The sequence below is a fragment of the Urocitellus parryii genome, unplaced genomic scaffold, assembly GCF_045843805.1.
Source record: "Urocitellus parryii isolate mUroPar1 unplaced genomic scaffold, mUroPar1.hap1 Scaffold_43, whole genome shotgun sequence".
In the NCBI taxonomy this organism is placed as follows: Eukaryota; Metazoa; Chordata; class Mammalia; order Rodentia; family Sciuridae; genus Urocitellus; species Urocitellus parryii.
Window position 1 is genome coordinate 1 of NW_027553833.1, and position 72,089 is coordinate 72,089.

General features: G+C 35.2%; 2 pseudogenes; both read left to right on the forward strand.

Annotated features, from left to right (window-relative positions):
• Window positions 1-506: 506 nt before the first annotated feature.
• LOC144252438 (corepressor interacting with RBPJ 1-like) lies at window positions 507-33,447 on the forward strand (annotated as a pseudogene).
• Window positions 33,448-59,865: 26,418 nt separating this feature from the next.
• LOC144252452 (protein spire homolog 1 pseudogene) lies at window positions 59,866-61,808 on the forward strand (annotated as a pseudogene).
• The last annotated feature ends 10,281 nt before the right edge of the window (window positions 61,809-72,089 follow it).

The following is a 72,089-nucleotide window of genomic DNA, read 5'->3' on the forward strand; positions in this document are numbered from 1 at the left end:
CTAAATCCCTAGCCCCTGTCTTATCTCTTTGTTTCTTTTCTTGTCTCTTTCTTTTTTTCCTACAATTTCATTTCCTTTCCCTTTTTTCTCTTTCTCCAGTTCTCCTCTCTTAGGGTATTGGTGACACCCAGTAGCATTGGTGGCCATTGCATAACACTACTTCTAATGTTCTGTACTAATGGGTTATCTATGTTAAACATATTCTATGTAAAGAAATGCTTTTTTTGCTCTCTGAAATAATGTAGGGACCGGTACAAGGTGCTGTTGTACCACACATACTGAAAGCAGTTCTCATGTTTGTGTGAAAGTATAGCTATGTTGAATGGTTGAATTTTAGGATTTATATCAAGATACAAATCATATTTTCAGATATTATTTTGTGATGATGTCATTATTACTAAATTGGACTGTCATAAACAATGCCATTTTATATTTAATTATGAAAAAAACTTGCTACTTAACTTAAATCCAACTATTTAATTTACTTTTTTACTTTACTCATTTAGGTATGGATGGCAGAACAGAAAATATCATATGATAAGAAGAAACAAGAAGAATTAATGCAACAGTACCTTAAAGAACAAGAGTCATATGATAATAGGTGAGATATGCCCCTCTGCCATTGTTTATAGAATAATCAATTACAGGAGACTAATCCCTTTACTCTCATAGATGGTCACTTTATTTGACTTTACCCATAATTCACGTAAAATGTATTTTCTACGACTCATATAGTTTCTGAGAAAAGCTGGGTGTGGTAGCTGCTTCAGAGGTGTGGCAAGAGATTTGCTTGAGCCCAAGAGTTTGAGACCAGCCTTGGAAAATAGTGAGACCACTGTCACAAAAATAGATTTAATAAACAAAGCACAGTGGGGCACATCTGTATTCCTAGCAGCTCAGGAGGCTGAGGCAGGAGGATTGGAGTTGAAAGCCAGCCTCAGCACCTTAACAAGGCTCCAAGCAACTCATTGAGACCCTGGCTGTAAATAAAATATAAAAAAGGGATAGGGTTGTGGCTCAGTAGTTGAGTGCCCTTGGGTTCAATCCCCTGTACAAAAATATAAATAAATAAATAATAAAAATAAGTAAACCAATCAATAAAAATCAAGTGAACTGTAGAACACTCCTCTGTTTATAGGCATTGGGTTGCTTATACTTTTGAGCTATTGTGAATAATGCTGTGTAAATCTTTAGAGGTAACTGCTCAAGTTCCTGTTTTCAATTTCTTTAAATATATTTTTAGGTGGGGCTGGGATTGTGGCTCAGCGATAGAGTGCTCGCCTAGCACTGGTGGGACTGGGGTTTGATCCTCAGCACCACATAAAAATAAAGGCATTGTGTTATGTCCATCTACACCTAAAAAATAAATATTAAAAAATAAAATTAAAAAATAATAAATATATTTTTAGGAATGGAATCACTGGATCATATAATTCACCAAATTCTTTTCTGTAGTGACTGTGCTATCTTTTTTTTTAATTAGAACTTTATAGTTATATATAGTAGTTGGGGGGCTCATCCCAACAAACTCATACATGCATGAAATTTTAATTCAGGTCATGATCCCCACTTTTTCCTCCCATTTCCTTCCCCTCTCCCATTCTCCTTCCTCTACTATAATTCCATTTGCTTATTTATTTATATTTGATCAGTTCTTTTTACTTATGCATAATGGTGAAGTTCCCTGTTGATTTTTGTTTGTTTGTTTGGTATCAGGAATTGACTCAGGGGCACTCAACCACTGAACCACATCCCCAGTCCTATTGTATTTTATTTAGAGACAGGGTCTCACTGAGTTGCTGAGCACCTCACTTTTGCTGAGGCTGGCTTTGAACTCATGATCCTCCTGCCCCAGCCTCCCAAGCCACTGGGATTTCAGGCATGTTTTTGTTTTTTAATTTATTTTTTATTTTTTAATTTATTTTTTATTTTTTAGTTATAGGTGGACACAATATCTGTATTTTATATTTATGTGGTGCTGAGGATAGAACCGAGAGCCTCACCATGCTAGGCGAGCGCTCTACCTCTGAGCCACAACCCCAGCCCCTCCCGGCCACAATTTCTTAATCCATCATTTATTGGTGGGCACCTGGGTTGATTTCATAATTTAGTTATTGTGAATTGCTCTGCAATGAACATGGAGGTGAATTTATTGCTGTAGTATGCCAATTTTAGATCTTTTAGGAAAATACCAAGGAATGAGATAGGTGGGTTATCCCTAGTTTTGTAAGAAATCTCTATACTGCTTTCCTGAGTAGTTGTACTAGTCTACAGTTCCACAAAAATGTACAAGTGTACTTTTTCCTTGCCAGCATTTACTGTTTGTGTTCTTGATCGCTGCCGTTCTGACTGGAATAAGATGAAATCTTGGTGTAGTTTTGATTTGCGTTTCCCTGATTGATAGAGATGTTAAACATTTTTTCATAGATTTTTTTGACCATTTGTGTTTCTTTTTTCAGAAGTTTCTGGTTAGTTCTTTGGCCCATTTATTGATTGAGTTAGTTGGTTTGAGTTTTTGTTGTGTTTTTTTGGGGGGGTATTAAGTTGAATTCTTTATATATTCTGTATGTTAACCCCCTATTGGAGACGTCACTGGTCAAGATTTTCTCCCATTCTGTAGCTCTCTCTCCATACTTTTAATAATTTCCTTTGCTGAAATGCTGTATTTAACTTTTTTTTTTGTTTTTTTGTGTTCAGCAGTAACCATCCTAGTAAGTATGAAGTGGTATCTCATTGCAGTTTTGGATTTACATTTCCATAATATTTAGTGATGCTGAGCTTTTTAATTTTCACTTTTTAAAAATATTTTTTAGTAGTAGTTGGATACAGTATCTTTATTTTATTTATTTTTATGTGTTGCCGAGGATCAAACCCAGGGCTTCGCACGTGCTAGGCAATTGCTCTACTGCTAAGCCACAACCCAGCCCTTAATTTTCATTTTTTAATGGTGTTAATATAAGACAAAATTTACATACTTGTGTAAAGATATGTTGACTTCTAAGTATATTAAGAGTTTTTGGGGCTGGGGATGTGGCTCAAGCGGTAGCGCGCTCGCCTGGCATGCGTGCGGCCCGGGTTCGATCCTCAGCACCACATACCAACAAAGATGTTGTGTCCACCAATAACTAAGAGTTTTGGCATCATCACCATAATCTAATTTCAGAACGTTTCATCTCTGAAAAAGAAATCTTATACCTATTAGCAATTACTTCCAATTTCCCAACCTTGTCCTTCTTCTACCTCTCAGCCCTAAGTAATTGCCAGTCTACTATCTCTATAAATTTGCCAATTCTGGACATGTCCTGTACATGTGGCATCTTGTAACTGATTTCTTTTTCTTAGCATGTTTCATGGTATGACATGTATCAGCACTTAATTCCTTTCTGTTGCTGAATAATAATCCATTGTATGGATGTCTGTACCTATGTTCCTTTGCTTCTCTTTTTTTTTCCATAACAGTTGTTTATAGAATCCAATGGAAGTAAGAGAAGAATCTCAATCATGTAGCATATCCATTTTGATTGTCTTTTCCAAGTATGAGAGGAAATTCTATTTCCTTGTTGGCTTTCTTCTTTATAATTAGCACTTTACCTGTATTTTTTTTTTATATTTATTTTTTTAGTTATCGGCGGACACGTTGTTTGTATGTGATGCTGAGGATCGAACCCGGGCCGCACGCATGCCAGGCGAGCGTGCTACCGCTTGAGCCACATCCCCAGCCCTTTACCTGTATTTTTTGAATTAAACTTTAACTCAGGCATACAATTTGTGGCTGAGGATTTTTTATAAAAAGCCAAACATTTCTTTTTGTAAATGGAACCTGAACAGGAAACTTTCAGTGTTAAAATGGAACAATAAAAATAAGATTTTTGAGGTACAGCAGGCACTGATTCTATCATATTAAGTTGCTTATTGGAGAGTTTTTTTAAAATGAGTCTTTTTTCATTGGCCTCACTAAAGAATTTGATTCTCTCATTTAGATTCTTACAAGCATTAATTGGCTTTGACTTTCTCAAGAAAACCCAGACTCATTTTCAAAACTGATTCCTCACAATTAAGAAAAACTGTTGGCAACCTTGTCCTTGTCCAACTGTTTAACTTAATTCCAACTCTGTGATGACCTTCAGGATTTCAACAGCATTTCAGAATTTAAGAAAAGTCCTTTAGAGTGACCGTAGAGCTTTTCCTCTTTTTTGTTGAGAGGACCAGAATATTTCAAGTAAGAAGACGGTTTCAAAACTTACAGCCTATTATTAAAGAAATAGTATTGTGATTTCCATTCACATATTCTAAAGAAACAGTATTGTTTGATTTCCGTTCACATATTCTAAATGTCCTCTAATCAGTGGGGTAAAATTTTAGAATTTGAACTCTAACAAAAAAAATATTTATTTTTATTCTCTTGGGGTTCCTTTTGGGGTGGAAGGATAAAACTGTTAAGTTTATTTCTTATGTCATTTAGATTGCTTATGGGAGATGAACGTGTAAAGAATGGCCTTAATTTCATGTATGAAGCCCCACCAGGAGCCAAAAAAGGTACTTGCCCTGTTTCCTTAAAATATTTTATATGTTTACAACTACAGATTGAGAACTGCTGGGTGTGATAGCACAAACCTGTAGTGGCAGCTACCAGGGAGTCTCAAAACAGGAAGAGGCAAGTTCAGGACCAACCTGCACAACATAGTGACCTCCATCTCAAAGAAATTAATTAATCAAAATTTTTAAAAAAGATTGAAAACTGCTAATAGACTTTTTTTAAGAGAGAGAGGAGAGAGAGAGAAAATTTTTTTGTTGTTTTTAGTATTTATTTTTCAGTTTTCGGTGGACACAACATCTTTATTTTATGTGGTGCTGAGGATAGAACCCAGCTCTCCACACATGCCAGGAGAGCGTGTTACCGCTTGAGCCACATCCCCAGCCAGCTAACAGACTTTTTAAAAGTATTCTTTGTTTTTAAAGATTGTTATCATGTCAGGTGCAATGGTGCAAACCTATAATCCTTATCTGGGAGGCTGAGACAGGAAGATCACAACTTTAGTAACACCCTCACTTAAATAAAAAGGACTGGGTTTGTAGTTCAGTGTTAGAGCACCCCTGGCTTCAATCCCCAGTACTACAAAATAATAAATAAAAAATAAATAAAATTGGTTTTCTGAGGAGATAATAAAGAATAATATTATAACCAATAAAGTAGAATAAATATTAAAAATATTGTTCTAGTAATTTTTCATGAGGTGTCCTTTTGGGAGGAAAAAAATCTCAACACCAGCAGAAATGCATTTATTCTTTTATAATGTGGTTATATCTTTAGTCTTTCCTTCTAAATATACTTGTGTATATAAAATACAATATTCACTATCTGTAAAAAGCATAAAAGTTTCAAAATTAGCAATTAACAATTAGCAGTTAACATGTTTGTTAAATATAGTATTGTTAAATTCAGTATTGTATTTTATCCTTTCGTCCTTGATTTTTATCTCATGCAAAAAGAAAGAAGTCAAACCAGTACAATCTTACAAATTATAATCAAATAACATATCATAGTGGTAATATACATTTGATTTTTACACTGATAATTTTAACTTGTCTTACTTTTTCCCCTCCTGTATTTTTGATATGCAATCAAGAAAACAAAGAGGTAAAGCACTATTTACTGTTTTAATTTACTTATAATTAATTTTGATTTTATGGAGAAAATTGAAAGACTTTTTAATGAATGTTTTAGAAAGAAGAAACAGAAGGAGAGACAGAATACAAATTTGAATGGCAGAAAGGAGCTCCATGAGAAAAGTACGGTCTGGTTTGCTTTTAAGATACAATATATATCACTATATCTGCAATCCCATCTTATGTTATTACCTTTATATGCATTAGAGAAAGTAACTAATATGAAAACATTTTTATTGAACTTTCTTATGCAACCAATCTACTTTTATCATAGTCTTGTTTTATATTCTTGTTCTTTTTATTTATAAATTACAAACTATAAGCCTAGATATTTGATAACTATTTTGAAATATTAAATAGACTATAGTTCTGTATACTTATTGAAGTAATAACACATTTCATATTGTTTTGAGGACTATAACTTTTTCAAGTTAACTACCATTGAATTTATTAAATTATTCTTAATATTTTATTTATACATTTTCTCTATTTAATAGATATGCCAAAGATGACATGAACATCAGAGATCAGCCCTTTGGCATTCAGGCAAGTGACATGTATTTTACCCTTTACGAATAATTTTTATTTAGTAAATATCTACATAATTATCAAAAAGGTGTTCACGCTGAAAAAGAACAATATGGTTTGTATTGGTATCAGATGATGGTAGGAATAAGGAGAAAACATTAAATGTGGTAGACTGACCAAAAATGTGAATCAAAATTACTAATAAGAGTTATGGGGAGGCTGGGATTGTAGCTCAATGGTAGAGCGCTCGCCTAGCATGCGTGGGGCCCTGTGTTCGATCCTCAGCGCCGCATAAAAATAAATGAATGGAATAAAGGGATTGTATCCAACTACAACTTAAAAAAATAAATATTAAAAAAAAAGTTATAGGGCTGCAGTTGTGGCTCAGCTGTAGAGCCCTCACCTAGCATGTGTGAGGCCTGGGTTTGATCCTCAGCACCACATAATAATAAATAAATAAGATAAAGATATTGTATCCAACTGCAACTAAAAAATAAATACTTAAAAAAAAGAGTTATAATGATGTTGGTGTCTGCTCTTTTCCAAGAATTTGGAGAATTAGGTCATGACCAAGAAAAGATTTAAAACAGTAATTTGTTTAGAATCAGGGCAGCCTGTCACTAGAGGGAATCCTTATAAAGAAAATGTTGTTGGAACCTTTCCTTGCTTGTTCATTTATGTATTATCTGTAACTTAAACAGCAGAGCTGAGTCCTTACAGTTGGCACAGAGGTTGGGCCTGAAAAGCCTAAAATAAGTTCTATTTGAACCTTTACAGGAAAATTTTGCCAGCTCCTGGTTTAGAAATTTGAAACTTTTAATTTTGACTTATTAAAACTAAGAAATTTTAAGATGATATTGTTATATTGCAACCAACTAAGAAGTAAAAAACAATAGGATTCAGCTTAGGTGTTAGGCAGGATTTATAATAAGATTTTAGTATTTGTATTAAATTTACCAAACTTAGTTTTGTAGTATCTTTTCCTACAGATCTTTTTAAAATGTGAGTAATTTAACTTGAATCCTGCCAAACATTGGTTAGATTCGTAGTATTTTAGTAACCAAAAGAATATTCATTCACTTTTCTCAGGTTCGAAATGTAAGATGTATTAAATGTCACAAATGGGGTCATGTCAACACAGATCGAGAATGTCCTTTGTTTGGTCTTTCTGGAATCAATGCAAGTTCGGTTCCCACTGATGGCTCAGGTAGGCATTAGACATGATTTTTTTTAGAATTTAGGTAAATAAGGAAAGAAAAATAACATTTTTTTCTTTAATCTGAATATTTTTTGTTTTATTTGAGTTTTATTGTTTTAGACTAAGGCACATTACCAAAATATGATTATCATTGAGAAATTCTGTGTTGAAACTAAAATGCTTTGTAATAGAATTAAAATGTAATTTTTCCAGCCAAAGGCCCTATGAACTTGATTTTTTAAGGTAAGATAACAATAAATACTTTATCAGGTTAGTGGCCTAAAATTAGAAAATAAATGGTTGATTCTCATATTTAGATTCTCCTGATTTTTAAAAAAGGCTGGAGTGAAAGCCTCAGCAATCATTTCTCTTTGGTTCATGGAATTAAAAACAAAACTGAGTAAAAAAAGATGATAAATATGTTTAAATTGGGTTTATATTGGAAAATTATTTATCTTACTACGTATTATTTTCTAAAAAAAAATTTGTCCACTTGGGTTTGCATCATTTTGGCTCTTCATAAAAAGGATACTAAAACTGTGAAGTTTTAGCTTAAGTTCATCATTATCTTACTACTATTTCATTGAGATAGCCATACTAATTTAATCCTGTCTCAGAATAAGTCATAATAGAAATACCCTACTTAATTCTATAACCTTCAATGAGTAATTTCACTTTTATGGGCTTCAACTCCTGATTTTTTTTTTTTTTTTGGTACAAGGGATTGAACCCAAGGGCACTTTATTACTGAACTACATCCCCAGCCCTTTATAAAATCTTTTACCTGGAGGGAGGGTTCCACTAAGTTGCTGAGAGTCTGACTGAATTGCTAAGGCTGACATCAAACTTGAGATCTTCCTACCTGAGCTTCCCTAGTCACTGGAATTACAGGCATGAGCCATCACACCCAGCTCAACTCCTGATTTTACAATAAGGATGATAGTATGACTCAGATTTTCAGCACTTTATAAAGCAGCTATAGAACTCTTTTTTTTTTAAAGAAATCTTACATAAAACCCTAAAACATAAAAGCACTGCTATTTATTGAAACAAGTCCTCTGGGCATTAAGTCCCCTTCTTTCAGTCGCAAGGCCTCCAGTCATCTCTTTAGAATCTCTATGGCTTTTGCTGTTCACCTCAATCTTGAGCCTAGGGTTCACCCTCATTCAGCTTTCAACCTTTTGCATCTGTTCTTACTTTCTTCTAGAAAACCACGTTCAAAAAAGTTCATCTTAATATTAGGAGTTTAGGAATTTGATCTATCGTTATTTTGGGCATTTCCCTAGTGGTGGTATAGATGTTAGAATTGGTGAAGGAAGCATACCTATAAAATACTGTGATTGATTTTTGAAAAATCTTTATTCCTGTAAAATAAGTTCAGAAACCACCTTTTAAGGAGAAGGAGAACTAGTTGTTCAGTTGTAAGACAATGTTAATACAGTCTTTGTTCTGGCAAAATACCTTATAAAAGAACTTACCAGGGCTGGGGATGTGGCTGAAGTGGTAGCGCGCTCGCCTGGCATGCGTGCGGCCCGGGTTCGATCCTCAGCACCACATACCAACAAAGATGTTGTGTCCGCCGAGAACTAAAAAATAAATATTAAAAAATTCTCTCTCTCTCTCTCTCTCCTCTCACTCTATCTTTAAAAAAAAAAGAACTTACCACTGATACCACAATACAGATACTCTTAATAACCCACATAGCTAATTCTCCCTCCTTCCCTGCCCTCTTCCAATTAGTAGAAGGGATAAAGGCCCCAAAGGAAATAAAACCCCAAAGAAAATGGAGTGGAGTAGGTCATACATCACGAACCCATTTGGCTCAAATATTTTTGACACTTCCCTTTCTTAGTCCAGAGATTCATTGTTACATCTTAAAAGTATATTCTGTTTTCAAGATAGGGTTGCTTCTTTCTCATCTTTTCCTTCATGCCAGTCTTATAGTTTCCTTACACCTACATGATTCATGGGTTGTTTTGAGACAGGCAGAAGTAGTAGCTGTCTTTCTTCCCCAGCCTCATCTTACTCTGATCCTGCTTCTGAGAGAATGAGTAGGATAGACTCCAGGCTTAGCCCTTTCTTTTAATAATCAGTAGGCCTGCCTTGTCTTGAGTCTGTATTAGAAAGTATGCTAACAACAACCCAAAGAACTTGTGTATTAACCTATTTTTAAAAGTATTTAAAACAAGAGCTGGGGTTGTGGTTCAGTGGCAGAGCACTGGCCTCGAACATGTGAGGCACTGGGTTCAATCCCCAGTGTCACATAAAAGTAAATAAACAAAATAAAAGTATTGTGTCCAACTACAACTAAAATATTTTTTTTAAAATAAAGATATTATGTCCATGTTTAACTAAAAATATTTTTTAAAAAAATAAGTATTGAAAACAGTAAAACCCCACAGTCACATGCCACACAGTTAGTAAATTCCTGTTTAATGCAGCTGGTTATTGACTTTTCTTTAGCCCTCCATTTGTATCCATTAACCTTATGGTAATTCAGTGTATGCAATTCAGGTTTTTGTATGCCATTCATTGGGGTATTATTGTAGAACTATTCTTTTCAGTTAAGTGAACTTTGTCCAAATAACATGAATGAAGTAGAAAAATACATAACTTGTTGAATCCTATTGTTTTACCTATATTTAACCATATTTAAGAAGTCTACATATATTGACATATGTTACATACAATATATTGTCTGTTTTGCCTGTGAAATTTGGTAAAGACTTGAAAGAACTGTATACAGGGTGTTGGAGCAAGTATGGTAAGATGAATATTTCAATCCTTTGTTAATAAATTGAACAGCCATTTTGAAGGGCCATAATATATATCAGAAGTAGTCAAAACATCATTTGGGGCATGCCTGTAATCCTAGCTACTCAGGAGGCTGAATCAGGAGGATTGCAAACTTGAGGCCAGCCTTAACAATTTACTGAGGCCCTGTCTCAGAAAAACACAAACAAACAAAAATCCACCATATCCTTTTACCTTCCAGTAGTTAAAAGAAAGCAATAAGGTATACCCTCAAAGATTCACAGTAGTGAAAGATTAGAAACAACATGTAGACTTCTCAAGTATGGTTAAATATAGGTAAAACAATAGGATTCAACAATTTATGCATTTTTCTACTTTGTTCATATTATTTGGAAAAAGTTCATTTGACTGAAGAGGAATTCTACAATAATACCCCAATGAATGTCCATCAGTAGGGGGTTTATTCAGCAGTTATTTATGAAGCAATTATAAGTTCTGTGATGAAAATGTAATTGGAATCTGTGATCAAAACTAACTGGGGAGTTACTATATTAAGTGGTCAGAAAGGCCCCTCTGAGGAAGTGATGTTAAGATGAGACCTGAATGACAAGACGATTACAGCAGTGTGAGATCTGGGAAAAGAGCATTTGGCGTATCAGGCAAAAGGAACAGCCTTTCATACAGAGGGACCATCAATCCTGATAGGGCACATACTTAGTGGCACTCACCTAGTGGTTAAAAACATTGACTAAAGGGCCTGGGGTTGTGGCTCAGCGATAGAGCGCTTGCCTAGCCATGTGTGAGACCCTGGGTTTGATCCTCAGCACCACTTAAAAATAAATAAATAAAGGTATTGTGTCCAACTACAACTAAAAAATAAATATTAAAAAAAATATTGATTGAAGATGACTCCTTAGATGCCTGCTTTAGAACTTCTACTGTGCTGCTTCTTAATTGTAACTTTAGGCAAGTTATTTAACATCTCTTGCTGATATGTATAAAACATAATAATACCTACATCTCATAAAGTTGTTATGAAAACTAGATAAGTTAATACATGATGCTTAGAATAGTGCCTGGCATGTAATAATCACTTCTTGAGTATTTTTTTTATTAATTGTGGAGTATCTCCCGCAAATGGAATACTCTACAACCGTATGTAATATATATACATAAGTAATATAGCTAGAGATCTATGTTGATTTGTAAGGATATAGGAGGATATATCAAGTGTAAAAAAAGTTAAATGGTATCAATTAAAAGTATGTAGGATAAACAAAATGTCAGGCATTCCATAATTAAATTGGCTTTCAAGGATGAAGTTATTTTTAAAATCTGTATGACTTTAGATGCTCTACCTTTTATGATAAAAGGATGACTTACTGATATAAGAGCCTCTATTTTTAGGGTTGTCGGTGTAGCTCAGTGGTAGTGCATTTGCCTGGAGCCTCTGGATTTGATCCCTAACCACCCGCACCCCCCAGAAAAGCCCTATTTGAAAATTAATTCTTAGAACCAGTTTATTATTTATTTTTCAAACACTTGTTTTTAGCAACTATGTATTTGACATCCTACACATTAGCCAATAAGTTTTTTAAACTTTATGTTCTGGTTTATTGAAGGTATAGACTATTCCTAGTTTCCAATCAAATCAGAAACATTAACATATCACATAAGAGACAGTTGGGCACAGTGGTGCATGCTTATAATTCTAGCAGCTCAGGAGGCTTAGGCAGGAGTATCACAAGTTCAAAGCCAGCCTCATAAACTTAGCAAGACCCTGACTCTAAATAAAAAATAAAAGGGGCTAGTGACAATCTACTCAAAATTAGAATACGATTTAAGAGTCTGTTTAATAGAGGAAAGCATTGTTAAATTAGGTAGTTAACAGAGTAAGAAGGACTAAAATGATCTCTGAAGAATTAAAATTTAGATAGGTAGAAAGAAAGTTTGACACCCCCCCCCAAAAAAAAAGACCTGAAGAAAAACATAAGCACAAAAGAATTTAACTTGAATAGAATAAAATTTGAATGGCTCTCAAGATGGGATGGAGGGAATTTGTCCATTCATCCTGCAACCAGTGTTTCCCAAGCTTACCTACTGTAAGGAATCATTTAACACAGCTTGTTTAAATATTGGTTCTCAAGCTCCTGCCCCATAGGGGCTATTGAATAAGAGTCCAGAGAAAAGTCTGAGAATCTTATCCTCGGATAATGCTTATGATCTGTTGTTTGTCTTTGGAAGGCAAATAATATAGAGGAAAATGAAAGAGAAATGTGTTGAAAGAGCCTTTACATAAAAAAGGGGGGGGACAAATTTTCAACATTTCTAATTTTTAAGTATTGTAAAGAATCTAAATATCGTGCAATAGGGGAATGGCATGATATTAATTAAACTAGGTGTGGTATCGAAGGCCTATAATCCATCTACTCAGGAGGCTGAGGCAAGAGAATCACAAGTTGGAGGCCAGCCTCAGCAACTTATTGAGACCCTGATTCAAAATAAAAAATGAAAAGGGCTGGGGATATAGTTCAGTGTTAGAGAGCACCCCTGATTTCAATTCCCAGTACTCCAGATAAAAAATACTAACTGAATTTTCATTGGAATTAGTTAAGATGTTAATTTGATGAAATTACAAGCAATATTATTTTGTATTAAAATTTTAAAATAAACTTAAAATTTAGCCTTTTTAAGCACTAAAACTCTTCAGAAAGCTAATGCTTTCCTTTCTATTCCCATGTTAAGTTTATTTTCAGAATATTAGAACAGCTAAAGGAAGCAGAGTTATGGTTGTGGTGCAAAGGCTGTGTTCACAATGAGAAATACCTAACAGACTGAATTAATTCTTTGCCTTAATCTTTATATCTTTAAGATATTAGGGAAACTTTATCTTTATATCTTTAAGATATTAGAGAAACTTCCATTTCCAGTTTTTTCTTTCAAACTGACAAGGTATGAGAGTAAAAACTGCCATATACACAGGGTATTTTAATTTCTTAAATTCTGTATCTGAATTGTCTAAGAATATCTGAAGACATTGAACTCTGTTAAAATTGAGAAAGGAATAGGGATTCATTCAGTTGTAAAGCCCTTGCCTAGTATGCACAAGGTCATAGGTTCCATCTCCAGCACCACAAAAAAAGAAAAAGAAATCAGTAGCTTTCACTATCTAGGCTATTACATAAGGTGAAAGTTACCAATCTGTTTCTGATGTACCATCAAGGTTGAAAACCATTATCTTAAGCTGTTTATAAGAATAATTGAAGATTTGGGAGGATAGTACCTTTTACTATATATTTGTTTGTTTAACTTGTGTTTTATTTATCATAAAGTCATAAATTTATCCTAAGGAAATAGTCATGAATATGTCCTAAAGATTTAGTCACAAAGAATTGTGTATGATAGTGAGAGACAATACTAAAATATCTAGTAAAAAAAAAAATTCCCTCATACTGGGGTTTGAACCCAGGGGCATTCTACCCACAAGCTATATCCCCAGCCCTTTTTATTTTAATTTTGTGACAGGGTCTTACTAAATTGCTGAGGCTGTTCTCGAAACTTGTGTGTGACTGTTCTGCCTCAGCTTACCAATCTGGGATTATGAACATGAACCTGGACTGTTGAAAGGAAATTAAGTGAATTATGGAACATTGTTATAATGGAATTCTGTACAATGCAGCATTTAAAATGATAAGATTTCTTAATGATGGGGATATTTTTTAAAACATTTAGTGAATTTTTTAAAAATAGGTTATAAGACAGAGAAGTTACAGTTGTATATCTGTTTATGTGTATAGGTAGACACAGAAACAGATATTTTAAAGAAAAGGATTGGAAGGAGATAGACCAAATTAATAGTGGTTGTGTTTGGGTAGTAGGATTACTAAGATTTTTAGTTTTATCTTTTTGCTTATCCATATTTCCAACAGTGAAGATAAATTACATTTATAAATTTTTAAGTGAGCATTTCTTTAAAAGAATTAAAAATTATACATAGAAATAAATTATTTTAAATTGTATTGCTCCATTAATGCCTCTAAAGTTTGACCTGAATTTAGCAGTAGTACTTAACTAAAGCTAATAGAAACTCTTAAAGGTTTCTCAAAAACAAAATCAAAACTCTACTATCTTAAATAGAAAAGTGAGTAATAATGATGTAATATTCTGAACTTGAATGCAATGAAAAATAAACTGACCAATTTCCTAATCCACTTGGTGATTCAAACTAAAAAAAAAATCTTTTCATTTAAAAAAATCACCTATTGAATAATGTCTCACCAGTGAATAGAGATTATTTTTGCAATAAGGCAATTTCAGTAGATGTGGTTATCATGGGATAATCACACCCCTGGGGTACAGCCTTGTGCCTGTAATCTCCCAGGAGTGTAATTATTTCATGATAACTGCACCCCCTGGTGTTACATTATTTCTATTATGAAATTCTTAGTTTAGTATATAAAGTAACTTACTTTGATCACTGGAAACTGCAAGGTGCTGTTAGAATGCTCCAGCTGTGAGGTTTACAGAGACCAGCTATAAGATTTACTTCTCCTTTACAAAGTTAAATTAGGCAATCAAAATGCTTCTTTGGGCTAAGCTGGTTTAGAATATCTTTTCTACTGAAAAGATCATCTTACCTTTTTCATCCACTCCAGATACATCAAAATTATCCTTAAAACTTGTAAGCTTCAGTGGTAACTGAATTTTTATAAAATATTCTATAACATAATTAAATGACTAATTCATATCTTTTATCTATACTCTGTAGAACTTATTTTTTATCACTGACTCTTAACATCTGTCAGTTATTTGTGTTTTTAATGTATATTGAAATTAAAAATCTTTTTCTTTTTTCTTAAACCACAGTGGAGTATTTCAACAGAGCAAGTGATTTGTTTGTTTTTTCTGGTACTAGGGATTGAACCCAGCCAGGGCCTCATGCATGCTAGGCAAGTGCTCTACCACTGAGCTGCATCCCCAGCCTTTTTATTGTATCTTGAGACAGGGTCTCACTAAGTTGCCCTCAAACTGAGGCTGACCTCAAACTGAGCAAGTATTTTTTAAACAGCTTTATTGAGCTATAATTTACATGCCATCAATGCAATGGCTTTTAGTGTATTTACAGAGTTGTACATCCATCACTATAGTCAATTTTAGAACATTTTAATTTTTCTAAAAAAGAAAGAAAGAAAATCCCTTGACCCTCACCCTCCAGTCCCCAGCTGTAGGCAACCACTAAACTACTTTCTGTCCCTATATCTTTGCCTCTTCTGGACATTCCATTCTTCCATGGAATGTGTTTTCCCATTATGCTTAAATGCCCAGATATTCACACACACATACACCAGTCTTATAATAGCCCACCAGGATACAAGTTTATATGTAGGCACCTATAAAACAGGTAAATGTGTAAGATTTTCTTCAAAGAACATAAAGCAAAATTCTATTTTTAAACTCCTTTATTCCCTAAACATGGATTTTGTATCTCTCTCCATGTTTGACTTTCAGATCTTTTTCTTCAGGAAGCAAATAGTTAGCTCTAAATAGTTACTCTATAGGAGAGCTAGACATGCTGAAGCACTTCCATTGCTAATATTTTATTAAAGATTATTACACCTATATTTTTATACCTCATGAGAGGTACTGGCATGTAATTTTTCTTTCTTGTTTGTATTTGGTTTTGGTATCAGGATGATGTTAGTCTTATAGAATAAGTTAGGTAATGTTCCTTCTGTTTCTGTTATCTAGAAGAGATTATTAATATAATTTCTTCTTAGGGCTGGGGATGTGGCTCAAGTGGTAGCGCACTCGCCTGGCATGCGTGCAGCCCGGGTTCGATCCTCAGCACCACATACAAACAAAGATGTTGTGTCCGCCGATAACTAAAAATAAATAAATAAATAAATATTTTAAAAATTCTCTCTCTCTTTCTCTCTCTCTCCCTCCCTCCCTCCCTCCTTCTCTCTCCCTCTCTCTCCCTGTCTCACTCTCTTTAAAAATATATATATATATATATAATTTCTTCTTTAAATATTTGATAAAATTAACTAGTGAATCCATCTGGGCCTGTCACTTTTTGTTTTAGAAGGTTATTGATTGATTGTTGGCTAAATTTCTTTACTAGATAGATGCCTATCAAATGACCTTTTTCTCCTTTTGTCAGCTTTGGTAGATTGTGTCTTTCAAAGAATTGGTCCATTTCATGTAAATCAGATTTAATGGTATAGAATCATTTGTTGTATTCCATTATTACCCCTCTAATGTCCATGGATCTGTAGTGTTGACCCTCATTTCATTTCTCTTTCCTTGGTTAGCTAGAGCTTTATCAATTTACTGATCTTTTCAAAGAACCAGCTTTTGTTGTGATTGATTTTTCTCCCTTGTTTTCCTCTTTTTATTTCTTCTCTTCTTATTTTGAATTTAATTTGCTCTTCCTTTTCTAGTTTTATAAGACAGAAGATTATGTAATTGATTTGGGAGAGGTGATGAAGTTTGAACCCAAGGCCTCACCCATGCTAGTCAAGTTCTGTTCCACGGAGCTACACTCCAGCTCTACATATTGATTTTAAATCTTTCTTCTAATACATGTATTTAGTACTATAAATTTCTTTCTGAGTTGGTTTTTGCTGTGTCCTACAAAATTTAATAGGTTTTATTACAATGATTTCTGACATTAACTACCCAGAAATAGGCCAGACTTCACAGGTTAACAGTTCTCCAAAGACTATTCTCAATTAAGACACCAGCTACAAATTTGGGAGTTCCTAGACCACCCACCAAACCTGCTACAAATCCACGCTTCCTTCTACCTGCCTAAGGTTTGATAATTCACTAGACTGACTTACAGAACTCAGAAACTAACACTATACTTGTGATTACAATTTTACTATAGTAAAAGGATAAAAATCAGGGTAAGCCAAAAGAAGAGGTACATAGAACAAGGTCTGGGAAGGTCCCAGACACAGTCTTCCAAAGTCTCCCTGTAGAGTCAGTACCTGTCAATCTTCTTGTACATTAATATATAACAACTTTTATTAACCAGGGAAGCTTATCCAAGCTGTCTAGTTTTTATTGGTCTTTATTACATAGTTGTGAATGATCAAAATCATTAGCCATGAGATTTAACTCTTCTATCTCCAGCTCTTCTTTCTTCCTCAAAGGGCTTCTCTCACCTAGCTCAAAGTCTAGCCCTCTAATCACATGATTTATTTTTCTGGTATGGTCAGCCACTATCTTGAGTCAGCTCTTTTTTTGTTGTTTTGTTTAGTATTTTTTTAGTTGTAGGTAGACACAATACCTTTATTTCATTTATTTATATGTGGTGCTGAGGACCGAACCCAGGGCCTCTCACCTACTAGGTGAGTACTCTACCACTGAGTCACAACCCTAGCCCTTGAGCATGATCTGATCATGTATATTGAAATTAAAAATCTTTTTCTTTTTTCTTAAACCACAGTGGAATATTTCAATCATGAGTCACCATCATGAGGCACATCAATAACATAAACTATCAGGACCCACCAAAGATACTCTTATTACTCAGGAAATGTCAAGAGTTGAGGTTCCCTCAGAACTGGGGACAAAGGCTAGGCATGGGGACCAGCCCAGCCATTCAGGAAGCTGCGGCATGAGGATCACAAGTTCAAAGCCAGCCTCAGCAATTTATTAAAGCCCTGTCTCAAAAAATAAAATGTGTTGGGGATGTGGCTCAGTGGTTAAGCACCCCTATGTTCAATCCCTACTACTTTAAAAAAAAGAACTGGGGACAAAGACCAGCCCAAAATTGTTATACAGCAGTTGTATTGTCTATTCTTAGTTGAAAATATTTTTTACTTTTTCCTGAGACTTCTTTGATATATGTGTTTAGAGCTCTGTTATTTAATCTCAAAATATTTTAGGTTTTTCTTTTACTTTTATTAAGTTGTGTTATATGGCCCAGATGTGGTCTATTTGGTAAATGTTCTATATGAATGTGAGAAAATATATATTTTTCTGCTGTTGCTAGGTGAATGAAGTATTCTATAAATGTCAATTAGGAAAAAAATGTCAACTAGATCCAGTTGATGGATCAGTTCAATATATTCTGATTTTTCACCTGTTGTATCTGTCAGTTATTGATAGAGGGATGGGAAGTCTCCAGCTATAATAGTGGAGTTGCCTGTTTCTAAAGATACTCATCAGTTTTTGCTTTACACATTTTGATGCTCTGTTAGGCACATACACATATTTGGGTCTTTTTGGAAAATTGACCCTTTGACCGTTATGTAATACTCTATTTAGCCTTGGTATTTGTCCTTGCTCTGAAATCTGTTTGTCTAAAATTAATATGGCGCCAGGTACAGTGGTGCATGCTTGTAATCCCAGCTACTCAAAAAGCTGAGACAGGAGGATTACAAATATGAGGCAATCATACTTAACAACCAGAGCAACTTAGCAACCCCCAGTCACAGATTTAAAGAATAAAAAGGGTGGCTCAGTGGTTTTAACGCAGTGGTAGAGTTCTCCTGGATTCAATAAAATTAATATATATGCTCCATCTTTATTTGGTTATTGTTAGCCTGGGGTATATCTTTCTCCATTCATGCACTCTTTTGCTTTGTTTTTATTTTTGTTTTTTGTGGTGCTAAGGATCGAACTCAGAGGCTACCACATGCTAGGCAAGCACTATTACTGAACTAACCCCATCCCCCATTCTTTTACTTTTAATTTGTGTCTTTTTTTTTTCAGTACTGGGGGTTGGGCCCACGGGTACTTAACCACTGAACTACATCCCCAGTTCTTTTTTGAGATAGGGTCTCACTAAGCTGGCCTTGTCCTTAAGATCTTTCTGCCTTTGCCTCCCGAGTTGCTGGGATTATAAGTGTGCATCCCCCAGCTCCTGTGCCTTTATGTTTAAAGTAGATTTCTTTTGAATATCATACAGTTGGGTCTTTTTTTTTTTCTTATAGTCTCTTAGTTGGTATGTTAAGATTCTTTATATAAAAGTGATGATTGTTATACTTAATAGCTTTCATTTTTTTAACATTTATTTTTTAGTTATAGGTGGACACAGTATCTTTATTTTACTTTACGTGGTGCTGAGGATTGAACCTAGTGCCTCACACATGCTAGGTGAGCACTCTACCTCTGAGCCACAACCCCAGCCCCTAGCTTTTGTTTTTTGTAATTGTTTTCTATTCATTGCCCTCATTCATCGTTTCATTTTTGTTCTTTTTCTGCTTCATCTGGTTTTAAATGAGTATTTTATATGATTTCACGTTTTCTCAACATTTCAATTATACTATTTCTTGATATTTTTTTTAAATTGGTCATCTCAGACTTTGCAATATACACGTATAACTAAGTCTACTTTCAAAGAACACTCTACAACTTCCTGAATAGTGCAGGTGCCTTTTAACAAAGTACCTAGTTCCTGTTATATAATAGAGTTCTTCCTTCCTATCCCTTAAACATTGCTGTTATAATTTCATTTACTCATAAGCTATAATCATTTATTTTTGCTATCTTTATTTTGAATCAGCAGTTATCCTTTGGATCAGTTAAGAATATGAAAAATGGGTTGGGAATATACCTCAATGGTAGAACACTTACCTAGTATGCACAAGGCCATGAATTGATTCCCAGCACTGCAAATAAAGAAAAAAAATTGAAAAATAAAAGATCTGATTGATTTTATTTGACCTTCATTTATTCTTTCTTGAACACTCTTCCTTATGTAGACCTGAGTTTCTGACCTAGGTTATTTTGTTTCTCTCTGAAAAACTTAAAGACAGGTGTACTGACAGCAAATTCCTTGTTTGTCTGTTTATTTTATATTTTAAAGAAGGTCTTTGTTTTTATACTTTTGAACAATAATTTCAGTGATACTGAATTCTACATTGGTGGGGTTTTTTCTTTCTTTTTATTCATTTATTAGTTCTAATCAGTTAGGATACCTGACAGTAGAAAGTTCTTCAATTCATTGTACACAAATGGAGCAGAAATTTTCACTTTTCTGGTTGTGCATGAACTCAACCTATACCCTAAAGATTTAAAAAGTGACGCAACCACTTCAGTGTGTTGTGTATATGTACCATCATTCCATTTGAAAAATAGATACCTTCTTTATCTATTCATCTGTTGAAGGGCATCGAGGTTGCTTCCATAGTTTAACAACTATTCACAATTGCTAAACTGTGGAAGCAACCTCGATTCTGTCCCTCCTTCCTTCCCTTCCTTCCTCACACTAGATAGCATTAATCCCTTTATGAGCGTTGATCCCTCAGAGACTAAACACTTCTTAAAGGTCCCACTACCTCTCAACACCATAACACTGGGAACCAAGGCTCAACATGTGTATTGGTGGGGTCAAACTATATTCAGACCATAACAGACAGATATTACAACTATCAAAAAATTGACTTAAAAATAAAGAAGTTAAGCACCAATTCTCTCCTTTATAAAGTTGATCACAAGTGCTTATACTTGATTGTGGTTGATTTAATTTTTTCCTTTATATGTAGATGATTTTATGTTGTTAAATATTTTATGCAAGAAGAAGCTAGGTAGTCGTTGAAAAAAAAAATGTGGACCTATTAAAGAGATTATCTAGGCTGGGTACAATGGTGCACACCTATAATCCCAGTGGCTCAGGAGGCTGAAGAAGGAGGATTGTAAATTCAAAGCCAGCCTCAGCAACTTGGCAAGGCCCTCAGCAACTTAGCAAAACCCTGTCTCAAAATATTAAAAAAGTCTGGGGTGTGGCTCAGTGGTTAATTGCCCCTGGGTTCAATCCCTGGTACCAAATAAAAAGAGAAGTTTATCTAGTAAAACTTGTCAAGTCATATTGTGGCAGAAGTCAAAATGATACTCTTTACTAGTACTTTAAATTTTAAGTGACACCAGTGGTTAAGTTATTTCAGACTATTTGTATATATTATTATAAGTTAGTGATTAAATTTGTTAAAGTGTCTGTTCCTTGAAATTCTATTGATGTGAACAAATTAATTACAGTCCTGTTCTAAATGACTCTGTTCTGTGTTAAAGGTGTGTGTGGGATTAGAGGAGGCTACAACTCCCACATTCTCAAAGGGGTATTATGATTCTCAGATAACAATCATAATTCTCTCTTACATATTTCTTCCTATTAACATCATTGCATCCTTTCAAGGTCTTCCAGCCTCAAGTAATAGAAATTAGTTTGAGATTACCCAGGAAGGAAAAGGAGAATGAATGGAATTCAGTACACCTAATAAAACTAATTCTTCTACCCAAATCAAACATAATAAACTTAATATTAACCTTCATCATGTTCCAAATGCTTTGCTTTTTACCTTTTCTAAATTCTATGAGAATTTGAAAATCTAACTCAAATTCTATTTTATTCCTGAAAAATCTTAAGTTTTTCTGAGATAGGGCCTGTGTCTTATTTATTTTTGTATCCCCATTGCCTTAAACAATGTACATACTTAGTAAATAATAGTATAGTTGGTGAATAGAAAGGCTTTGCTAATAAACATCATTGTTGATCATCTCCTCTTAATTATATATATATATGCATATATGAGTATATATTAGGGGTACCAGGGATTGAACTCAGGGATACTCGACCACTGAGCCAAATCCACAGCCCATTTTTGTATTTTATTTAGAGACAAAGTCACACTGAGTTGCTTAGCACCTCCCTTTTGCTGAGGCTGGCTTTGAACTCTCAATCCTCCTGTCTCAGCCTCCCTAGCCACTGGGATTATAGGCATGTGCCGGCTTCCTCTGATTATATTTTATAATAGAAATTATAATTTGTTTTACTTATGAACTAATTTTCCCCAAAATATTATAAGTTTAAAGGTAAAATCCAAGTTCTTGAGAAGTTCTAGTAAGATGAAATAACAAGCCCTCACTAACACACAAATTTAAAAAAAGAATTTTCTGTGTTATATACTAGGGATACATAAGTTCAAATTCCCTATACAGGGCTCTCCTCAGTTATATACATACAAAATATATATGGGTATAGCCAGAGTCTATAGTATCATGGTCACTCAGTAATTACTAGTGACTGAAAAGATCATGTGTAACTTTTTTTTTTTAATAAAATACACTAGTCTTAAGTATAGGGTTTAAGTTTGGCAAATGTACACACCTGGTAACAAACATACCTGACAAGATAAGGAGCATTACCATCACCCTAGAAAATTCCTATCTGTCCCTTTCTGGTCTGCCTCCTCTAATCATGAATTTCTAATCCCATCTATTAGTCATACCTGGTTTTTTATTTGGTTTAGTTTTTGGTTTTTTGTTTTGGCACTAGGGATTTAACCCAGGGGCACTTTACCACTGAGCTACATACCCAGCCCTTTTTATTTTGAGACAGGGTTTCACTGTGTTGCTTAGGGCCTTGCTAACTAAGTTGCTGATGCTTGCCTGGAATTTGTGATCTTCCTGCCTCAACTTCCTGACTCATTGGGATTACAGGCCTGCGCCACCATGATTAACTTTATTATTGCTGGTTGTATCACCACTGTAATATTTGCATATAAATTAAGTTGAAAACAAGTTATAAAGATATAATGAAATATGTGTCAAATATCTTCATACTGATTCTGTAAATCAAGGTTGATTTTAATAAATAGTAATTTTTACTAGCATATAATAAGGACAGTTTGATATTTTTTTGCCTTTGTGTATTTTTTAGACACATGGACTAAAATGAAATGTTTGATTTTCCTTTATATTGTGTGTTTTAATAGAGATCAGTTAGTTGTCTTCAGTATGAACTTGGGATGAGGGCAATAAGAAATCCTATTGTTTCCAGCCTCCTCAAAGATGAACTGGCAGTGTGTCAGGAAAATTCCCAGTATGGAGCAGTTTTATTACAATTCAGTACAATTGGTTCTTGCATAACCTTTAGAAAATCATACATAAAACATTCTCATCTATATAAATAAAAATCACCCACACACTTTATTAATAGCTTTGTTCACTTTTTTCCCTGGGAATTATGCTGCATGTTCCTACTGTGCCCCTTTTTTAGTCTTTTTTAAAAGACAACTTTCTATAAGCTTTCTTAAAAGCAAAATGGTTACAGTAATATAAGTGTGAGGTAATTCTCAATAATTCCCACAAGACCTAGATCTCCCTCTTAATAATGTACTATAAATAGTGTTTCTAAGTGTCATAGTCAGTTTAACCTTAGGAAAGAAAAAAGGACAGAAGATTATGCTTTCATGGAAATGATAGTCATGTTTTCTTTTATTTGTGATAATATATGATGATTTACTTATTTGTATTCATTCTGGGGATTGAACCCACAGTCTCGTGCATGCTAAGCAGATGCTCTGCCACTGAGCTGTATACTCCCAACCAACCACTGGGTGTTTGGGGGGTTTTGTTGGTAGTGGTGGTTTGGCTTGCTTGTTTGTTTCTAGTGTTACTAGGGGTCGAACACAAGGCTTCAGAATTGTCAGTCAAAAGCTCTACCACTAAGCTGCATCCCCAGTGCAGGGGGGTTATTGATCTTATTTATTTATTTACTTATACATTCTTGGAGATTAAATCCTAGGTTACTCTACCACCCAACTTTATCCTCAGCTCTCTTTATTTTTTTTATTTTGAGGCAGTGTCTCTCCAGCAGTGTCTCCAGGTTGCTCAGGATGGCCTTGAACTTGTGATCTTCCTACCTGGGCCTCCTGAGTAGCTAAAGTTATGGGGCATGCAGCACCACCAGCCAAGGAGTGTTATTTTAAAATACACATTTTCAAGTTTATGCTGCTGTTCAACTAAGGCCGCAGTAAATACATGGTAAAAGGGGTTACAGAACATACTAAGTAGAAGTCTTACTAGCCTGATTTGCTTAATTGGAGATATATTTTGGGGCTATCATTTTCTGGAATACAAACTTTTTGGAAAATTTTCTATATATTATTCCAAAGGTAATAATGTAATAATAAACCTGTAGATCCAACTACCAATTTACAGAAAATTAAGGAGCTAGAAGAACATGTTCAACAGTATCACCCTCCATAATGTGGGATATTTAACAGGACAGATTACCTGGTTTCTTCAACAAATGAATAGCAGGGTGAAGGGAAGGAGCGGGTAAATTTTTTAAGATTAGAAAACTAGATACAATTGGAGAAATTTAAATATAAACTGGATATTAGATGGTTTTTTAAATTATCAATATTGATAGGTATAATAAAAATAATGCAATGTTAAGAAATTGTCCTTACTGATTCATACCAAAGTGATATCTGAGATTTTGCTTAAAATACTTTTCCAGAAAAGAAATTTGGATGTAATAGATGAAACAAGAATGGTAAAATAGTAAATGCTTGAAGCTATGTTACATAGGTTTGAAACATTCTGTACCATAAAATTAAATTTAAAAGACATAGTTGGGCTAGGGATATAGTTTAGAAAAAGATTGCTTGCCTAGCACACAAAATCCCTGGGATCAATCCCCAACACCACTGAACACACACATATATTGGAAAGGGAAAAATATAGATCACCACAGTAAAAGTGAGCAAAACTGTATTCACTTTCAGAATAGCAGTTTAGTTTAGCAAACAATATCCTTATAAATTAACATGTAAAATTTGGGGGAAGGATAAAAAGGCATTTATAATGAAGCCTTACTCAACCTACAATTCATCCTATTTTCTCTTATACCATTAAATTTTTAGACAATACTTCATTTAAAAAGAATAATGAACTCAGAATGGAAGATACATCTGACAGTGGGAATAGTAGATGGACCTAACTCTGGCAGCGGAACACAACAAGGGTCTGTCTTGTCTTCCACCTTAGTCTCCACCTTGTACCATTTGTGGCATTCACCTGGGACTGCTGTCTTCTAATTGTGGAGGAGTCAGATTTGTGGCCTTTCCTCATAGCCAGACCTTTGGCTTTGTATATTTATCTGGGATAAAATACCTATTTTACTACAGAACATTTTTGACCTTCTATTGCTCATTGCTTTTGTTCAGTTTTATATATTTTTTAAAATATTTATTTTTTAGCTTTAGGTGGACACAATATCTTTATTTTATTTTTATGTGGTGCTTAGGATCGAACCCGGGGAATTGAGCCAAGGGCCTCAAACATACTCTAACACTGAGCTACATCCCCATATACACCCCACCTCCTCAGACAAGGTCTCGCTAAATTGCCCACACAGCTCTCAAACTTGTGATCTTCTTGCCTTGACCTCTCAAATAGCTGGGATTACTGGTATGTACTAGTGAGCCTGGCTAAAATAAATGTCCTTAATGAGTAGATTCAGCCTCTTACAAACATACTTTGTGCAGCTTAATTTACCTTCTGAGAATTTTTTCTTTCCTGAGTTACTGATTGCATGGTATTTTTCCTGGGAGAACATAGTCCACGTCTAATTAGTATATAGAACTGAACACCATAGCACTGGTACTTTGACACTTTACAGTATTGCCATATTACAATAAGAAAAGTTTGCAGAATAAATTAATATTGAGATTAATTCCTTCAATGGACTTGCTTCCTAAATCAGAAATTGTTTTTTATGCTATAGAGGCCTAACCCAGTGTGGCTGAATGATGTAGAAAGCCCTTGCAAGTCTACGTTTTATTGAAATCTCTAGAATTATTCTGCCATAGTAAATTTAAGAGTTAACTAAATATTCCTGAGACCCAACTCCATTTGTAATTTAAATTAAGATATCATACATTAAAAATGTAGTTATTTTTTGTATTTGAACATTTGCATAATCTATTTTATTAGCATATCTGTATTATCAATGAATTTTGAGTTCTCAGCCTAGTGTCATTTCTGTCAATATAACTCTACATAGCCACTGCCATAGTGACATGAAAGTATAAAGATGTCTTGCTAAATATATCTTAATTAAACTTGACTTGTCACATCTTCTAAACACAGAGACTTAAACCTAGAACTTTTGATGCTAGGAGATTTAAGTACAAAAATAAGCCAGGCATGGTGGCGCACTCCTGTAGTTCCAGTGACTCCGGAGGCTGAAGCAGGTAGATCACAAGGTTGAGAACAGCCTCAGCAACCTAATGAGACCCCTAAGCAACTCAGCAAGATCTTGCCTCAAAATAAAAAGTAAAATGTGCTAGGAATGTGTCTCAGTGGTTAATAACCACTGGGTTCAATCCCCAATACTGGGCTGGGGTTGTGGCTCAGTGGAAGAGTGCTTGCCTAGCACACATGAGGTACTGGGTTTGATCCCCAGCACTACACATACACACACACACACACACACACACACACACACACACAAAACCAACTAAATAAATCCCCAGTACCCAAAAAATAAAGGTGAATAAGACTAGATTTGAAAAATGTTACTACTAAGAACAATTTTTAAGAATTATAGACTGTTATAAAATAATCATAAAGATTATATAGCTACTGGTAAAAATGAATTGTTACTATTAATTGAGTACTGTTTGTCAGGCACTTCACTAAACACTATTTACAAAGTAGTAATGTATGCTGTTTTTGTACTGCACAAAGTTCGGTTGGGGTTTTAAGAAATATAAATGCCATAAGAGTAATAGTTGTGTAATCTGTATAATCTGTCGCATTGATAAAAGAGAACATTTTCTTGAAGTAGTTGGAAGTACTGTAAAAAATGCATGCTTTCTAAAACATTAAAATTATCCATCTTGTGATGAAAACTAATGAAATTAGTGGTAACCTCTCATCCTAATGGCCAAGCTCTTTGGCCCTTTACTAGAGTGGTTTTTATCTTAATTCTTAGCATATTTGCTTTCTGAATTTATATGACATATAATAAAGTTAACAGGGAATTGTATTTTTGACAGTTCAGAGGACACATTTTCTACTTTCTAAAAGTATGTTCCTACATGTGAAATTTGAGAATCCCACCAATTCAATTGTTTTGGGTTCGGGGTTTGGGGTTTTTGGTTTTTGCTGTGCTGTGGCTCAAACCCCCGTCTTTGCAGATACACTAGGTAAGCATCTACCACTGAAGTACATGGAGCTGTTATTCATTCATGTGAAGCCATTAATTGTATGAGCACTTTTATGCCATTTACAGACAACTAGTAACTAATACTTAAATTTTGAATTTTTTAAATTTTTAGTTGTAGATGGACACAATACCCTTATTTTATTTACTTTTTTTGGTGGGGGGAGGGAGGTACCAGGAATTGAACCCAGGGGCACTTAACCACTGGCTGAGGCTGGCTTTGTACTTGTGGTCCTCCTGTCTCAGCCTCCTGAGCCACTGGGATTACATGCCCCAGCGTATTTACTTATTTTTATGTGGTACTGAGGATCAAACCCAGTGTCTCACATGTAGTAGGTAAGCACTCTACCACTGAGCTAAAACCCCAGCCCCTGAAATTTGATTTTTATTTAAAATTTTATTGTCAATATATGCAACCATTTTGTAATTTTAAAGGGTCATTAAAGTAATCCATAGGAATTAAATATGAACTCTCCCCATATGTCAATGATAGGCAGTTTCCTCCCTATTCTCTCCTTCACAGCTAGAGTAGCCATTCAGTTTTTCTTGATAACATGACTAGAATGGTAAAGCCTAGAGAGCAGTACCCTTTTCCACCCAGTTTTACCAAAGCTGCTATTGACAAATGAACAGATTTGGATTGATTGCCTTTTGTTTTTTTTGTTTGTTTGTTTTAAGTTCTTTTTTTCTTCTTTTTAAAGAGAGAGAGAAAGAGAGGATTTTTTAATATTTATTTTTTAGTTTTCGGCGGACACAACATCTTTGTATGTGGTGTTGAGGATCAACGCGGGCCTCATGCATGCCAGGCGAGCGCTTGAGCCACATCCCCAGCCCCTTGATTGCCTTTTGTTTTCCATGGTAACAGATAGTTACCATATTAATGATAAATAAGTGGTAAAAGACCAATAAAGAAGAGAAAAGGGAAAAAAATAGACAAAATTTTTAATCAACAAACTAGAGAATCTGTTTCTGAATGTTTCTCTGTCTCCTACCATTTGTTATGAAGTCCTTGTCTTCAGTAACTGTCTCAGTCTTCCTTGTATTACAGACATGTGGCCCAGGGTAGTTCATTTAAGCTAATGTACAGAAATTTGGGTGTAGTTACCATGAAATGTTGTCAGTTTCTTAGCTACAGGGAAAATAAAATGGAACAGGAATATAGAAAAGAAGGAGCTGGGGTTGTGGCTCAGTGGTAGAGGGCTTGCCTAGCATGTGTGAGGCACTGGGTTCGATCCTCAGCACCACATAAAAATAAATGAGTAAAATAAAGGCATTGTATCCATCTACAACTAAAAATATTTAAAAGAAAAAGAAAATTAAGAGTGAAGAATCTCTTCTGCTTTACATAGCCTTATTTTAAGGGAATAGGACAGACCTTTCAACTTTTTTTTATAATGTATATTCTGTTAGTCCGTATCACAGGACCAAAAAGAAACTCACTTTTCAGTTTGGGATTTTGCAAACAGTAGCTTATGAAAAATATAAAATATGCACACCTATACCTATCCTAAAATTGCTTTTATCAACCCAAATCTAATAACTAGAAATTTCAAAATCTGGGCATATTTTATAAGCGAGATTAAAGAGCCTAGTCGTTACTCAGTAGACATGGAGGCAAGACTGTTGATAATATCAACCCCACAGCATTGTATTCAATATTGGTGTTTGATAAGCAGGGGTAAGGAATTTTCTTTTGGAAAGTAGGATAATAAATTGTGTATGTACCTGTAAAAATATCTCTTTTAAGTGAATTCTTACTGAGAGAGTAACTATTAAAAGTTTAATTGTAGTTTGTCATTTTGTTTTGATCTTATACTAAAAACTTCCAACCAAACAATATGTAAATATATCTTTTTCAATATGACAAAGTTGCATAAGAGAATCCCCTTGCACGTAAAGAAAAATGCAATTATTTTCTATTCTGAATCTCCAGACTGCTGTTTTAGAAAATCATATCTGATTATTTGCTCAGCAGAAGATTATTGAGTTGATTTAGCTGTGATTTTACTTAACAAAGCTTCAACTGCATTCCTACTGTGGAGTCCGAAAAAGGTAGAGAGATATAAATGATACATTCAAACTGTGATTTTTGTGAACAGGGCCATCGATGCACCCCTCGGAGCTAATAGCGGAGATGAGAAACAGTGGGTTTGCACTGAAACGAAATGTACTGGGGAGAAACTTGACCGCAAATGATCCATCACAGGTAATGATCTTTTTATCAGTAAGCTGAAAATGTCTATAAATCTAAATGTGATTGCTTGTGAATTGCTACTTAATGTTTCCAATGTGCATATATCCATAGGAAAGTCACATAGAGCAAAGAAAATTCCTAAAATGTATTTTGATTTTGCCTCTTTATTATTTTAACCTAAATGAGAAATTGTTTATAAACATATATTTTAATAAATGAAACGGCTCCTCTGTGTTTATATGGATAAAATAACCGAATGAGTGTTAAGATTGTTTTTCCCTTCCTGCCAACTCACCCCTGACATGACATTAAATTGAACTAATGGTAAGAAATATATAGGCAAACTCCTAAAAATTACAGAAAATATTTTAAACTTTTTTAATTTATTAAAGTTAGAAAATAGTTGAGTTTGAAGGGTTGTATTAGTATGTATTCGATAACATACAACTAATATTATAAAGGCTAAAATTATGGATATCTGTGGATATTTTGACCTTCCTATAAGATTCATGATCTTTTTTTTTTTTTTTACAGTGTTGGTAATTAGCTACATGCTAAACAAGTGCCCTACCAGTGAGCTGCACTCCCAGCCTCTCATGATCTTCTTGTTTTTTAAATTTCATTAAATTATTTTAAAGATAAAATATTTAAATAGGAAAATGCTGAAATTCAAGAAATCTAAAGATTGTTTCTGTGTTCATTTTTTCTTTTCTTCCTGATAAAGTTTTCTAATGTTAGCAAGGCAGTTGTACTAACATCTTATGATCCACTGTAACAGGTAGACTACAAAGAAATTTTTAAAATTCCATTTGCAGCCAGGTACAGTAAGATATATCTGTAATCTCAACGGCTCACAAGGCTGAGACAGGAGGATCACGAGTTCAAAGCCAGCCTCAGCAAAGGCAAGGCACTTACAACTCAGTGAGACCCTGTTTCTAAATAAAATACAAAAAATAGGGCTGGGGTTGTGGCTCAGTGGTTGAGCATCCCTAAGTTCAATCCCTGGTACCAAAAAGAAGAAAAAGAAAAAATTCCATTTGCAGTTCCTAGTCCAAAATACCATATTCATCTATAGTATGTCCCTATTAAAAAAAATCTTGTTTATGTTTTCTTTCCTGATAACTACTTGTCTGAAAATTTAGCAATTTGATGTCTTTGTTGACTCAGGAGTATGTTGCAAGTGAGGGTGAAGAGGATCCAGAAGTGGAATTCTTAAAGTCACTCACAACCAAACAAAAAGAAAAACTTCTCAGGTAATTGGAAAAGTATATATTTAATAGATTTTATGTGTGCATGTTTGTGGTGCTGGAGATCTGAAGCAGGGCCTCATGCACTACAAGGCAAGTGTGCTACCACTAAGCTACACCCCCAGCCACACTAAGAGCTCTTGAAGCTATTTAATATGCATCGTGTTGATTTATTCTTCAGCCAAAGTAATACAATTCTGTTGTCTTTTTTTTTCAATAATATAAGATTGTGTACTTGGATAATACCACAAACTATTGCACTTTTCAGTATATTTAATTTGAAAATTGACTTATTTGTAGGTTTTACTTTTCAGAATAGATTTGTGTGTATCTTTGCACAGTTTTTCTTAGAAACTATTTTTGGTGCTGGGAGTGGTGGCACACGCCTGTAATCCCAGCAGCTCAGGAGACTGAGGCAAGATGATCCCGAGTTCAAAGCTAGCCTCAGCAAAAGGGAGGCTTGCTAAGCAACCCAGTAAGACCCTGTCACTAAATAAAATACAAAATAGGGCTGGGGGTGTGGCTGACTGGTTGAGTGCCCCTGAGTTCAATTCCGGGTACCAAAAAAAGGAAGAAAGAAAATGTTTTTGCCCATGTGTCTTTGTTTTCTTTCTACATCTTGTAAATTTTTGAGAAATGCTGAAAGAATGTTTAAGGTACATGTAAACTTTATATTAGACTACCTTTGGATTAATAAATCTAAGAAATATCTGCTGAGTCCAATAGAGGGAGCTCATGATGTTCTCAGGAAGTAGAGTTTTAAGAATGGCTGAGAAAAGCCAGTGAAGACACTTACCTCAGAGAAACTCAAACATACCATATAAACAAGAAGTTACTCTTCTGAGACTGCATATTCGTCTTTAGAAATTCTCAATGCCCTGATGGAATTGCTCTAATTATTTATAAAACTGAACAGTTGTTGAAAAGTAGTATGTGATTGTTTTGTTACATAAACCTAGAAAGGTCATCAATTTTTATTTATTTTTGTGGTACTGGTGATGGAACTCAGGAGTGGTTTACCACTGAATTACATCCCCAGTCCTTTTTGTTTATTATTTGGAGACAGGGTTTTGAGCCTCACTAAGTTGCTAGGGCTGGTCTTGAACTTGCCATCCTCCTGCCTCAGCTTCCCAAGTAGCTAAGATTACAGGCATGCACCACCTTGCACAGCTAAGGGTATCTTATTTTTTTTTTTAGTTGTCAATGGACCTTTATGTTATTTTATTTATATGTGGTGCTGAGAATAAAACCCAGTGCCTCAGACATGCTAGGCACGCTTTCTACCACTGAGCCACAACCCCAGCCCTAAGGGTATCAATTTTTAAAGTGTATTTTTATTTGGAATTTTTGGAGAATATATTCTTGAATATTGATAATGTAATATTAATATTCTTGAATACTGATAATGTAATATTAATATTTTCATACTTTAATACACAGAAAGTTTCAACAGGTTCAACTAATGTGTACACCATTCACAGGCTTTCAGATATATATAGATATTTCTCTCTTTTTTTTTTTAATTGTAGATAGACACAATACTTTTATGTATTTATTTTTATGTGGTGCTGAGGATCAAACCCAGTACCTCATACATGCGAGGCCAGCACTTTGCCACTGAGCCACAGTCCCATCCCTCACAGGCTTTCTTTAGATCAGAATTACTATACCTTTAGAGTACTAAATAATTTCAAATTCTAACCCAGTAAGAATTTAATAGTCATTTCCATTGATGAAGTACAATCAGAGAATTGACTTAATACATTTATTTACTTAAATATAATGTAAACATGCCTTGAACAATTTAAAAGAAAAAAAATGATTTGCCGTTTAATAAAATAAGTTGTTTATATATGGATACCATTTTTTAGTAGCTTCTAAGAAAGCATATTATCCATTAACAATTTTATAGTTGGTGAAATGGCTACTTTTTAGTTTGCTACTATTTTTTCCCCAATTACAGGAAATTGGACAGACTTGAAAAGAAAAAAAAAAGAAAAAAGATAGAAAAAAGAAAAAGTTACAGAAGAACAGAAGTAAACACAAAAAACATAAAAGCAAATCCTCCTCCTCTTCCTCTTCCTCCTGCTCCTCCTCTTCCTCCAGTACAGCTTCAGAAAGCAGTAGTGAGAGTGACAAAGAAAAGAAGAAAAGAAAGAAACACAAATGTTCAGGAAATAACAGTGATTCTGAAGAAGACAAGTCTAAGAAGAGAAAACTTCATGAAAAACTTTCTAATAGTCATAGTAACAAGGAAAAAGTCAAGGAAAAGTCTAGGTCTTTAAAAAAAGAGAGTTCCGGAGAGAATAGCAAACAGAGCTATCCTGATAGCCACAGGTCCAAAAGCCACCACCACAGCCCAGAGAAGAGAGGATCAGAAAAAAAAAGAGGGGAGCAGCAGAAGCTGTAGCAGGGATGAGAGGAGTAGGAGAAGCCGAAGCCGAAGTCCTGGTAGTTATAAGCAAAGGGAGATAAGGAAGCAGCCACAGCAGAGTCCCAGTGAAGAGCGCAGCAGAGGAAATGACAGCAGGAGCCATGGCACCAGTGTATACAGAGGAGAAAGAATGCACAGGGAGCATCCCGGAGATAAGCACACCAAAGGGACCCACAGAGAAAGAAGCAGAAGTCGGGAGAGAATAAAGAGACCGCATGTAACAGTTACCTAGTAATAAAAGCATCTCCACTTTCTTACTAAACACTTTTAGTAAGGGCTAAATTATGTACTATTATCTTTGTAATAAATAAAGCTCTATTTTAATTTTCCATCTCTGTAAACTGTCATTTCAAATATAAAACCATAAGAATGAATTTTGCAAATATTTGTAAGTAATGTATTTTGAGAATGTAGAAGTATTTTCTGTTGTTAACTGTTTCTTGTGCCCCTGTACCAGATAAAGCTCCATATAATTCTGACATTTTCTTTGTTCTGAAACAAATTAAAAGAGTGACAGTACATTGAATGGTTATAATTTGATTTTCTTTTTGGTCAATTCAAATTTGTTATTACTTTTAAGATTTGAATTTGCTTGAAGCAAAGTGTAATCATTGAAATTCACTAGTGTGAATTAAACAAGGGATATTTATCAATATTTCTTTAAGGCTTTTAAACTCCTTTCAGGTGTTTTGTTCTACAGAGTAAGCTAATTACATTTGGATGATCCATTAGCTTTCTGTGCTCCCATAGAAATAACATAGAATTTTACCTCAAACTTAGAACAACATAATAAAAATCAAGGCAGAGGCAGGACTGTGTTCCTTCTGGGGGCTCCAGGGGAAAAAAATTCTGTTTGCTCACCTTTGCAGCTTTTTACTGGCTCCCTTCCTCCATTTTTCAAAACTAACAAAGGGGAGTCAAGTAGCAGACACTTCCATATTCGGCATTCTACTTTTTTAGGACCCTTGAAATTACATTGGGCCCACCTGCAGAATCCAGGATAATCTCCTATTTTAAAATCAATGGATTAGCAATCCTAATCCTCCTTTTCCATGAAACATAATATGTACAGGTTCTGGGGTTAAGACATGTATATCTGTGAAGGACCATCCTACCTACCATAGATGGCCTTTCTACTACCGGCATATAACTATTATCAGATTTTGCTTAAAAATATCAAGCATTTAGATTATGTCCCAAATGAAATAATATGGACTATTTCAATACATTTCATGAGTATAAGAATATAAGACATATTTAAACTTAACTGTAAATTCTCCTATATTTCAAAGGAAAGATTTAGAAAAAAGTTAGCACAAATCATAAGTAACATGCAATTTCAAAAACACATATGATGGACATAATATTAGGGCTCTACTTTTTAAAGACATCTGTCATTTAATACAAAACAAATATTGATTAGATGGTTTTGATAGTTGGCAGTCACAATTTCTTAGGTTCTGTAAGAAAGTAAATTTGAAAGAAAAGTTAAATAAAATCATTCCAAGTAGTCTGATACATATCTCTTATTCTTGTCTGCACACACAGAAAACACGTGTGCTACAATTTAAAAGAAACTAAGGTGGTAAGGAATACTTTGGTTATTTAGATTAAGAGAACTAGAGGAGGGGAGAGGAACCTGAATTCCTCTTCACTGTTCTTTCATAATTTACAGTTCATCTCAAAGACCCCATTCCTTCACATTATATATATTAATAACTGTGCATTTGAAATTGATAGACTAATAATTTACACCTTAAGTTCATCAGTGTTGTAGTGATTATTTTATCTTATACCTTCTTAGACTTTATAATTTTCATAATATCAAAACCTATGCAATACTTAGTGCTTTAAAAATGGTTTCTGAACCAATATAGTACTCATGAAGAGAAATGTTAAAAATGAATCTTGTAATTAAGAATGAATTAAAGAAATACATATTTCTTTTCACTTTGACTTTCACAAAAGTGCAGTCCACTTTTAACTTTAAAATAGCTGTTAGGTTTTTTTTTTTTTTGGTGTGTGTGTGTGTGTGTGTGTGTGTGTGTTTTAAATTTACTTATTCCGATTTGTTATATGTGACAGCAGAATGCATTTCAATTCATAGTACACACATGGAGCACAATTTTTTATGTCTCTGGTTGTACACAAAGTATAGTCACACCATTCATGTCTTTATACATGTACTTAGGGTAAGGATTTGTTTGTTTATTTTTAAATCTCTGATTTAATCTTCATTGTTAAGATTGAGAAACCATAAAGTGCTATTTCTTTATGAGAAAAATTTTCTTAGAGAAAAAGTCCTACATAGTTATGAAAGATGTCAATTTGCTGTTTGTCTTATAGCCTTGGTCACCCAAGTGTGTGCTAAACAACCCCAAAAAGCTAGCATTCTAACTTCGTAAACTTAAAAATGGAAGGGAAGCATTTTCACACAGTCATAACATAATAAACAGCTTTAAAGAGGTTTTATCTAGTGTACTTTGTGCACCCTAATGATATAGGGGGGGAAGTGATTTTTTAATAAAAATACTAGGCACCTAATTCTACTTTTGCTTTTGAAATGTAAAAACCAGAGATGAACCTCAAAAAAAGGGGGGGATCTGTCTAATTGTATGTGTAGAGATTCCTCTAAGTACAGAAGCCAAAGAAGAATCCTCCAAGTTTAATATGATTTAAGAACCCAAACAAAAGTCCTCAACAGTCTAGGTTCAGTGGCTACCCAGGAGGCTAAGGCAGGAGGATCACAAGTTGGAGGCTAGCCTGGGCAACTTAGCCACACTCCAGCTCAGAAAAGTAAAAAAAAAAAAAGGCTGGGGTTTTAATCTATGCTAGAGTGGCCCTAGGTTTAATCTCCACTACAAGGCAAAATTAGTACTCCAAAGTGACAATTTTGTGAAAATCCATCCGGTGAGGTTGGTCATTCTTCTTACCCTTAATAGAGAAGTTCTTTTAAAGGAATCTGGGTACATGTAGACATTTCTTGATGTGTCCATAGGCCTGGAACTGCACTGAGAGGCATAGAACATGTTTGGGGGACATCCCCTTAATCCTTTTGCCCCAAGCCTAACACTTAACGTAACACTAGCAAACTGATTCCTGTAGGAGGTGCTGTCGATTTACAAATGACCAGGAACGATCAGGCTGCTAGGTTAGGACTTAAGTTATCTGAATGTCTACATAGTGAATTACTTATAATTTCTTTTAATAAATGACAAAATAGTAAGAGGTTGCTGCAGCGTAGCGGCAGGTCTGCTTACCTTGCAATGTGAAATCGATCTTGTTTTGAATCATACAGATGCAATCTGAAGAAAGCTTTTTATGTGAAAGGTTTGGACCTTTCTTACTGTTCTTCCATGAGACGGCTTGCTGACAGAGAAACAGATCAAGTCCCCACTGCTGGAAGCAGGCTTCCCAATTTTAATCATGGAACATTTTTGGTATGCTTTAGCCCTGAAGCTCAGAGTTCAAAATCCACTTGGCCCATATCACTTTTCTTACTTAACGACCAACGAGCCAAGACGCTGGCGGAGGCCTCTAAAAAAGGCCACATCCTCCACACCCTGTGCTTAAGACCAGGAAGAAAGCTGCATTTTTAGCTCCAGTAGCTAAAGGATACTAAAACATCTTATTTAGGTTTTCTGAAAAGAAACCTTTGCTATAGTTACCACTTCTTGAAAAGAAATAAAGAAAGGCATGCAATACCTGCGGGCCTTGGGAGCATTTTAAGATCAAAAGGAGAAATGCTTTTTAAAAGTTGTGAGGAACAAATAGAAACGAGGGAACTTAGCTTTGGGAAACGCAACTGAGAGCTGTTCTGATTGAGGCTCCTAAATCCCGGTTCCTGCTGGCAGAAAAGGAAGCAGATAACTTTTCGACACCTTCTCCTTTTCTCCTCCCTCACACCACACTTAACAGAACCCCAGAACCCCCAGAATGTAACAGTAATAATGAAGCGAGGTTCGGAATGAAATGCCAAGAATTGCTTGGAATGGAGAGAAATGCACGCTCCGGCCGCACTGCCTGTGAGCCGCCTTCCCCCACTCGGAGACACACAAAACCTCTGTCCTTACTGCTCCAAAGACTTCCCGAGGGGGTGGGAAGAATTAAAGGTCCGGGAACTCTGGTGCAGTTCGGAGCCGGACTTCCAAGGACATCACCCTAAACTTGTCCATTTCCCTAAACCAGCACTCTACCCCAGCCTCTTCCTGCTTCCTTTTGGTTTAGGGTACAAAGTAGGTTGCTAGAAAATTTGAAATTGCCGCTAAGCAGTGCCCCCCAGTAGCGGAGCTCGCTCCCTGATAGAACACAAAACCCCGCTTTTCTTTGCTTGATTTGCTGGGTTGCTGCAGCTCACAGGAAAAGCCAGCTTCCGCACGCTAAGAGCCAAGCTCCAGGCAGACAGGGCGGCTCTCCCATTTTGGAGCTCTAGATGGCGCCAGCGAGCCGCACTCGCCACGCTCCTCTTGTGGGAATCAAGAGCTACTGTCAAACATAAAAGCAAATTAGAGTTTTCAGTTTTTTTAATGTGTTAAGAATGTTATTCCTTAAGAAAATTTGTAGCTAAATTATTCTCACTTAAAATAAACACTTAGTATACCAATTACCCAAATGGGCGGGATTTATGTGAGATTTACTTCATCTGCATTTTTGTAGTGGAAGAGAGCTTTGGTGAATACAGATAATAGATGCAAATAAGATTAGAGTTAAAATAAATAAAGTTTCCATCTGAATAATAAGAAATTCAATTTTACACGATTTGCAACGACTTGACCGAATGTCCAGACACGCCGTTCAGGTGCACAATCTAATCTCATCAAAATAATGTTTTCTCTACTTTGCATAAAGAAAAATTTTTTCCTTTCCTTTTTCCTCACCAGGAAGGATCCAATTCACTCCAGGGGGTTAAAGCAGCGTCCGGAAAGGAAAGCACGGAGGGAGGGTGTAGTTTGGGGATGGATAGGCGCAGGCCGAGGAACGCTGGGTCTTGGTTCCTCTATTGCCCTAGAAGCTGCGGAACAGAAAACTTTGAGAAACCCGCTAAAACGAAATCGCATTTTCCCTCACCCCGGGTCGGGAGGGACTCCGGGCCCCCGTGCAACGGCCTCCAGCCTCGCACCGACCTCCACATCTGTGCCCGGGTTCAGGCGGCGGCCTTCACCTCCTCTGGGTCGCGAAGCCAGAGAGGCCCAGGCCACCCGGGCCCCGAGGTGGCCCTGGGGAGGCACGGCCCCACCTCCGTTGGGGACCCAGCTAGTGTTCTCGCTTATGGACTCTCTCTTCTCACGGACGCCCTCTCCAATTTGCTCGGCCTCAGCTGGTCGCCACCCACTGGGGTCAAGGTTCTCCGCGCCCCTGGGATGCCTACGGCTGAGGGAAGGGACGGAGGAGGGGCTGGAGGCAGTTGGAATCCGTGTTCCCAGGTTGGTTTCGGCCAAGAACGGTTGTCCCGCTCCCACCGGGTTCAGGTTCCGCGCACTCTGGTCTCCCCGCAGGACACTTGGGTCTGTGTCGCCGCCCGCCGTTCTCGGGAGCCGCAAGCAGTGATGGACATCGGCTGACCCGCGGGGCAGAGGCAGGGCGCAGATGCCTTGATCACTGGCCTGCGGAGGGAGCTGCGCGGCAAGCGGGACCTGCACAGCCAGGCCCTTTGATCTGCTTTCATTATAAAGGAGAAACAAAGCTTCCTGGACCCGACACCCGGGCGCCCTCATTCCTCGGGAACCCTCACCACGTCCTCACCTCCACGCCGCCCGCCCCCGGCCCCAAAACCTACCCGGCACACTCTGGGCCTGCAGCGCTTCTGTCCAAAGCACCTCTGCCAGCTTCTCCCCAAGACCAGATATGAACCCCGAAGGAGCATGAGGGGCGAAGAGTCTCCGTTAGAAACGGCTTGAGCGGTGAAAGAAAATGGCCAAAGTGAAGAAAAACTATAGAATAGAGTTTTCCCTGCGGAAGAGCAGGGCTGCCGAAGCCGGGGGTGGGGGTGGGGGGAGCGAGCAAAAGAAGCAAAGAAGCCACTGAACCTCACATTGCAAACGCCCCGCTGGGGACCTTCGTTCTGTTCAATCGCTACTTCACTACTTAGCTTTTCAGAGCGGAGTTCTGATGACTGTTAATAACAATAATTATTTTTTTTTCTTTTCTAAGAATTAAAATCTTCAAATTTCCAAGGACAGTAATCGAAAAAGAAAAAAAAATCTGTTGGTGATGACTTCTCTTGTATTTCCTATTGTGTAGGAAGCCTTTTAGAAATATTTTTATTCTGCAAATATGTACTTTATTTTCCAAATTAACATTTTTTTTCCGAATTGCAAAAATTGTCTCATTGACCAATTTTCTTTTCTCTCCCTCCCTTCTCCCTCTTTTTAAACTGGTGCTGTTAAGTTGGTGGTCAGAAGACAAAGAGAGTGAAAATAATTTTCATTTCAATAATTGCCTTCTGGTCAATTTAACTGTGCCTTATTTTGAAAGAGACTGTCTAAATGAGATTCCTGTCCCAAATGTGTTCCCAGGCCTGATCCCAGCCTTTAATTATTCCTGAGTTTTTTTCTTCAGAATAAGACGCCGCACTGAGTAATCACAAAGAAGTCAGAGAGCATCCTTGAACCTTTTCAGAAGCAGCGCCACTGATATTCAAATAACCTGCGAGGGCCATTTGACGGCTCCGGGGACCTAGGCATTTCCAATTCACTATTTGCATAGATCAGCCTTCTTTGAAAAGGAAAGGAGCAGTTGTCTTCCATAACATTAAAAAGCCTAGTTATCAAATCAAGTGCTTAGTTTGGGGGCTTTTAAAACGTTTACATTTTATCTCAGGTTGCCCTTTACTGTTTGACATGCAAATTTGGTGCAGTTAATTTAGACAATTAAAAAGATCTTCAAGGGAGCTTTGTCACAGAGAATATTTGGAGTTTTCCCCGTGGACCAGCTGAGATAAAGTTGGCCAGAACAAATGATGTCTAGGAGATTAATTAGATATTTGATAAGACATGAATCCCTAATAAAGGAATACAAGGCACAGGGGGCTGCTGTGTGCTCTAAGTCAAAATTAATAACATTTAACAAGATTTTCATTTAGGCATGAAATGTCTTTTCCGGGGTATTGACTCTAGCGATTTATTCCCCTAAGATACCTCCTAACCTAGAGGGTCTTAAGAGCTAAAAGACTTCTCTCTAAAAAGCTTTTTCCTTTCACAGATTGTTTTCAAATTACTTTCAAAAAACAAACAAATCCACCAGCGTTGTCTCTGACCCCTCTGGGAAGTTAGGTGTCTCCCCAGTTAGACTTGCCAAGGAACTCTGCTGTTTTTAGGTGATGCAGATACTTAAAATGTCACTTTTCCAGAGCCCACCCATTAAGTAATACAACTTCACGTTCTTATAACCCAATTTAATTTATGCTGTTGATATACAAATAAATAATTTTGACTTCTCAAAAATGTATATGTATTATGGCTTTTATAACCCACATAAACTTTACATTACCTACAACTAACATTAATGGAATTGTTTCCCAACAAAAAAGTCAACCACATAAAGGTTATTAAGGGGGAAACAGGATTTAAAATAAAAAAAAGGAAGTGTATTGTTCAGAGTCCTTTAATAATACCAAAATGAAAATATGTCAAGATTTTCTTCATACAGATAAACGCATTTAATTTCTTTAGATGACCTTAACTTACGTGTTTGAGTGAAATGATAACTCAACATTTTAAATATCTTTTTACATATATACTGACTTTCACAAAGTGCATCAGAAAATTAAAAAAAAAAAACCTCCCTGAATTTCAGGAATTCACCAAAAAGAAAAAAAAAATTCTATTCGAATGAACATTTACAAGAAAATAAAAGTGAACACAATCTTTTGAACCCTATTTATACAGATGTTATGAAATACAGAGAAACTGTCGCTAGACTTCCAGTTTAATTTCTCACCTTAAGCCTCTTTTTTTGATGCTTCCTTTTTAGGAAAAAAAAAGTCTCATTGTAAGTAGATATCAAGCAGGACTTGGAGCATTTTATATATAATATAATCCACACAAAGGGTCTGTTTTCAGTTTTACACAAGACAAAAGTCTAAATCTACAGTAATAAGTAGTGAATCATTGTTTGCCATTGGCTAGTGAGTGAGGAAAGAGTGTGAAAATATGAAGGAGAACTGGGATATTTTTGATGTGATGGAAGGGATATTTTGATTATCACGATGTTAACACAACTATCACTACTTTCCCAAAAGTATAGAAATGAACATTTAAAATAACTGGACATTATGATGTGTACATCAAACCTCCATAAATTTAGCTGAAGTTAAAATTGCAAAAAATGGAAAGATTAATCATAAAAATTTGGCAAAAGTATGGCCACAGAAAATATTTGGAAGAAACTCCAAAAATCAAATCATACAAAGAGTTTGTGAGCTGAGACTTGTCACTAAAAGAGTAAGTCACCTATAAAATGTGGGATCATCCTAAGGGAATTCCACAAGATCAGTGCTACGGATAGGAGACAAGTTTCAGACCAGTATTACATGTAGGATAGAATTAGAGACTCCCATGTTATATCAGAACACTTTGAAGGGAGAGAAACTTGATCCATAAAATTAATAAATAGGGAGACAAGGGGAGATAGCAAAATTATTAGATAACAATGGAGATATGAAAAAAAGAATGGGAATGTCTAATATGTGTGTCTGATCAGATATCCCAAAGTAGAAAAGAGAAATTGGCAGACATGAAATATTTGAAGATATAACCATCTAAACTTTTCCTGAAGGTATTAAAATATAAACCCACAAAGAATTTCTCAAAGTACAATTTAAAATTCATATGGTAAGAACAAAAATATAAATACATAGAGGCTTTTAGGAATGCTGAGAAACACCATACTCAAGAGAGGGATTTTAAAAGTAGTCAGAAAATGCCTGGAGGTATTACTTAGTGCCAGCACAACAAAATGATAAGTACATACATAGTAGCTAGAGAAACATATAAGATCAAATATGCATCAAGGAATAATAATTAAACTGATTGCAGATTTCTCAGCAATTAAAACCTGAAGATAGAATTCTATATTTGGGGTAGAATGTTTCTAGAACATCATTACCAATTAAGATTTGTATATCTAGCAAAACATCATTTGAAAGCAAAGTGAAAATAAATAAACCTTCTCAAATATATAATAATTGAGTATACCATTATCAGGATTATATTTTAAAAATTTTAAAGGAAGTTTAATATTTTAAAGAAAAACACTGAATAAGAAAACAATGTAAATAAAACAAAATCCAAAATTTTTGAGAGATAATGCAGAATAAAAATGTTCAGGATAAAAATGTAGGATAAATAAGTAAAAATTCATGATAAAATTCCAAAAAGTAAGAAATCCCACTTGATGTATATATAATCAGGATGATTATAAATATATTAATATAGTGCTTAAATAGTGGTAGCAGTTTGGATTTTAAAATTTCACCCTTATGCTCTGAATAAGAGACCAACCTAAACACAAGTAGTTGAAAATATGTTAAGTAAAGGGAAAAAAAGAAACAAGTATTGCTAATCAAAATAAAGTTTATATGGCTTTACTTATATCATACAAAATATACCTTAAGATAAATATGTTATTAAGATCATTTTGTATGATAAAAGTCCTAATTTAACAATTTTAGATTTTATGTACCACATAAGATAGCAGGAGGAATTTGAGAAATCTATCCTAAATATCTGAGATATTTGAAATATTTCTTGCAATTAAAAGTATCTCATATACAGAAAAGTTTACAAATGTGTAGTAACTTTTTTAAAAAAATGAACCCAGTTCTTAGAAATCAACTAATTTGCCTACCTCCATAAAATTGATATTAGATCGTCTTCTCAAGCATACATGAAGTATTAAACTGCTGACCACATATGAGGACATAACATAAATTTTTGAAAAATAATATGTACAAAATGTTCTTCGATCACAATACCTTTGAAGTCAATAAGGGGATCAGTAATATGAACACTTAGATATTTTGAATTCTACAATCACATTTGTAAAACACTCATAAATCAAAAGAGAAATTATAGTGGATAATATAAAAGTAGTTTTAAATGAATTTTAAAGCACTAGTTACAGGAAAAATTCTTATTTTTAAATGCTTATCTTACACAAAAGTAAGGACTAAATTATTTATATATGTATGTATTTATTTTTGTGGCAATGGGGATAAAACTCAGGGGAATACCATCACTGAGGTATATCCCCAGTCCTTTTTATTTATTTATTTGGAGAGATGGTCTTGCTAAGTTGCCTTGGCTGATCTTTAACATGGGATGCTCTTTCCTTAGTCTCCTGAGTCTCTGGGATTACAGGCATGTTCCACCATGCCCAGCAAAACTAAAAATTAATAAACACACTTGTAATACAAAATTTTCAAACAAAATTACTAAATAGTACAATAAAACTCAAAAGAGGAAATATAATCATATGACCAAATGTTAATGAAATTGAAGATATAGTAAAAATGATCTACAAAGCTAAAACTTAATTAATGAAAAAGTCTAGTACAATAAGCAAATATTTACCCATATAGACCAAAAATGAAATTTATGAGACCAAATAAATACTAGCTATTGTAAAATAGGATAAATGGCCCCAATAATTCTGATATAATGTACATAGGCATTGAAAAATACTTACAATATAGTCAAAATGCACATATTCCAAGATAAATTAACTCACCAGAGCTCAATTTCATTTAAAAATTTAAAAATCAAAATAGATCTATGATCATTAAAGAAATGAAATATCTAGTCTATAATTCCCATCAAGAAAATGATAGGTGTAAATCATTTCTGGAATGTTTTTCATATTTTCAAAGATGATACTACTACTATATAAATTCACTGAAACATAGGTATAAAAACAAAAGGAAGGAAAGTGATTATTCTCTTTATTTGCTCTCTCATTTAAGCAGACATGGAATCATTTACTTGGGAGATCTGATGTTCACTTATTTGTACTTCTCTGAAATTCTTCAACAGAACATGCTACTGGGAACAAAATTAACTAAGAGTTACAGATTGTTACCTGTTTGGATCCACTGTTTAATTGTGTGAAAATCATACTCTCTTGGCTGCTGTCAGTCCCTGAATAATTGGGGCACTAGTATCAGTCCAGTCTTACTAGTGAGGGCATTCCAAAGGCCACTCTCTGCTGGGTACTCTTTGCTCTAGAATTGTCCTATTTCCTGTGACTCCTATTACTCAGTCATGCTTTCTTCTTCTTTTTCCTTTGTACCAAATCTACTTTGTGATTTCAAAAGTCTTGCTTGCCAATACCTGCTTCTTCCTTTTCCTTTATACATATTTCTCGTGAATCATTTTATGAAGATCTAATCCAATCTTTGCATTTTCTACTCAAAGGTAAATAATAGGTGTAAATCATTTCTGGAATGTTTTTCATATTTTCAAAGATGATACTACTACTATATAAATGATACTCAAATTGAGTGACAAACACTAAGATCATGTTTGGGGACAGGCCATCTATGATACACCTGTCTAGGAGGACCCATCATGAGTGATATGAGTTCTACAGAAAGTTGTTGGCATGGTTATGTGGCCCAATTGCAAACTTTTACTCATAGTGACCCCTAAGAAAATTTCCAAGTGAGGAGAATTTTAGTGTTAGTGTGATGATTCAGGCATTTAAAAGCAATGAGAGGGAAATTCCTCCAAAGATAAGAGAGCTGGCAGGTTATTATTAAGTTGTGTTGAAAGTCAACAGAGGAATAGAGCCTTGTCTTTTTTCAGTATACAAGTACAAATGAGGCATGGTCATAGGATTTGGGACTTTGAGTCAGAGAACTCCAGAAATGTTTTACATCCCCATTCATAACTAAGATTAGGATGCCATTTGAGAAAAAATGGAACTATAAAATGTGATATCAGGATATCTAGATGAATATCACCAAGAATTTGAACTCTTCAAACCTTTTAGAATCCTCTAAATTTGCAAGAGCAGCCCACTCATATGCTAGATGTAGCAGGAAGATTCTATGGAGGTCTCTTCATAAAAAAGAAAAAAAAAGTTATTGCTATTAGAATCTTCCTATGGTCCACTCCTGACTGCTAGGCTGAAATCAAGGCATAACTTTCATAACAACCCAGCTCTGGAAGAGCTATAAAAAACAACAAGCTTTATTAGTAGGCATCATATCTTGGGAACACTCTTGAGATTGTATTTTGTGATTGTTTGATCTAAAGGATCAGAACATAAGACTGAATAAGCCAGAATTCATTGAATTTTGGGTGCTTTTTTGGAACATGGGATTTAATGCCCTGTAAGAACTCAAGGGAAAATGTGGTTGAGAAAGGCCTCAAAAAAAGCAGTGGCCTATTCTGAATAAAATGCCTGAATTTCTCTAGTACATAGTAGAAAAAAAATAAAGAGGCTTAAGTCAGTGATTACTCTAAGATACATATTTATGTAACACCAGAACAATAACAGAGATTATGTTCTATGTGACAACCAGAACCTAAGGCTATCAGAAAAGTTCTTGTGAAAGGGGAACCAGCATTACTAAGGTGGCAGATGGCCTTTGAAAGCTAGGACTGATGGTAGCAGAAGTAATTGCAGATCCAGCCTCTTTAATCACAATAGGGCCAGGCCAATGGGGCTGAAGTGATTTGGGCTGGGTAGTGATGAATTCACTAGGTTCATGGACCAAATCTGTAGTAAATTCTACTCTTTCTGATTATATAATTGGAAATGAAATATTCCAGAGTTGAAATATCTCAGCATAGATCCTTATTCTGAGAGGTAAGAGCTGTTTTAGTGGACAAAGCTGAATGGACCTCTCCCAGGCTACCCTTCTCTTGATGCTGTCCTACAAAAGACTGAAACAAAAATTATATAACATCTTTGGAAGAGTGGTAAAGATTAGTAATGAAATTAAAGATAAAAATTATGACAGGAAAGTAGTCCAAATTATATCTAAGTGTCATTCACCAATATGGCCTCAAATGAAGTTGAGTAAATCTTTGAGAATGACTATAGATTCAATCAAAGAGAAGCCACTAGGAATACCTGTGTTTAGAGGCTATCATTGCTTAAACAGTAAAGCATCAGGTATATATGTTATATTGGCAACAGATTTGATGATTGTTTCTTTTCTTTTCATTGTTTTCTTTTCTTTTTCTTCCTTCATTCCTATTAGCTGGAGGAATTAGAAAGAACAAATTTGTGTGATATGGGTAATTGTATTAACTTAAAGATTTTCTGTTAAGTCTCTTAATTCTTCTTCCCTCAATAGTAAAAGTCCAGAAAGATCTGGATTACTTGGCCATACCTCAGAACATAACACAGATATATTATAATGATGGCATTGTGCTGTTTGGACAGAAGCAATAAGTGGATAGTATGTCAAACATCTTGGTAATACATGTGCTCCAGATGTGAAAAGATAAATCTTATGCAGTTTTAGAGCTTGCTACTAAATATTTTAGGCCCTCATGTTCAAATCTGGGTAGAAATATAATCTTCAAATAAAAGAAAATCAGAGAATCTTGCATTTCCTTACCACAAAGGATGAAGATCCTGGTAGATTTCTTTTTTTTTTCTGGAGACTTTGTATTCTACCCACAGGTATTTTGTTCAGAATCACATATTGGTAGACACAAAAGCTGCCATTTTTGGCTGACACTTGCCATAGTCCAGCTGGGCAAAATAACCAGAGGTGACAAGCAACTTGAAGGTTGAAGGGAGTGAACTACTATTTATTGTGAGTGAACTCAGCGGGAAATGAGTGAGAACTCAAAGTAGCGGGCACCCAAGGTAGCAGGAGCCACTTCTCTGCGGGACAGCAGAGGTTCATATACCCAGCTAATTACACACAGCTTAACTTAATTAACATCATCTAGATACAGCAGTCAGTCATTAAGGGATCCTCATCATTTTAATGGCTCGCTGGCTTTACTTCACAAACCACTCCTCCTGGCAAAGTGCCAGGTGCCATCTTGACTTGATTTGCATCCCCAACAGAGGCTCAGTAAGGAAAGTGCTCTATGTTGCAGTATTAGAGGCCCCTAAATCTTGATCTATATGATTTGGCTGACCCTGTTATTGTGTCTTCTTGATAAAAAAAAAAAAAAAGCAGATATAGTTTGGGTCATTCCAGTGCAAGTTTGGGCAAATTACTGTGGAAGAAACATAAAGTAGACCACTAGGTCCTGTCATTGATAGTGAAGAATTATATGTTTGTTTTTTGCAGGTGGTGGGTATTGGTAATTAAACTCAAGGTAACTTGACCACTGAGCCACATCCCCAGCCCTATTTTGTATTTTTATTTAGAGACAGGGGCTCACTATGTTGCTTAACACCTTGATTTTGCTGAGGCTGGCTTTGAACTTGCTACCCTCCTGCCTCAGCCTCCTGAACAGCTGGGATTACAGGCATGCACCATGACACCCAGTCAAATTATATGTCTTCTGATAAAAACTTCTGCCATGTTACTGGGCCACAGTAGAAACAAGCATTTTATCTTCTGATACTTCATGGCTATGTTTCCACAACAGGTTACTGAAGCTGAAGAATAACAAATGAGATTGGAGTGGTAGGCAGTAAAGGCAGCTAGGGATAGATCATGCAGAATATAATTCGGCAGACAGAAGAGCTTCAAATGCAATCAGAATAGAAACCTATATAATTTTATATATATATATATATATTTCCAAAAGAATGCTCTGTGAGTTGCTGTGAAAAAAATGAATGAAGAGAAAACAAAGATGTAGGAAGTACATTGGATGCAAAATAATGAAGAATTGGATTGGCAAACATGAAGATGGTAAAAAATAATTGTCTTCAGTGTTTTGATTTAGAAGGAATGATAATAACTGATTCATTGGGTATAGGGGGTAATATTTTTAAAATTTAATATCTATATTAATTACCTGGGGATCCTGTTACAATATAGTTTCTGAATTTGCAAAATTGAACTGGAAATGTGATTTTGCATTTTTAACGAGTTCTCGAATGATGATAAGCCAGGATCACACTTGGAGCAGCAAGTTCCTAATGACTGAAATTGAGAACAATCTGGGGGATTTTATGCTGGGCAACACTGATGCAGTAATGTGATAATAATGTGATACTGCAGATGGTCAGGAACAAGGGAATAAAGCATTTTGATTTGGTGAAAATAAATTTAAGATTGCCATTAAGTATACATGTTGAGATGGTAAATAAACAATTGAATGTGTCAATTGCAACTGCAGAAGAATGATCAGTCAGAGCTGACATTTTAAGATAATCAGTTTATAAATTATATTTTAATCTAGGGGATTTTTTGAGTTAATTCAGAAAGAATGGACACATATAAGCTCCAGTTGGGCCACATGATGAACTCTTAGTCACTCTTACATTTAATGTAAAGTATAAACTAAACTCAGAATATTTTTAAGTTAAAAACTGTTAAAATATGTTTCTTTCTTACTTTTTCAGCTTTTGATGAAGGAAAACAGCAAATTAACATAGACATCTTAAAACAAACAACTACAAAAATATTGAAGTTATTTTCCTTTTGTTCACAACAAAGAAAGGAAAAGTAGTCAAGTAACTTTATTTATAAATTAATTGACCAATAAAAGGTAGATATTTTATTAACTAACATTTTTCCTAGTATCGCATTCCTCAAAGTATGCAACATTTTAAAAATTTCTCCACAATAATATATAGCATTTTGTAGTTGATATAAATCTCGATGGTAAAAGTTGTATTTCAGGTAATTGAAGACAGGCTGAGTAATAAAATAATTTGTAAGAAATATCATTTACACTGAATGAGAGGAAAAATATAATAAGTAAAATGATTCTTTTTTAAGTTAACCATTTATCTCAATATCATTAGATTGGAGGTAGGCTCTAGATTTTTTGCCTCCATAGTATGAAAGTGCCCTAATCTTTCACTTTTCTAAATAGGTAAAAGAAATTATTTGTATAAAAGAATGTGAGTAAATTGTTTCTATATCTAAGTGAATTATAATGCCATTTAAAAATTAATATTGATTTGATTATATACTTATATTCCTCCTGATTTTATAGGTTTTTTATAGAAGAAGAGGCTAATTATTTTTGTTTCAATAAAATCTGATGCATGGCATATTTTAAAATTTCATCCTAATCAAATGAATGAATACTTCCTTAACATAAAATCCAGGTAATTAAATATAATAATGAGATATAGAAGAAAGAAAAGAGATAGAGAGAGAAAGAGAGAGACAGAGAGAGAGAATGGGAGAAGTGAGGGAGGGAAAAAGAGATATAATTGCAAGAAAACAGAAAAACATAATTTTTATTAATAAAACATTTGGACATACTAACAAATGCATTTAATCAAGTTTATTGTACTATATAGTGTAAATCCATATTGCATTATTAAATGCATTTTACATTTTTAAATGAATCATTCCATTTTAGATGAAATTATAAAATTAAATAATGTATAACTTGAAAGCCCCAGAAAAATCAGCTGAAAAGTTATGAGGAACAATGTGGGAAATCAGTGCTGTACTTCCCCATGTGTATGAAGTTATGGGCATTGTAAAATAATAAACAAATACCCCACCAAAATAGAATATGAATCTCTAAATTTGGATTTTGTATTGTAGAAAAAGTAAATTAGTCACTTTGGTAATTATTTAGTTAAATTATTTATCTTTTTATAATTTTCAGATTTTGGAATATGATTTCATGATTTATTTAATATTGGAAAATAAAATTTTATTCAACTTGGCCTAGTTGTTCTTTGTAGGATATAAAGTTATAAATTAAACACTAAATGGATTTGTATACAACTCATATCTGGAACATATAAATAATATATCAGAGTGGCTTACATAAAATTTCAAAAACTTTGCTTTCCAGGAGAGGATAAAAATAACCATTCTGAAATCTATTCAGAGTACTAAGTCATTTACTTTGCTTTCCATAGCAAAGAGTAACTTCAATAAAAATCATTTTTACCAAAGTCATAAAGAACAAAGGCAGCAGATGCAAAAAAGGGAAAATGTGACATAAATCTGGTAAATATTAATACAATCATATCAATAATACTCAAATGTGAATCACCCAAAAGCACCAATTAAAGATAAAGATTAAAGAGTGAATAATAATAATAATAAACTATAGTTGTCTTTAAAAATTTTACTTTAAAGACACACAGATTTGAAGTAAAATATTGAGACAGATGTGTCATGTTAACTCTAATAAAAAGAGTCCTGAAGTAGCCATATTAATTTCAGAAAAGCAGACTTTAGAGCAAGAATAATTATCAAGCATAACAATGGGCATCATATAATGATGAAGAGGTTAATTCTGCTAGAACATGTAACAAAATAGTGTATCAACAATAAAGAATCAAAATACATGAGGCAAAAACTATAAAATGGCAAGAAAAAATAGATTATTCCAGCATTATAATATTTTAAAAATTTTAATTCCTTAATTATACTTGGAGACTTCAACAATCTTCTTTTAATAATTAGCAGACCCAGCAGGTAAAATATTGGGTGAGATATTATTGAACTAAAGATCATAATCAATTACCTGTATCTAATTAACATCTATAGAACACATCACTTCATGATAGCAGAGTATGCATTCTACTCAAGATCACATGAAGTGTTCACCAAAATAGTCTACATTATGGGCCATAAACACACTAAATAAATTTAAAATCCCAGAAATCCTGCAAGTTTCTTTCAGAACACAATAGAATTAAACTATAAATCAATACCAGAAAAATAGATGGAAAATTGCCAAATATTTGAAAGTAAAATAATACATTTCTAAATACCACTTACATAAAAGAGAAAATCTCAAGGAAAATTCAAAAAACATATTTTACACTAAGGGCAAATGAAAATAAAATTCTCAGAATTTGTTGGATACAGTGATAGCACATATATTAGATAAGAACATCTGAAATCAATAACATACTAGAGGCAGAAAAGTAACATAAAGTTGAAGCAAGTAGAAGAAAAACAATAAGAATTAAAGTGAAAATTAATGAAATTAAAATAGGTAAACAATAGAGAAAATCAATGAAACAAACATTTGGCTCTTCTAAAAAATCCATTGAATTGATTAACCTTTATCCAACCTAAGGAAAAAAGGGAAGAAACAAACTAATAATATCAGAAATAAAGAGGTCATCACCTCTTTCCCAGGGACATTAAAAACCTAATAAAAGAATATTGCTACTCCTCAAATTATTCCATGAAATAGGAAAGGAAGGATCCCTTCCAAACTCATTCTTTGAGGCTAGAATCACCTTGATATGAAACCAGACAAAGACACATCAAAGAAAGAAAACTTTAAACTAATATCCTTGATGAAGGTAGATACAAAAATTATGGATTTTTTTTTGCAATCACATCAATAGACTTAAAGACCTTGCACCTAATTGAAGAAAAAATAGGCCCAAAAGTTTACCATGTCAGCTTAGAACATGACTTTTTTAACAAAACTCCTAAAGCACAAGAAGTAAAATTAGGAATCAATAAATTGGATAGATTCAAACTAAAAGGCTTCTTCACAGCAAAGAAGATCATCATTACTGTGAAGAGAGTGCCTACAGAATGGGAGAAAACCTTTACCACCTCCACCTCAGCTAGAGTATTAATCTTCAGGATATATAAAGTACTCAAAAAAACACCAAAACAACCAATAATCCAATGGAAATGGGCTAAGGAACTCAGCAGACACTTCACAGAAGAAGAAATACTATCTGTTGCCATATATATGAAAAAAATATTTAGCATCTCTAGCAATTAGAGAAATGCAAATCAGAACTACTCAAAGATTTTAGCTCACTACTGTCAGAATGGCAATTATGAAGACTACAAACAACAATAATTGTTGACAAGAATGTGGGGAAAAAAGGTACACTCAAACATTGCTGGTGGGACTGCAAGTTGGTGCAACCACTATGGAAAGCAATACGGAGATTCCTTAGAAAATTTGGAATGGACCCACTTTTGACCCAGCTATCTCATTCTGGAGTTTATACCTAAAGGACTTAAAAATCAGCATACTTTCTTGATGCAGCTACGTCAATGTTTATAGCAGTTCTCAATTCACAATAGCCAAACTATGGAATCAATTTAGGTGTCCTTCAACAAGATGAATGGATGAAGAAAAGGTTATATATATATACACAATGAAATATTACTAAGACTTACAGAAGAATAAAATTATGGCATTTTCCAGTAAATGGATGGAGCTGGAGAATATGCTAAAAGAAAAATAAGATAATCCCCCCAAAACAAAACAAAAAAAAAGATGAATGTTTTCTCTGATATGGGAATGCTAATTCACAATATGAGGACTAGGGAAAAATAGAAGTACTTTGATTAGGCAGAGGTGAGTGAATGTAGGGGAGGTAGTATAGGTGTAATAAGGACAGCAAAATGTATTGGACATCATTACCCTATGTAGATATATGACTACATGATTGGTATGATTCTACATCATGTACAGTCAGAAGAATGAGAAGTTATGGTCCATTTTCATATGATGTATCAAAATGCATTCTACTGTTTTGTATAACAAATTAGAACAACAACAACAAAAGAATATTATGAACAACTCTATGGCCAAATGTTTTTAATTTAGATGAATTGAACCAATTTCTTGAAGGAGATAATTTTCTCAAACATAGTCAAGAAGAAATAGAAAATCAGAACATGTTTTTATCTATTAAAGAAATTGAATCAATAATTAATAGTAATCCTTCAAAACAAGATCACTGAGCCCAAATTGATTTCATTAATTAGTTCTACTAGACACTTAGGCAAGAAATTAAATAAAGCTTTTATAATCTCTTCTAGAATTAGAAACGGATTGCATTCATCTCAACTAATTCTATGAAGCCAGTATTATCCAAAGTCAGAAATAGATGTCTTAGTAAAAATATAAAACAGTATCTCTCATGAACACAGATGCAAAAGCCCTTGAAAAATACTGCCAAAAAGAATCCAAAACTGTTTAAAAATAATGGAACATCATAATCAGGCAAAATCTATCCCATCCATTCAGATTTAATAATTAGAACGTTCATGTACTCCCTAAATTCATTTTGAAAGCACCATTGTTATATTAAAAGTTGAGGCTGTTAGGAGGATTTAGGTCGCAAGGACAGAACCTTCGGGAATGATATCAGTGTCCCTATTAAAGAGTTTCCAGAGAGCTGTCCTGCCTCCTACACTATTTGAGGATATAGCTAGAAAGGATAATCTGTTAAACAGAACCAGTGTCTTCACTAGACACTCTTTGTGCCTTGATATTCAACTTTAAAGCCTCCAAAACAGTAAGTAATAAATTCCTGTTCTTTATTAGATATCAATTTATAGTACTATGTGATGGCAACAAAAACTGGCTAAAACAAAACTAGTGCAACCTTGAAAATTCATCAATTGGTGCAAGTTGCATCTTCAATGGGCTAAGGAAAACAAAAAAACATATGGCCATACAAATGGATGCACAATAATTTGATAGAATCCAACACATATTCATGGAAAAATCTATTCGGAAACTAGAATTAAAGGATGAATTTTCTCAACTTGTTAAAGAACACTTAACAAAAATCTATAGTTCATATTATATTAATGATTAGAAATTACATACTTTCTCCCTAAGATTGAGAACAAGACAAACTTCCTCATCATGCTGAAAGTCCTATCTAGTGCTATTCAAAAAGAAAATGTATATTGATTTGAAGAAAAAAATGAATTATCCTCCTTTGAATATAATACGTTTCTGAGGAAAATTTCAAAGAATCAATAACAAAGACAACAATAAAACTCTTGGAGCTAGTATGAAATTATAACAGCAAAGTTTCATAAGCTATTAACATAAAAATCAATTGATTTTCTACATATCAACAATGAAAAATACATATTCAAAATTTAAAACACAATACCACTTTCATTAGCACTAAAAATACTTAGTTAAAAATTTGACAAAGTACATAAAAATCTATATTAGGAAAATTATAAAACTGATGAAAAAATTAAAGAATGTGTAAGCAGAGACATATTCATGTTCATGTATAGGAAGACTTAATGTTTTTATGTTGTCAGATCTAGACAAATACATAATGGTCCATAAGAAATAGACCCATGCAAATGGGAAATAAGCAAAGATAATTAAACAAAAAATATACTCTTTTCAACAAATGTTTCTGGAAGTACTAAATATTGCATGAACAAAAGTAATCTAGACCCATATTTTATACCTAGAAAAATGAGTTTCCTAGATTGCCAGATTTTTCGAGGTACACTGAGGACTCCCGAAGGAAATTTTTATCATGCCTTATGTCATCTGAGAAATAACCTCTAACATGTTAAAACACTTTTCTGCTTATAAACATGCTAAATAACAAAAAATGGATCAATAGATAAAACTTGATTTTATTAATATATTTATATGCTTTGAATTTATGCAATAAACTCAAAATCATTGTAATCACATTTGTTTATGTAAAAATATCACACATTTGAGCAAGAGACTTGGCATCTTCCAAGAAAAGAAAAAGGGAATGTTTCTACTGGTATATCTAAGAAGTTTTTTGCCAATTTCATTCATTCCATATTATCCCTGGATGATACATGCACATGATTTCTGGTGATTGTGGAGAAGCACAGCTGGTAGCTACCATCAAAACTCAAATACACATCTGTTGTGATATTGCCTAAAAGAATTTCTTACTAATTTATATGACAAAACATCTTTTACCCACTACCCCTTCACACAGTAGTGTAAGATATTTTCAAAAACATCTGGACTCTCTGCTCAAAGGAGGCATTTCTTATCTAGTAGGGCATTATTTTCATTAGATTTTACTATAATTTGCTATTATTATCCAGTGAATCATTAAAAACAACATATTAGTGTCAAAGATATGTTAATTCATAAGCATTTTTTAACTTTCTTTTTTAATCCTTCTGAACTATTCCAACTGTCTCAGGATTTCCAAAGCAAAGCAAATTAATTCATTTCCCTACTTTAGCAAATTAATTTTTCTCCTGATTATTTTTTCTAGAGACTTAGCATTCCATACATTTTTAGATCTCCAAAAGTTGCTTGTAATAAATCCAGTATAAGAATACAAAATGAATTATTTATAACTCATACATTTTTAGGTTGATTTTTTAAATATCTAATTTGTTATTTGCTATATTGCATGATGGTCCTGTTGTTGACACATAATCTATATAGCAGACTGACCAAATAGTTGACAACTAAATTAACATGATCTAAGAGCCCTATCTTCGGTGTTTTCTAAGTTCTTGGAGTATATACTAAATTTTTATTGATTATGCATTACACAGTATCTATTTTAAGTTGAATGCATGGTATCAGGTGACATGAAATCATAGGACACTATAATGAGATACAAAAAATACTTAAAAGAAAAAAAAGCAATTTCCTAATTATAGATGGGTGTTAAATCTGTGAATTTTCAAGCATGAAAAAAAATCATTATAAATGTTAAATTTCACACTTAGGCAAATGTATTCAACAGAATGTTCATGTACAATCTGCACATTCTCCGCATTTCTAGCTGGTTTTCAAATTCCTCACAGTATACTTCTAAACTATCTTTGTGAAATTAGGCATAAAACAGCTTATGAAATTTACAAGGCCAGTCTAAAATGAATATACAATTTCCCTTCAAATATCCCAAGAGAACAGCAAATAAGGCAATAGGGTTGGACAGCAGCTATTTAAAATAAGGGAGGTAGGAAATTAGAGAAGATGGAATCAACTGTGATAGCGCCATTGTTGACTCTTTTAAGGAATTTGGAGTCAATTTTAATGTTATATAGCTAATATAGAGAGTTTAGTAGACAAAGTACTGCTTTCTCTAATTTATCTTTTTAAAGTTTATTTTTTTACGAAATTTTAAGAAAAAGTACAGGTGGTTAAAACCTAGAATGAGATCAGAAATGGGGCTGTCTTAATGTCAGTGTTACATTAAGTCTAAGCTGACCTCTCAGTACATTCAGATTGTGCAAGTATATTACAAATAAAGAATCCAGGATGCCCATGTCAACCATATCTCTTGCGTTGGCATCTGTCCTTCAACTCACATCTATTTCTATTGCCTCATTAGGTGTGTGTGTGTGTGTGTGTGTGTGTGTGTGTGTGTTTGTATATACACACAAATGGAAAAGAGAAAGCAAAATTCAAGGTTTAGACAGCTCAATGATACTAAAGTTAAATTTTTTGTTTTCATTAACAGTCCCTCAATGAAATAGTGTGCATATTGAAAATGGATGGTTAGAGGCAGATGTGAATGATGTGGAAGGTTGGAGGCACATATGAATGACTTGAATTTTTGTCTGGTTCTCAAAGTAGCGATATTGGAATATCACTGGAACAATCTTGGAAAACACTGTGAACCTATGGACTTTAGCACAAGTATAAGAATTCTTGTGTCTCATAGCAGCAAAGCAGGTTCTGTAGAAGAGATAGTAAATCACTACACACACATACACACAGTGATTCATTCATGAGTGGAATTCTTTGTCACCTCTGTGCATATAGAATAGTCCTATGAACAAAGTTGTTATGGTTTCAGGTATGTGGAATATTCCTGAGCCAAAGTGAATACTCTCCTTTCTATTAAGTTGGTCTAATTCTTCTATTAGCAGAGACAAACTTTGAGTTTCCATGATGGTATTATTTCAATAGGAAACGGATCAGCAACTTGATGGAAAGTAAATTCTCCAGCTTTCCTCTTTGACCATGGAAGGTGCAGAAAATTTTCTTTAGATAAATGATAAAAGTTATAGTCTAGTAGACTTTAATTTTTAACGTTACTTTTTTTAAGTATCATTATAGTCATTGTGACCATCCATGACTGTGGGAAATTAGTAACATAATGAGTGGTTCCAAACTGTGTAAGCAGTAGACTAGAATTCAGAAGATCTTGTTGGAGCTTCCATCTGCATTGCTTTTTCATGTATTTCATTATTTAGACCAAGTATTTTTTTCCTACTATAATCACATGTTCATCATTGAACAGATTTTTGTTGATGTCAGAGCAAGATCAGCCTGTACCTATGGCAGACTATAAAAGTTAAGCAATTAGTGACCTTAGGAACCCCTCAAAACCAATAACTGGTAGAAGCTAATGAATCTATATCAACAGTTGAAAATGATCATAAAATATATACTTTAAATCAATCTTTCCTGTAACTGTTTTTATCACTTACAAATTAAAATATTTCTATTCAAATCTTTCTTTCTGATTTGCTTTTGGCAGAAGATTACAGAAGACATTAAAAAAAATTCCCTGATTTGTGTTTCTATAAATATGTTCATCAATGAAAGTGAGATGTCCCTTTCACTAGAATCCTGGTTATATCCAGCTTAGCATGTCTCTCTGAGGAATAATGAAATTTCAGAGGATTGTGAGTGTTTGATGCTTCTTTCCCCAAAAATATTCTCTTGTTTAATTTTGTGTTAAAATTCTAAAGCATTAGTTGTGTGTGTCCACATTTTCTTTTCCATGGGAGTTTCTGCTTCTTAGAGATAACACTAATTCTTTATCTCATTCAGTACCACATTAATGCCCTACATTGTAAGACTAAACTACAAAGATTCTATAAATACTTACTTTGTATAAAATAATAGGGAAATATGAGAGGGGAATCTGTGTATTGGCTCATATGGCTCAAGTGGTAGGATATGCCTTATAACCTGGACCAGCTGAGAAGTCTTGTCTTGTTCTTGGACCTATTCAACTTATGTAGTTTTAAAGATTAAAGATATATTGGAAACACATGCTAACCTTTGGTATTAATTACCTCTAAGTCCAAAATGTCACTTATCTTGTGCTGCATCACTTTCTTTTTTTTCTTTTTTTTCTTTTTAAACATGTATTTAATTTTTAGGTGTAGATGGACACAATACAATGCATTTATTTTTATGTGGTGCTGAGGATTGAACCCGGGTCCCAGGGGTGCTAGGACACAAACAGACAACTGAGTGAATGAAGGAAGACTGTACAGGATATGAATGAGAAATTCAATAAAGAGATAGCTATATTGAATAAGAATCAAAGAGAAATCCTGGGGGGGGGGAGCACATTTCAAAACCCAGTTAAACATCTCACCAATAGGGCTCAGAGGTAGAACGCTCACCTAGCATGCACAAGGCACTGGGTTTGATCCTCAGCACAGTATAAAGTAAAATAAAGACATTATGTTCACCTATATCTAAAAAATAAGTATTTTTTAAAGTCTCACCAATAAATTTTAAAAAATAGAAGACAGAATTTCAAGACTGGGAAATTCATAGCAATAAAATAAAAAAAAAATACAAAGCTCTTACTAGAATATACAAGAACCCTTGGACAACAATAAGAAACTAACTTAAGAATTGTAGGTCTTGAGGAAGTATAAGAGGTATAGGTCAATGACATAAGATATTCTGTAAATATAAAATTCCCTAAACCTCAGGAAGAAGATGGACATTCATAGACTAGAGGCATTTATAACCCCAAAAGATAGGATTAAAAAAAGAACCTCTCCAAAATGTATTACAGTTAAAGTGTCAGAAGTCAAGTACAAAGAATACAAGTTGCAAAAGACACATAATAAATCAATTATAAAGTCAAATCAGAATAACAGCAGATATCTAAGCAAAATATCAAGGGTCAGGAGGGCTTAGACTGTATTTCAAGTCCTGAAAGAAAACAACTGCCAACCAAGGTCCCTATATTCAGAAAAGCTATACTTCAGGATTAGAGAATAAAAACTTGCTATGATAAATGGGAACAAAATGAATTCATGACCACTAAATTATCATTGCAGAAGGATATAAAAGAAATCCTACACACAACCAAGAGGGCATGGAAAAGAAGAAATCTCATTAGAATTGTCCACAGACAAATGGGAATTAGAAATAAATCAAGACTTAGAAATGAAAAACAAGAACAAGAAGAAGTTAATATATAGCTATGCATATTTATACATATTTATAATGAAAGAGAATGCAAATCATCTTAATTATTCAATTAAAAGATACAGACTGCCCTACTGTATTTAAAAATAAATTTTATATTGTCTTCAAGCAACACGCCTCACAGGCAAAGACATTCACAGACTGAAAGTGAAAGGATGAAAAATGATATTTGATGCAAACACAATCCAAAAACAAGCAGGCACAATCACTCTAACACATGTCAAAGCACACTCTAAACCAAAACTAGTCCAAAGAGACAAAGAAGATGAAGGGAAGAATTTAATAAGAAAATAGTAGGATTATAAATAATACTGGCACAAATATTGGTGCATCTCATTTTATAAAACTAATGTTACATGATATAAAGTTAACCTCAATTGTACTGATAAAGTTCTTTATAATAAAATTGGGGGGCAGCCGACCCGCCTCTCGGAGCCGCAGCGGCGCAGGCCGCCTCGCTCGCCCACGCCGCCCGGCCCTCGGGTCCCGCGCCTAGGCGGCGCGCGCGGCCGGGTGGGGCTCGGCTCGGGCGGAGGCGCGCGGGGACGATGCCGCGGAGCTGAGCGGACGCGGCAGCGGCGCGGCGCCCTCCACGGGGTGGCGCAGGCGGCTGGCTGCTAGGGCCCGGCCGAGCCCGCAGCCGCCGCGGGCCCGCCGGAGGCGCTGAGCCTGGAGGAGATCCTGCGGCTCTACCGGCAACCCATCAACGAGGAGCAGGCGTGGGCCGTGTGCTACCAGTGCTGCGGCTCGCTGCGGGCCCCCCGCCGGCCCGCGCCGCGTGCGCTAGGCCGCACAGGTCCGCGTCTGCAGGGACCCCGTAGTCACGCTGGCGCCCGGAGACTAGGGCCCGGCGGCCGCGGGTAAAATGGGAAATTCACGTTGTACAGAAACAGAGGTTATCCAGTCCTTGGGAATTATTATCTATAAAGCACTGGAAGGAGAATGAGGAACGGGAGCTAAGCCCTCCCCTGGAGCAGCTCATCGACCGGATGGCCAACACGGTGGAGGCCGATGGCAGCAAGGACGCGGGCTACAAGGCTGCAGACGAGGGCCTGGAGGAGGAGGAAGATGAGAAGAGGGCCCTCTCTGCCATGCGCTCCTACCGAGACGTCATGAAGCTGTGTGCTGCTCTTCTCCCAGCCGAGTCAGAGGCACCAAATCATTATGAGGCAGTGTGTCGCGCACTGTTCGCAGACACCATGGAGCTCCACACGTTCCTGACTAAAATCAAGAGTGCAAAGGAGAATCTTAAGAAGATTCAAGAAATGGAGTGATGACTCCAGCACAGACCTAGATGAGCTGAAAAACGCTGACTGGGCCCGATTCTGGGTCCAGGTGATGAGGGATTTGCGAAATGGGGTAAAACTTAAGAAGGTCCAGGAGCGGCAGTACAACCCACTGCCCATCGAGTACCAGCTGACCCCCTATGAGATGCTGATGGATGACATCCGGTGCAGAAGGTACACCCTGCGGAAAGTGATGGTGAATGGTGACATTCCTCCTCGGTTAAAGAAGAGCGCTCATGAGATCATCCTGGACTTCATCATGTCAAGACCTCCTTTAAACCCCGCTTCAGCCAGAAAACTGAAACCAACCCCACCACGGCCTCGGAGCCTGCATGAAAGAATATTAGAAGAAATTAAAGGAGAAAGAAAGCTGCGGCCTGTGTCCCCAGAGGAGATTAGACGGAGCCGATTGGATGTGACTACCCCAGAATCTCCAAAGAATGTTGGGGAGCCATCTATGCTGAATGGAGGCCTGACATCGCAGACAGAGATTGGGGGGACCCCTGCTGCCCAGCAAGCACCTGCACAGCGCAAGAAGCTCCTCAAGGCCCCCATGCTGGCCGAGCTGGACAGCTCTGATTCGGAGGAGGAGACTCTGCCCAGGTCGTCCAGCGACAGCAGCGCGTCTCCCTCCTTCCTCGAGAACCCAGCGCTGGAGGCCACGTGCGAGAGGAAGAAGCCCCAAGAGTTCCTGCCCATGTCGTCCACCCCTCAGCCCGAGCGGCGGCAGCCGCCCCAGCGCCAGCACTCCACCGAGAAGGAGACGCCCACCAATGTGAGGCAGTTCCTGCCCCTGACCCGGCAGAGCTCCCGCTCCCTGGAGGAGTTCTGCTTCCCCGTGGAATGCCTCGCTCTGACGGTGGAAGAGGTGATGCACATCCACCAGGTGCTGGTGAAGGCAGAGCTGGAGAAGTACCAGCAGTACAAGGACATCTACACTGCCCTGAAGAAAGGAAAGCTCTGCTTACGTTGCCGAACCCGGAGGTTTTCCTTCTTCACCTGGTCTTACACCTGCCAGTTCTGTAAGAGGCCCGTGTGCTCACAGTGCTGCAAAAAGATGCGGCTGCCCTCCAAGCCATACTCCACTCTACCCATCTTTTCTCTGGGACCTTCCACCTTACAAAGAGGGGACAGTACTACCAGGTCAGAAAAGCCCCCAGCAAGCCACCAGTGGCCACTGCGCAGCATCGCCAGGTTCTCCTCAAAGTCTCCCAAGGAGCTCATGGAGGACTGGAGCACCATGGAGGTGTGCGTGGACTGCAAGAAGTTCATCTCGGAAATCGTCAGCTCCAGCCTGCGCAGCCTGGTGCTGGCCAACAAAAGAGCCCGGTTAAAAAGGAAAACACAGTCCTTCTATGTGTCCTCTCCTGGCCCCTCGGAGTACTGTCCTTCAGAGAGGACTATCAGTGAGATCTGAGCCGTGCCTTCCACTGGCTTCAGTGTGCAGAGTTGGGGCAGCCATGTCCGAGGATGCTGACCAGGCCGCTCCTTTCCGTGGTTTGACTAAACAGGCTTAAGTTTGAAGTGGACCAGAATCCTGCTGCATCACCTTGTCCCACAGGCTCTACCCTGAGTTTCCTCGACTGGTAATAGGAAAGGCCAGCCACCTGCTCGTTGGCCCTGAGAGGACAGTACTCTGGAATTTGCTTTGTGTGTGTGGGTGTGGTGGCTGGAACCTTGCTGAGTCCAGTTCCTTGCCGCCCCTCCAGTGATCCTGGCTGAGGCAGAAGCTGCTCCCGCAAGTAGTCAGTCCAACAGAGATGTCGATGGCAGCAGGGCTGTGCGCAGGAAGGCACGTTGGCAGTTCCACCTGACAGTGTGCCTGTCCAGGGTGCCTGGTGATGGCGGGCCAGGCTGTCCATCATCTCAGCACAACACCTGAGGGACTTGCTGATGCCGACCAGCTGACTGAAATCGTCATTGTTCCAAGGTTCAGGTTTGTGCCGGCACTGTAGTGCAGAGCATCTGAGGGAGCGGGGCCTCGAGGTGGCCATGTTGTCTTGGTGCCTGCATCGGTGTTGCTGAGCCTGTGACAGGCCTCCTTCCCCATCACGAGGGTATTTCAGTTACTGGGTGTCATCATGAGGATCTGAGAATGACAGTTCTGTGGGAGTTTCAGGACAGAGGAAGGCTAAACTGTTCTCAAGCAGCTGAGGGTATTTGGTCAGCCCTAGAGTGGCTGGGACCACAGAGGGTGCCGGGAGGAGGAGCTGGGGCTCAGCATTTTCAGCTGCATTTTTCATGACTTTATAGTGCAGCCATCATGACTAAATTAAGCTACAATTTGGTACCTAAGGTGTCGGAGACCAGCTCCAACAGGGGGTCTCAGGAGACGAACGGATGGTGAGGAGTCGGCGAAAGAGGGGGTGGAGAAACAACACAGACACCAAAGTGAAGGTGTTGATCCCAATCTTTACTTGTGAAGTTGATCATATATACTTTTCATTTTGGCAGGCTCACAGTATATTGTGGTTACAAAACAGGAATCATTATTCAAAGAAACAAAATATTACCTAGCTACAATTAGAATAGAAGAATGTATCTTGGCTTATGCATAAGCAAGCATTTGTACTTTCAGTTCGAGTTTTGTTTTGAGCTGTTTCTGCTTAGTTAACTTTTAATAATAGTTACAAATGTCCCAAACTATTGGCCTATACCTTGACTATTTTTTCTTGACTTACTGACTGGAACCAGTGCCATGGTTACAGCAAGTGGTTGATTTGTTATTACTTTTCATCAAACAAAAGTAAGAGCACAAACCATTGTGCACAGGAACAAGAACAAGTTGCCCAGTACTAAGCACTAATCTATCTTCTTAACATTAATTTTTCTTCTCTAGATTTTAATTTAATTTCTCAAAAACTTCCTTGACAGGAATACAGGGAGTTTTTCTTTAGACATTAACAATTTACACTCCACAGCTGAATCATTGCATTTAGAGCAAACAGATCTATGCTTTAGAAGTAGTTGCATTAATTGGGAAAGTCATGATTTTTCCTTCATACTTAATGGTCATATGAGAAATCACAACTATACTTATTAAAGGAATATAAAAACAAATCAGCCCATTCCCAGAAACATACTGCGCTCCTCCAGAGGATGGACGCCTTGCGCCATCCACCTCAGTAGGGCCTTGCCATTGCCTGAGTCAGGGGAGGGGCGCAGCACTAAGGTCTCAAACTGAAATTTATTTTTATAAATGAATTTTGAAAGAAAAATGTCTAGCTCTTTTAAAATTATATGAAAATTAACCTGCTGATAGGCAAGATTTTTGGATGCTTTTTGCACTGATTTCCTGGTAGATAACTTGAGTGTTGGCTGGGTTTCAGATGAAGGAGGCCTGGAGGGCAGTTTCCCAGTTCCAGGGGCCCTTCTGTGGGCCAGCCTTTATTATTTTGGTATGCTTAGAAGTGACCAGCCAACCAAATCAGCATTAACTTTCAGAAAGTCACTTAATGCACGTGCACAGTAATTTCCTGAAAGCTGTAGATCGTGTCTGTGGTCACACCCCAACAGCCTAGGGAGCTTCGGGCACGGCAGTCACATTTCTAGCCACATTTCCATATTAAGTTAACAGTAATACCTCAGAACTGCTCTGGTAGTAGTTTTTAAAGGATTGAAATTTACAATTTAGTAAATGGCTTTAAATTACTGATACTTATGAAATAAACTTTAACAGTTGACTAAATAATACATGTTAACAGTTGGTCTGTGCTGCTTGTGAAAGCGGGTCCCCAGAATATGCTGCTGGCTGCTTCAGCCATATTCAAGTCTTTTTTTAAAGAGCTTTAGAAATCACGCCAGGGAAGCTTGCTTATGCAATTTTCCAAGAGACTCTGAACTTCACATCCCAGACAGTTAGGTGAGGCCACCTGCTTTGGTGTGCACTCGCATGCAGGGCGGTGACTAGTTACTGTGTGTGCAACACAAGAAACAAAGCCCAGGACGAGGATTTTACTCGTGTTCACAAAGCAGTGACCTGGTTAAACCCCTTGTCCCTTCACTTCCTCATATGGGATGACCGGGCATCACGGTCACCCCTTAGCAGGCTGTGAGGGTGTAGATTCTTCAGCAGCAGGGATGGGTTTGGCCAAGTGCACAGAGGTCAGATGGATGGCATGTGGTTGAAACCACCAAAACCAATAGGCATCGCCTGGGCTGCCAAGAAGGATTCTGAATTAGCCCTGGGATGTGTGCCGCCCCCTGCAGGCTGCAGGAGGTAACTTCCTCAGGCTGACTCTTACCCCTAGGCTCCTGGCATGCCCTCCCTCTGCACCTTCCTCTGTCTTGACTGCCCAGTGGGCCCCTCTGACTTCCACGCCAACAAGAAGCATGCTGGCCTCAGTGTCATCCAGCGAGTTTTGAACACTGTGCACATCTGAACGGTCACCCTCGTCTCATCCTCCTCTCCTTCCTGAGTGCTGCTTCCTTTTGTCCCATTTGCCATGGGGTCACGTTGTCAGGAAATCTTCCCTCCTGTGGCTTGACTTTCCAGTCAGTGTCAGAGTATGTGAGAATGCTTGTAAATACTGTAGTGTATTTATTAATATTTAAGTCATTCATCCAGTGGACAGTGGGAATTAACTCTCCCCAGCCAGTAAAAATTAAGTCAGGTAAATGACATACATGTGCATTGACCTAACGATCTCACTAGATTTCAAGTCACGTCTTTCAAATTAAACCAGAGGTTGTTATATAAACGAGTCTTAAAAATAATCTTATGTTAAAGAAATTATGTGATTAATACATGAACTCATACCATGAAAAAAAAAAATGGGGGACTTCAATATATCTAACTCACTGACAGATCACCCAAACAAAAAAATCAAGAAAGATACATTGGATTTACACTTTACTATAGATAAACTGAACTTAAAAAAAATTAGTTGTACATGGACACAATATCTTCTTTTTATTTATTTATTTATTTATTTTTATATGGTGCTGGGGATCCAATACAGGGCCTCACGTGTGCAAGGCAAACGCTCTACCACTGAGCTACAGCCTCAGCCCCAGATAAATTTAATTTAACAGAAATCTACCAAATATCTATCCAACAACAATCAAATACACTTTTGTTTAGACATCTCATGGAACTTTCTCAAAAATAGATCACATTTTAGTCCATACATTCACAATGTTATGAAATTAGAAACCAATACAAACTGTTCAAATACATGAAAATTATACAGTACACTTTTAATAATGAGTGGGTCATTGAAGAAATTAAGGGTTAAACTTAAAAATTCTTAGAATTAAATGAAAATAGAGCCAAAATATACTAGAATCTGTGATACAGTTAAAGAAGTGCTAAGAAGGAAGAATATAGCTATGAGTGTCTACATAAAAAAAAGAAACAGATTTCTCAAATGGTAAACTTAATGACCCATCTCAAATCCCTTAAGAAATATGAACAAGCTCACTCTAAAAACAGGAGAAAGAAAGAAATAATAAACAGTAGAACTGAAATTAACAAAATAGAGAGTAAAGAATAATACAAAGACCAACAAAAAAAGTTGTTGAGATTGATAAACTCTTCATAAAACTAATCAAAAGAAAGGCAAAGAAATTCCAAACTAATAAAATTGAAGAATAAAATAATTATTTTTGTTACAGCAGATGTTACAGCAGACACAACTGAAATGCAAAGGATCACCAGGGATTGTTTTGAAAACATACATTTAAATAAATTGGAAAATTTAGAAGAAATGTATCTATATCTAGGCTCACTTGAACCTAGAAGATTTAGAAAACCTAAACAGACTAATATCAAATGATTGAAGCAATAATAAAAATCTTTCCAGTAAAGAAAATTTCAGGATCAGATTGATTCATACTTAATTTTATTGTATATTTGAAGACTAGCTAATACCAACACTCCTAAAATTATCCCATAAAATTGAAAGCAAATAATCGTTCTAAACTCATTCTATGAAGCCTATATCACTCTGATACTAAAACTGGATAATGACAGTTCAAGGAAAGAAAACTCTATAACAATATCTTTGATAAACAAAGATGAAAAAATTTTCAATACACTATTAGAAAGTCAATTCAAGAACACATTAAAAACATTATGTATATAATTAAGTTGATTAGTTTTCAAGGATGCGAACATTATTTAACAGATGTAAATCAATAAATTTAATATACCACATAAATAGAATCAAGGACAAAGCTACACAATCATGTCAGTAGATGCAGAAAAATCTAAGAAAATTCTACACCCCTTCATATAAAAACCCTGAAGAAACTAGAATAAAAGGACCTACTTCAACATAATGAAAGCTACATATGACAAACCCAAAGTCAATATCATAGTGAATTGGAAAAGCTGAAAGAATTTCCTCTAAAATTAGGATCAAGGCAAGGATATCCACTCTTACAACTCATATTAAATATAGGGCTTGAAATTTTATCCAGAACAATGAATCAAGAAAAGGAAATAGGAGTTTACAAATAAGAATATATCAAATTATCACTATATGCAGATATACTTAGAAGACCCTCAAGTTTCTAGCAGAACACTACTAAACTGATAAATTGAGAAAAACAAGAAGATTCAAAATAAACAAAAAAAAACTAACTTTTCTATATATCACTAATTATTCAGCTAAAAAAGAAATTAGGAAATTAATTCTATTCACAATTGCTTAAAATAATTAAATCTGACCATAAAGGTGAAACTCCTCTACAATGGAAATTATAGAAAAATTAATATGACTTTGGAAAATGGAAAGAACTTTCTCTTCGTGGATAGGAAGAATTAAAATAGTTAAAATGACCATTTTCAAATTATATGTAAACCCATCAAATACCAATTAAAATCTTCATAAAACTGGAAGAAGACCATCTTAAAATTCACATGAAAGAAAGAAAGACCCAGGACAGTCAAAATAATCCAGAGCAAAAGAGGAATGCTAACAGCATCACAGTACACAATTTCAAGTTATATTGTTATAGCATCAAAACAGCATACTAAGTACTATGCACGAAAACAGACATGTAAAACAATGTAACAGAATAGAAGACTCAAAAACAAACTCATTCTGATTCTTGACAAAGATACCACAAATATGTTTTGGGGAAGAGGCAGCTTCTTTAAAAACTGTTGCTAAGAAAATCAGTTTAGTGTTTGTAGAATAAAACTATATCTCTTATCTCTCACTCTATAGAAAAGTAAACTCAAAGTGGATCAAAAACCTACCTGTGTATATTACTAAAAACTGTTAACTGTTGCATCTGTTAGAAGAAAAAATAGGAAAAACTCTTAACATATAGGCAGAGGTAAATATTTCCTGAATAGGAACCCTACATCTTGTGAAATATGAGCAATAATTAATGAATGGCATAGCATAGAATTTTAAATCTGCACAATAAAGGAAACCAAAGAGTCAAAAGCCAAAGTACAGATGGGAGAAAATCTATGCCAAATACTCTTTTAATATAGAATCAATATCCAGAATATATAAAAAGAACTAAAAAAATCACTATAAAAACAAGTAACCTAATCAATAAAAAATGGACAAATAAACTCAATGAAAACTTCTCAAAAGAAATACAAATGACCAATAGTTATGTGAAAAAATATTCAACTCTTTAACTCTCAAGGGAATTCAAATCAAAACTACACTTAATTTCCATCTTACTTCAGTTGGAATGGCAATCATCAAGAATGTAAATAATAATATTAGCAAGGATAGAGAAAATAACTTTTGCTCTGTTGGTGGGAATGTACAATCATGTAAAAATCAACATTCAGTTACATTAAAAATCTAAAAATAGAACAATGATATGATCCAGCTGTACCACTTTTTAGAATTTATCAAAACAAAAATTAAGGTCAGCATACTTTAGACGTATATGCATACCCAGGTTCTTTGCAGCACAACTCACAATATCTAAGTGGTAAGAATCAGACTTACTGTCCATGAACATATGAATGGATGAAGAAAATGTATATACACACAATGGAGGTTTATTCAGCCACAAAGAAGAAAAAAAATTATGTCACTTTCAGGAAAATAGATGAAACTAGAAACCATATTTTAGAGTAAAAGAATTTTTAAAAAATTATATGTTGTCTTTCATATGTGGAACGTTGAGAAAAAAAAATATAGGTACTATGCTAGGGTAGAGGAAGGAGATCAGGGAGAAGTAGGGTTCTATGATGGAGCTATTGAGGAATGAAATTTACCATATTGCATTTTTATGTATATGAAAGTATGCCATGATGAAACTCAATATTTTGTATAAACAATATGAATCAATATAGAAAAAATGACATTAACCACATTAATTTGGTCCAATTAAGAAATCATATCAGGAAACTATCTGTAATCTGGGTATCATCATTTATTTTCATGATAATCTACTTAGGTTCTCTAAACCAAAATGCCATTCATCTTTTGCCAAACCACAAGAATTTTCTATAACCCCCAAATTAATATCAACTTAATGTATATAAATCAAAATCCCTCTAAATTGAGTATTTTCTTTTCACTGATACGCATATTCTCTTTAGCAAGTCACTACAAATAAACATTATCATATATCTGGCAATGTTAAAATGTCCTTCCTCAAATAAAGTTTGTTCCCTTTTCATTCTAAATGCACTGTGTCCATGAACTGACTCAGGTCTATAAGTTGGTAAAATATCTGCACCCTCCATTATAATAATTCCAAATAAATACATTTCCCCATGCATGAAAGTTTTTATGTTGTGCTTTGTTTTAAATTTGTTTCATTTATTTTTACAAATCACTTAATTTGTTTTAATTAGTTATACATGACAGTAGAAAGCATTTATTCATTTTGATATATCATACATAGATGGTGTATAATTTCTTATTTTTCTGATTGTACATGTTGTACAATCACATTGGTCATGCAATCATATATATAATTATATATGTATATATTTATATATATGTTATTACATGTAATAATATATATATTATTACATAAAGTAATAATGTCTGTTTCATTCTACTATCCTTCCTATACCCAGATTCCCTTCCCTCCTCTCCCTTCACTTCCTCTACCTAATCTAAAGTAACTCTATTCTTTCCTAGTGCCCATCCCCCTTATTTTGATTTAGCATCCACATATTAGAGAACAAAAATGGCGTTTCGTTTTTGGGGGATTGGTTACTTTGGTTACTTTTTTTAAGCTTACTTTGCTTAGCATGATATTCTTCAACTCCATCCATTTACTGGCAAATGCATAATTTCATTCTTTTTTAAACCTGAGTCATATTCCACTGCGGGGAAAATATATATATCACATTTTCTTTATCCATTCATCTATTGAATGACACTATTTTATAAGAAAATATTTTGTCACATGTCCAAGAGGATTTTATTAGATTGTTCATCTATTTTTGTCCATGTAAAATCCTGAAGATTTGTCTTTCATCAAGAAAACAGAGATGGCATCCAAACCAGATTTTTTTCATTTTTTAATAAATTTTATTTTATTTTTGATTAAGATATAATATTTCACATATTTATGAGGTATTACTGAGTAGATTTGCTGTTTATGACAGTAACTATATCCATTCTGCTTCTGGCATTTTTTTGGGCCATGTCTTTCAAGAGAGATAGAGAACATAGACACTAATGTAGGTATTTCTACCAGAAAGTGATTTATTGCAAGCAAGTTGGTAGTGAAACATCACAAGAGTGTCTGAGTAGTAACCTTCACAAACACATCTGTGTTGCTACAATAGAAAGCTCTAGCCATTGTGCTCTTTTCCTCTTAATGCTACCTCTGATCTCATAAAGATAAGAATATGATAATAGAATACAAATCTATCCATTTCACATTTTCGTGTGCAGTGATTTGCAAGTCAATTCTTTTGACCCAGCTGGGTATAACTGATATCCAATCACTCAGTGTAATTGATAAGTAAAACCCCTATACATTTATTGCACACAACATGGTGTTTTGATATATACCTATACACTGTGAAATGTTTAGAATTAAGCTAATTAGTATATCTACTACCTCACAGTTACTTTTGTGTGTGTATGGAGAGCATTTAATATCTACTCTCAGTGAATTTTGGGTATACAATACAATATTTTTGAGGATAGTCACCATGTTGTACCACTCATTCAAGTCTTCAGCTACTGCATCTAATTATTGTAATCTAATTATCTAGAAATGTGAAAATGTAGCTTTTGTATAGAAGTTTTTCAATGCAGGAAGGTTGAGTACTTATATAATAGTTACATAGTTTCTAATTTTTATGTATTTTCTTATTTGTGCTTTTCCTTATATTATTAGCATAAGGAATTTAAAAATTAAATTGGCAAAAACTCATGAAAAACAATGAGAGTGAGCTTAAGGTGTAATTCAGTGTTAGAGCACTCACCCAGTGTGGGCAAAAACCTGGTTTTGATCCCCAGCATTACATACACACAAATAGTAATAATAATAATAATAATAATAATAATAATAATAATAATAGAAATAATAGCAGCTCTTTTTTTGAAGACTTGTGATATGATAAGCACTGTTATCATATTACCTGCTTTATATATTTTTCTTTTTCACAATAGCTCTATGGGGTATTATAATTATTTTATAGATAAGAAAGTTGAAATGCAGAATGCTACATAAAACAACAAATATCACAGAGGTAAGTGGCAGAAATGGATTTCAAACTCAGACAGTGTTTTTTCAGAGAATGTACCCTGAATCACTGTGATACACCATCCTTATTTCAATATTTTCTCAGTATAAGGCTGATTCTTCTATTCTCTCTCTAGCTGTAGCAAGAAAATTAAACAATGTTTTTAAAGATCTAGAGTCACTTTTACTATGGTTTTCTTTCCTAATTCTTTTCATTTCTTTCTTGACCTAGGTATGTACTATTTCTTATGTTCACTAAATTAGTAATTGTATATCTTCTAAGTAAGGTTTTCATCTCAATTTCTTTCATTAAAAGCAAACATTTTTAGCAAAAAATAAGGATGTATACTATGCATTTATACATATCAACTGTTTTTCTAAATATACATTTATTTACTATGAATTCTAGTGATTGAAGAATATTTTTTAATTTATTGCAAGAATAGGAGGTATAGAATGTTTGTATTTTAAAAACTACAAGAGATTAATACTAATTTTAAATATCAAAAATATTTCCAAACACATTGTTTCTATTATTAAAACTACTGTCTCACCATCACAGTTTTTTTTGGGATTACATATATATAAAGAACAAAAACTTAAACACAAGATAAAGAAGATAAAGATGATGAACAGAGATAATTAAAAGAGCAAAGATATTATTTAGCACCATGTAAAAGGGAAATTCCAAATTAGAAATTAATAGTGAATATATATAGGAGGTTTGATATGATCATACAATATGTGTTATTCCCTCTATCTCTTTTCTCCTTCTGGGGCTGAGGATTCAACCCAGGGTCTCACACATGCTAGACAATCTTTACTGCAGAACCATACCTCTTCCCTGTGTTACTAAGGAGAAAATGGTCATTTAGCTGGTGCTCCAGTGTGAACATTGGAATGTGTCCATTGCTTGCATAACTAGGCTACCCAAGTAGTTTGCAGTGAATGGAAATAGGAAGACAATTCTTATTATTAGTTGCAATATTGCAAGCTTTTGTGTTCTGCCCCAAGCAGATAACTGTGGACACATGTCTGAATTCCCCTTTGTGAAATTAAACCTCTTAATGGGGATTCATAGAAAATATTCTGAAATTGTATTAGTTGAAACTATTATACGAAGTAATTGAAAGAACAGATCATTCAATTC